The sequence below is a fragment of the Phyllostomus hastatus genome, unplaced genomic scaffold (assembly GCF_019186645.2).
Source record: "Phyllostomus hastatus isolate PE091 unplaced genomic scaffold, TTU_PhHast_1.1 phas_contig_86, whole genome shotgun sequence".
In the NCBI taxonomy this organism is placed as follows: Eukaryota; Metazoa; Chordata; class Mammalia; order Chiroptera; family Phyllostomidae; genus Phyllostomus; species Phyllostomus hastatus.
Window position 1 is genome coordinate 11,837,081 of NW_025333977.1, and position 72,089 is coordinate 11,909,169.

At 40.5% G+C, this 72,089-nt stretch overlaps 1 protein-coding gene across 1 annotated transcript; it reads left to right on the forward strand.

Annotated features, from left to right (window-relative positions):
• Positions 1-14,614: 14,614 nt before the first annotated feature.
• LOC123827325 (TCDD inducible poly(ADP-ribose) polymerase) lies at positions 14,615-43,373 on the forward strand. Its single transcript, XM_045851862.1, has 6 exons — positions 14,615-14,843; positions 17,819-18,777; positions 33,213-33,381; positions 35,155-35,315; positions 40,433-40,711; positions 41,375-43,373. The coding sequence occupies exons 2-6, from the start codon at positions 17,861-17,863 to the stop codon at positions 41,820-41,822; spliced, it is 1,974 nt and encodes a 657-aa protein (XP_045707818.1). The 5' UTR covers positions 14,615-14,843; positions 17,819-17,860; the 3' UTR covers positions 41,823-43,373.
• The last annotated feature ends 28,716 nt before the right edge of the window (positions 43,374-72,089 follow it).

The following is a 72,089-nucleotide window of genomic DNA, read 5'->3' on the forward strand; positions in this document are numbered from 1 at the left end:
GTTGGCTCTCTGTCTCCCAGTGATAAACTTACGTGACGTTTTATAAAAACGAATTTTTGAAAGAGGAATTTGGCCAAAAAAAAAAAGATGAAGGTGCAGGAAAAAAATTAAAAGGGACAGTACCGAAAAGTGACATTAGAATCAAACATAAATGGAGTCATAGAAGAGACAGCCAGGGGTGCTGACACTGCCACTGTTAGAAACACCAGCTGTGCAGCCAGAGGAACCCGGTGAAGGGGAACTTATCAAGATTAACGAAGAAAGCAGAGAATGAAGATGTCCTGGAGGAAGCGACATTGACAAAAACTTCACATTAAATAAACTTTTGGAGATACTGCATGACGTTATAGGTGCGACTGATAAAATGGTACAAGCCGACTCAGAAAGGAGTACAACAGTTTGCAAAGGCGCAGAGAAGATGCTTGATCTGTCTAATCAGTTTACACACTCAGAAGAATTGCTCATACTAGCCTTTAAGGTTTTATAGAGAAATAAAATACTGTAATCCTCAATGTTTCTACTGTTTTAAATTATAGTGTACGAAATAAAAAATTGCTATACTAGTTTTTCATTTTCCTGCCTTTCTAACCATAAGAGAGTTCATAATGTTTTAACAAAGATGTTTAAAGGTCATTCCGCTGCTTTTTTTTTTCTCTCATGACACTGGTATTTTTTTTAAAGAATGTCCCACTATCTGGACTTCTTTGATTAGTCTTTGGTGCTTAGAATTGGATTAAGTATTATATTCTAGAACTTGTTTCCCCTAACTGCCTGACTCCACCTCCTGAACCAGGGCCCAGGTAGCTATGGTAAGTTATGGTGAAATTTCTGTAATGTTCCTCTCTTACTTTCATTCCTTTTCTCTCTTTTTAACCAACTTATAAACAAGTAACCAACCAATTCTCTTCTCTCCAAAATAAATAAATAAATAAATAATAAAAACACAAGCCAAACTCGACAGCTCTCTCAACCCTCCCACACATTCTTAAATTGACTGAAATTCCATCACCCATTTTCTTCATTGTGTTGTTCCGGGGGAGTTCCTCTTTTTACCCCTTGCGGGCCCCAATGCCCTCATGTTTTCTATCCCAATTGAAAACTCTCAAGAAAAAAATTGAAAACCTTAACACTAAAATTGAAATGATTACCAGTGGTTTAAAAGACATCTCCCAGGGAAGAATGTGCCTTCAGCAAAGTTCCGTGAAGATCTATACCTGCCCAGGTCCCAGGTCATCAGAGATTCTCTATTGAGTTGAATGGACATATATGGGGATGGCCAAAAAGTCCAGGTGGTTTTTTCCATAAAATAAAAGACACATTTTTCATGTTCACCAATACTTTGTTGATTAGGATATTTTGAGTATGTCAGCTATCTACCACATGGCATAATGTTGATTGCTCTCAATTAATGTCTTGATTTGGTCACTATCAGCTTCACTTGGTCTACTTGACTGTGGAGCATGGTCCAGCAGAAATCTCCAGCACAAAACTTTATGAACCACTTTTGACAGATTTGATCAGCCACAGCACCTTGTCTACACACTGCACAAATCTTTTTTGCACTTCAGTTGTATTTTTACCTTTCTTGAAATAATAAAGCATAACATGCCAAAAATGTTTCATATATTAAAATGAGTACACAAAAATTCACCAGTTTTGGAAGGTTTTTAAAATGCATGCTGATATGACAGCTATCACAATACAATGTAACAAAATTGTTTCAAATGAAGTTAAAGACAACTAAACACTACTAGAACCATCTTATGAAAAAAAATGAAATTTTTAGCCGACCCAATAGCTCAGTGGTTAAAATCAAAGATTTCTAAGTCCAACTCTGTCTTCATTAAAGCACTGCTTTCAGAGTGATAACTGTTTTTACTGATAATAGTTCATGCCAGAGCCCTGGCTGGTGTGGCTCAGTGGATTGAACGCTGGCCTGTGAAGCAAAGGGTCACTGATTCGATTCACAGTTAGGGCACGTGCCTAACTTGTGGGCCAGGTCTTCAGTAAGGGATGCGCTAGAGGCAACCACACATTGATGTTTCTCTCCCTCTTTTTCTTCCTCCCTTCCCCTCTCTCTAAAAAGAAGATAAATAAAAATCTTTAAAAAATAGTTTACTATAGCCAAGTAGTGGAAGCAACCTCAGTGCCCATCAGTAAATGAGTGGATAAAAAAACTATGGTACATTTACACAATGGAATACTATGCAGGAGAAAGAAAGAAGGAATGCCTACCCTTCACGGCAGCATGGATTGAACTGGACAGCATTATGCTAAGTGGAATAAGCCAGGTAGTAAAAGACAAATACCATATGATCTCACTTATAAGTGGAACCTAATCAATAAAACAAACAAGCAAGCAAAATATAACCAGAGACATTGAAATAAAGAACAAACTGACAGTAACCAGAGGGGAGGGGGAAGAGTGGTAATGGGGGAAAATAGGGGAAGGGCCATCAAGGAACATGTATAAAGGACACATGGACAAAGCCAAAGTGGGTAGGTTCAAGGGTGGAGGTGGGATGGGTGGGGCAGGGGGCTGTGATGGGGTGAAACTGGAGACAACTGTACTTGAACAACAATTTATAAATAAATAAATAAATAATTTCTGTTAAAAAAATAGTTTATACCAGAGAGTGCTAGAATCTTGGATGACTAGGTAGGAGTTTGAAAAAAAAAATCTTTGATTGAAATATTGTTTAATCTTGGCAAATGAAATAACTCTTGTAATATAATTTTCATGGATGGCTTGTCTCACCAAGTAGAGTATAATGACATTTTAAGGTCTTATTCTTCATAGCCCCTAACATACACCTTACCTGTAATTGGAGTTCAGCAGATGCTTGCTGAGTTTAAATATGTATCTTTTTTGACAAGAGTATTGTATTAATGATGGTTTGTCCTCCTCTATTCATCATGTCAGAAGGTATATAATGTCTGTTAGTGGGAATTTTAAGTTCAAAGGTGGTGTCTATCTAAGTTAAGGTGGTGTCTATCAGGTTTTTCTCTGATCAGATTTGCCTACCTCTTTGCTTTTGTCATAAATGAGTAATGTATAAGGAGATACTTGGAGATTATGTGAATATCCAATTTCCAACCTGTCCCCCAGTGGTTTTAATACCCCTTGATAATCCTTGCCTTATCAATTATTATTTTTGGTGGCTACAAAAATGATGATTCCCTAATTCTGTCAGTGGATCTACCTTTATTAGCCGGCATTCTTGTGTGAAAAAGTTTTCCTTCTTCCGCACCCTCCCTCCTTTTTGACTCTTTTTACCGACACACAGATTTGTTTTCATTCAGTGTGTTATAATGACTTACCACCATTTTCACCTTTCCCGTTGTCCTGTATTCGGACGTGGGAGGATCTTTAGTCTGGCTCCTGTGCCGTTTCACATGCCCCCTCAGTTTGGGAGGTGCCTAGCTGGTGGTTTTTAGTTGAATACCATATATTGCATTTGGGTAATTGTGAAAACAGGATAATATTATCTTTCTTCAAGGAAGATTTACATTTGCTTCTGACAAGAGGTTAAGGCCACTAGAAATTTTAGGTCACTTTAGTCCAATTGGAGATCTAGGATGATTTGAAACTGGGAGGGTTGTTGGCCTATCTCTGGTTTATCCTTACTCCCAATGTAGTCATTTGGGTCTCAAAATCTGGATTCACTCCCCTTGACCTTTCTCAAACTTTATTTTTTTAAAGACTTTATTTATTTATTTTTAGAGGGAAAGGGAAGGAGAAAGGGAAACATCAATGTGTGGTTGCCTCTCAAGCGCTCCCTACTGGGGACTTGGCCTGCAACCCAAGCATGTGCCCTGACTGGGAATCAAACTGGCGACCCCTTGCTTCACAGGCCAGTGGTCAGTCCACTGAGCCACACCAGCCAGGGATCAAACTTTAATTTTATACCCCTATCCCTATCAGTCTGTCAAAAGGTCTGTTCAGCTTCCCAGCCACCTGTTAGGGAAGAGCAGCTCTAAATGCCCCACTCACCTCCTTGTGTTTTCTTCTCTCAGATTTTGTTACCTTATTTCTTCATTGTCATGTTAGCTCCTGGAGTGATTTTTAAAATATTTTGTCCAACTTCTGTGGGTTTTCTCAATATAAGTGTTAGCCTGAATCACCCAATCCATTACTGGAAAAGAAAGTTTTTCTTACCTCAGAGTTGACTTTTAAAAGTGATAGGGTTATGTCATTTTCCTAATTGAAACACTCCAATGCCTGCCTGATTTTCTTCAGAATCCTTTACGGGGCATGAAGGTCTACATCCCCAGGTCATCTCCAGCCACTCCCCCTTTCATTTCTGCTTTCCAGACTCACTGGCTCTCTTCTGCATGCCATACCTTCACAATTCTGGCTTTGTACTTGTGGTTCCCATCTCCTGACTGCTGTTAACTTCTCCCACCCAAGTCCCTCTGACCTAGTTAATGCTTACTCACTGCGAGAGCTCAGCCAAATGTTCAGCAAGACAGACTCCCCTGACTCTCCCAGCCTAGGTAGGTCTCAGTCATTGCACCCAGTTCTTCTTCAAACCACTAACTGAAGTTCTCACTTATGTTTATTTGAATGATTATTTGAATAATACCTGTCTTCTTCCATATGCTATATGAAAGGCAGGGATCATGTGTTTTGCTCACCATTGCATGCTCAGCAACCACTTATAACAGGTGTTCAGTAAAATGGAGAAAAGAATAAAAATGACTGTCAATCAAAAATCCTTTTTCTGGGTCACTTATCTATGCAATTAGCCCGTTTATCTCCAGCAACAGCTCTGCACCTTGTGTTTTGTTGATGCAGCTGTGATTTCCTGGTTTTTAACTTTGAAGTCTGATTTTTTTTTAAAGTTTCGGTTTCTATTTCTCTTATGGTCACGTTGATTTCATGTCAATAGAGTGGTTATTTTTAACCAAAGAAATGTTGCTTTTCGTGGACCTTGTAAAACTTTGGAACAAACCAAGAAGTTACCTTGGTTTCAATGTAAACACACTGGTCATTGAGAAAAAAGCCATTCAGAGCCTGGATTCCCAATTTGGCTAACTCCTCGGAAAGTGAAAAATGAAAGACAGAGTCTCAGGCAGGTGATAGAGTCAAAATGACACAGCAAATAATGTTGCAACTACGATATGTTCTTTTGCTTAATATAGATTTCCCTGGTAGAGTAAATTTCCATCTGTTTTGCATTTGAAAATAAAAGACAGCTGGCTTGTTCTTTAAAGTTTGTAGGTAAGAAGGCAATAAATTATGGGGATTCTAATTAATACTATAGGTTTTTGACATTTGAAAATGGTAAGGTTTTATTAACCAGTAAGTTCAATTAAAAATCCTATAGGTTTTTGTTTTAAAACCAGATTCAGGCTTAGGCTTACATTGCTAGAAACCTATATAAGCCTGTACCAAATTTGTATTTTCTCTCTTAATATGATTAAGAGTCTTGCAGTTGGCTATTTTTCTTTCTCTAGGCCTATAGAACACACAAACAATAGCTATTTCACTTCTGTAGCCTCAAAGTAATTTCTTAGTCAGCTTTCCTGAATGGGATCTCATTGACAAAGTTAGGTAATGGTAACTGTAAGTTAGCTTAGGTTTATAGGAATTACAGTTTGCTTCCGCTGGAGGAATATGAAATGAGTGGACACACCACTGGGCAACACTTCACTTCCATTCTTTGTGAAACTTAATCTTCCGTTGCAAATGGTGAATACAGCTCACTACTCTTTTTTGAAAGACACACATTTAAGCCCTCCTAATTAGCCTTCTTGTCAAATGGAGGAACCAATATGTTTGCTGTATAGGTGTAGAAATGGGGATATTGTTAGATATGATAACAAGCAGTCCCAACTTTTCCCCTAAGCTCCTGCCCTCATTATCCAACTGCCTACTAACCATCTCCACTTGAATATCTAATATATCTCAATCTTAACATGTCTAAGAATACACTTGTTTCCCCTTGCTCTCAAAAGCCTGTTTCCTATAACCTTCGCCATCTGAATAAACGACAACTTCATTCTTCTAATTGCACAAGCAACTGAGGGGTCATCTCTGGATCTTCAGTTTCCCCACACCTCATGTCTAACTCACCAGCAAATCCTTTCAGTTCTACACTCAACAAGTGTCCAGAAACTAACTACATCTCTCCACTGCCACTGCTATGCCCCGCCCCCAGTCCAAGCCACACAGAATTTCTTGCCTAGTCTATTCACTGATCTCCCCTGCTTTCACTCTTAATGTCCTACAATGCTCCTCCTCCACACACACCAGCCAGGGTTATCCTTTCAAAATGTAAATCAAATAGATTTTTGTCTCAAGGTAGAATCCCAAGTCCTGACCACAGGCCTAAAATATATGAACATCCTTTTTGTTCACTCCACTCCAGTTAAACTGGCTTCTGCGACTTTCCTCTACCATGCCAGTCTCGCTCCTACCACAGAAACTTTGCATATGCTATTCCATCTATCTAGAATGCTCCTCCCCTAATAACCTCATGAGCAGTTTCTTAATCTTCCTCCAGCGTCTGCTTAAATGTTTCCATTCAGAAAATGCCTTTCCTGAACACGTCGTTATTAAAAGCACCTCATCCCCTTACCCGCAGAAGTCATTAATGCCTTACCTAGAGTAAGGTTTATCCAAGGCAGTCCTGGTTTCACTTGTATTGTCTTAACACAGTTATAAGTAATTACCCTCAAAATATCGTTGTTTGATACATTATGTTGTTGCACACCTTTACCATGTTTTATCTTTATAGTGTTCATCACCACCTGATGCCACTTGTCTGTCTCTCCCCATTTGAATGTTAGTAAGAGTTCACCATTTGTTTTATTTTCTGCTGTATTCCTTTTACTAAGAAGTGCCTGCAACACAAACACTCAATAAATATGTGTTTAATGGATGGAGCCATTAGCTACCTGATAATGTTAATGGCTCTCCTGGGAACCAGAGAGAGAAAAATAAATAAGAAACCCTGTTCAATACACAAGCCCCACGTGAGAGATTATGATTTGATAGACCTTACAGAGACTAGAGACAGGTTTTCGAACAGGTCAGGTTGAAAATCTATGGCCCGGGAGCTATCTGCCTCGTGGGGAAGTCAGAGATGAAAGGCAGGTGGGCATCGGAACTTCTTTCTCTCCTCAGTGAATTGCTGGGATGTCCAATCTGCCAAAGTCGCCATACTGAGTGTGCTGTGTACATAACCCTGCCTGATGTGGCTAGCCAAGGCTAATGATAAATTCAATTCCTAAATTCTATTTTTGTCACTGGAAAAAGTTTTTACTACAGAGTATTGACTTTGCAGAGCCTAAGCAACAAAAACAGGAACTATTTTTGGTCCCAAATGTGTTATGACAGTAAGACGGGGAGACAGGGAGGCTGTATCACAGAGAACTGAGCACTTGGACACAAATTATTTGCTGCAGGGAACAGCTCTGTAACCAAACTTGTGCAAATAACCCTAATTAGATCCTTAGCATAATACCACGCAAGTTAGAAATGCTATTAACTCTGATGATCTCAGTGCATGATTTTCAAAATTATCTTTAACCACTAAGGAATTCATTTTTTAAAAAAGTAAGCTTTTTCCCCTATTAAATTTAGGTGTACTCCCAGTAGAAACAACTGAGTTATCTGAACATTCTAAGGAATAATAATTCTAGATACTTCAAGAAATCTGCTGCACAGTCCTCTCCTCTGCCAATACAGAGTTATGCTCACTTCCTCCTCTCTATACTATATTCTTAGCACCTTGCAGATATGCCTCTATTATAGTACTTACCATTCTATAGTGCATTTATTTGTTTTTTTATTTGGCCACCCTCCAAGTCCACTTTCCCCTCCTACGCCACCTCCAAGTGTTTTAAAAGGTTGTGAGCTCCTAATGCAGCAGTACCTAGGAAACATCTTCAGAGCGCAGAATTCCCTGCCCTCTCAGATTTAATTCAGGAGGTCTAGGGTGGGGCTAGGGAATCTCTAGCGGGCTTTCCCAAGTGACCTTGGTGGTCAGTTCATAGAGAATGACAGAGAGTAGAAACTGTCTTAGTCATCATTGCACAACTAGTGCCCAGCACATACACACCCAATAAACATGTGCTGAATCAACTGAATGAATGGTCTGAAAAACATCTGGGGACTTTCTAAGAGAATCATTTCATATAGAACCAAAATCACAAGGTAAACTAATGAACAAGACAGAACCAGAGGCCTGGAAACAAGGGACAGAGTGACAGTGACCAGAGAGGAGGAGGGTGGGGAATAAAGGTGGAAAGAAGGGGAAGGGACTAGCCAAGGAATGTGTATGAATGACTCATGGACATGGACAACAGAGCGGGGATTGGCGGTGAGAGTGGGAGGTGGGCTGGGAGAAGGAGGGAAATGGTGGGGGGATTGGGACACCTGTAATAGAATAACAGTAAAATACTTTTTACAAAAAGAACCAGAAGACAGTTTGTTAGTGTACAAACCTGTTGTCTTCTCAGAATGCCAGCCATCTGGATAAAGTGCCCATAAAGATGCAATCCCTATCTCTGCTTACTGGGTCTGGTAGGTGAAAGGCAGTGTGAACACCAGCTTTCCTCATTTCATATTTTGTTGACTCCACATCAGGGCAGACTTTGGGACTCTCTGAACTCTCCCCTACAAGTTCGCTACATTCTTTTGAGCCTGGAAATAAGGTGCTACTCAAAACTTGGATGACGGCATCTCCAGAAAGCCAACTAGAACAAAAGGGGACTGAACCTCAGGACATACTCCTCACCACCCACCACCGTGGTGAAGTTGGCTGAAATAAAACCTTGCATTCATCACACCAGAATAAAGAAATCACCAGAGGAACAATGGACCACCGAACCTCAAGAAGACCTGGAAGTCATCTTTCCAAAACAATGACATATTGTTTTCATTACTTTTCGTTTAACCCTGTATTATAGAGAACTTGTTCCTTTCAGATAAGATAAAAATATTTAGATATACTTAGCAAAAATGTTGTAAACATCTCTGAATTTTGTCTTGCAGGAGGAACTTATGTTGAACATACTTTCACTACATGTCTAATAGGTGTTTGTCCTCCCCTGGGAAGCCTTTAAAATTATACTTTGTTTAAGCATATCAATAAGAACAAAAAAAAAAGAACCAAAACCAGTTAGATCAGACAGCACTTTGCTTGTATGCTGTGAGAGTCACTCAACAAACAGGTCCAAAATAAGGGGGTTACAGAGCTGTCCTGTCAAGATAAGAACAGTCCAGCAGATCATTAGGCAGTTTGCAAATGCAAATCTTAGGTAAACAGAATACAGAGGGTCCCAGTAAGGGACCCTCTGTGGTGGTCTGACTTATGATTTTTCAATTTTATGACGATGCAAAAGCTGTATGCGTTCAATAGAGACTGTACTTCGGATTGTGAACTTTGATTTTTTCCCAGGCTAGTGATATGGGGGTACAATATTCTCCCATGATGCCAGATAGCAGCAGCGGGACTATTTTGTCCCCTTGTGTGCTAATGTAGGTGTTCTGGACATGTTTAAAGTAGGCCAAGAGAAGCTTCCATCTTACAATTTTTCAGTTTATGACAGGCTTATCAGGACATGCCCCCATCGTAAGTCGAGAAGCAGCCTGAGTTTGTGACCTCCTCTGACAATAGAGTTACAATGGCATGAGCATTTTAGAATCACCCTACTCATATTTTATCTGTTTCATTTTCTACTAGGCCTTGTACCCTCACCTTTTCCAGACAGAAGCACCTTGTTTCTTCATCAGAGGCAGAGAAAAGTGAGCTTCAAGAAAGAGGAGATTATAACTGAGAAATGTTTTTAAAACTCAGAAATGGTCTGGAAAATGAATGTTCTATCACTTTACGAAAACGTGACTATTAAGTTCACGTTTATCAGAGTGTGTTCACATCAGGTTATAGACCAGCCCTCCTCTGAGCATTTAATTAATTCACCCTTAATTCATGCTGATTAAATTTTTTACCATTTGTTGCTCTGATATATTCTCTAGTGGCATTTTCCGGTCTTCTCCCCAAAACATCATATTTAAAACCCACTTGAAGTGAAATAAATTCAGCTAAATTTTTTTTCTTGCTCTAGAAGCCCAAGAGTACAGAGCCCCCTCTCCAGGAAATAGGCAAATTTCCTTTAGATAAGTTCCCAGAGTTGGCCCAATAGTTACAGCATCAAGACAGAATTTCCAATTATAGATTGTACATGTTTAAAAACAACAGTCATTCAGTTGCTTAGATAATGACAGTAGGTCTTTTCCTTTACCTTGGACATATTCAATATGTGCACATATGAATTACTTTTGAGTTAAAGAATAAGTTGTCTTTATGTATGCATAGTCAGAAAACATTATAGCTTGGACTTAGCACCCATTGATAAGGAATTTCAGCCTGCCATTTATGTAACTTGGATACATTCTCCTTATAGTCTCAAGACAGCATTGCAAAGAGACATGCTTCTGTTTTAAAATCTCGGGTCTCTCTTGTGCTCTCTGAGTCACATTAGTCACTGTTTCCTTCTCAGTACAGTAACCAGAAATGATTATCTTTCCACCAGAAGAATGTTGGGGAAATAACTATTACTAATAATTATGAAAACAGAAAGCAACTGATATTGATATTTGTACTGTATAGCATGTACTCTGTTAATGAACATGAAAATGGGAGGCCTTGAGTCACTTGAAATTTCAAGTAAGTTGTCTTGGCTTTACATTAACAAGCTGTGCATTGGGAGTACTCTATTGAACTGAGCAGTAATGCTAAGGCAAAGCCAGCAGACAACAAAAACAGAAAGAGCAATAAAAGGAATATGTGCAGAAGAAATTAGAATATTTCAATCCTATAAGCATATTTTAAAAGAATTAAATGGCTTAGGGCCACATATGGAAAGTGTACACATGCATACACTATATATGTTGCATGTATATATTAGTACCTCTTATAGTTTTGAAGAGCAGAGAGGAGTCACTTGCTCATGTATGAGTGCTTTCCATATTTCTTCCAGTGACTTAAGAGTTTCAGATATTCAGTGAATAAATGATTTTTTAAAAGTGAATTCATAAGTTCAATGACAAGGAAACAGTATAACTTGTTCTATTTATTTGGAATATTCAACAGCTGTTTGTTTAAAAGACTACGTTGACATGGAAAGCTGCTTATGATATAATAAGTTCAACTGAATATACAGTGATGTTACAACAATAGAAAAAAATCTTTGAATAAAATAAAACAGAACATAATCATAGAAAAATGCTAAAATGAGACTTTAGAAATATTCTTATGTCTCCTCTCTATTTTCTATTTTTTCTTTAATAAACATGTTTCTTAATCACATAATTTGGCACAACTGTGGAATTAGCAAAAAATGCTATAGGAGTTGATGTATTGCTTTGTGAGAGCTCTGACATACTAGGCCATATTGCTATCCAACTGATAGAGCCTGCAAGCAGGAAGACTAATTAGAAGATAACTTATGGTGGTTTAGGTATTAGCCAAGAAACTGTTGAGCTACACATAACAGAAAGCCAACTGGGGTTTTTCAGACATAACAGCAAGCCCAGATGTTGCCAGTGTAGGACTGTTACAGCAGCTTCAAGATGTCAGGAATGACCCAGACTTTTATCTTTCTGCTCCAGCATCCCTAGCTTGTGGATCCCATTGTCATATTTTCTACATCATGTTCACCTTCCCTTTTGTCATGAGGCTCCATCTCGATCCTCATGTTAGTATTCTAGGAGAAAGAAAAAAATACAACATGGGAGGCTGTCTATATATTAGGAAAAGAAATGTTTTCCTAGAATTCTTTACCCTATGTCTAGAACTATATCCCATGGTCACCCAGAACTCTGAGATCTAATGGAATGAGAGTTTTTTAGCTAGATCATTGCCAGCCTTTCTACCCTCCCCCACAAAAGTATCAGGGTGTTTCTAATATATAGGGGCAGCAAGCATTGTCTGCTCCTTCTTTTCATATACAGAATACACTCATTCTCTCCTTAAAAGCAACAATCCCAAAGTCTCATTCACTTACTACAATGAACTCAGGTCTAGAGTCCAGAAGTTCTGATGATGTAGGTATGTCCCATTAAGAGTGTGGATCTTCATGTTCTGGCAACCCATATTTAAGGAAAAGTTATCTGCCTCAGTACTCCTAATTAGAGATGATAGATAGACAAGGTACAGAATGTTGGTAAAACTCCTATTCAGGAAAGGGGGAAATGGGAAACACAATAGTCCCTGTCCATAGAAATCTCAAATCCTATTGGCTAATTACAGCAAGGAATCCATGCCCTTGGTCTGTCAGTTTCTGGTTCTGTTTTGTAGGAAAATCTTTCTAGTTCATTGACTTCCAGTGGTCACATGTGAGGTGCCCATTGCGGAGCTACATTTTTGGAGCATTAAAACTTCAGCGGTTTGAAGAGAGTAAATCCAAGAGTGGTGAGTGAGTCCAGAGTCTGGTGCCCTTTGCCCTTCTGAGGCAATTGACATTCTGAAAACAATAGTGGAGAGGTTGCAAAGTTCTCAAAGGGCTGAGTGGGAAGTTGGGGGAAATTTTGAGTTGAAGACCCAGGAAGGAAAGATTTTGCATTGGATTTCCAAAGAGCTACACCCTATTAATTAACTTTTAATTAATCCCTAATTAGATTAAGGTGATCCGTCCTTAATCAAAATGACCTCCATGAACTGTGCCTCCCAATATTCAAGGCCTTGTGCCATGGAATCTGTTGGTTGTGTGACTTGCTTCAGCCAGTGACACACTAGGAAGCAAAAGCTTGCACACTGTGGCTTGTTTTCTTGGAATGCTCCCTCTTGGAACCCTGGAATTACCATGCTGTGAGAAAGTCCAAGTTAGCCACATGGAAAAGCCATGTAGAAGAAAATCAGGGAGTCTAGCCCACAGCCAGGACAGAGGCCCAAGACCTAAGACCCTGGTTGAGCAGGGCTCCGGCCACCTGAACCACTTCAACTGAGGCCCAAGACATCATGGAACAGATGTGCTTCATGCACTCCAGCCTGACTAAATTCCTGAGCCAGAGAATCTGGAATCTTGAGCAAATAAGAGTTGTTTTAAGTCATTAAGTCTTGAGGTGATTGGTACACAGCAATAAATAACTGAAATGCTACTAAGAGATAAAGAGTGTATACCAAATAGTATAATTGTTGGGAAAAAATGCAATTTAAAAGACTTAATCCAAAGGAAAGCATGAAAGGACATAAAACAGGAAAGATAAATAAAAGCGAACGACAAAATCAATTCAAACTCAGATACTTGCTTCTAGGCAATTTCATGTAGGTATGAGCAGGCATAGACGAAGGTCTTGTCTCAATACAGTTTTTACGCTCGAAAATTCTTGTCTTTTATTAGCCTCTGTATCCTGTTCATATCATTTTCACCTTAGTTTAATTGATGCAGTTTGACATAAGCCTGCTGGGGAAACACTACTTTTAATCTACTCTTTGCTAAATACATTTAGAAGACTTCGGTGGTCTCCAATCTAGTTTAAACGATTTTAAGAAACGCTTGGAACCATGTATCTATCACTACCACCTCTCAGCTCTATTTTGATAGGATTCCATGTCTGATAAGGCAATAGTTGACTTTTCAACCCAGCAAGTCCCAAATTGTGGAATAAACCAGTTTATATTACAGGCCAGACGCAGAGAGCATCTCTCTGCAAACGGCATTTTGTTCTCTCTCTGCCAGCTGTTGGGAATAAAACCATACTTCTTTTATTTTGATCAGGGCTTCACCACCTCCCCCGCCCATATAGTGATGATCTGAACTTCCTGTTTTCTTCCTCCATCCCTGAAAAACTACCCAATACATGGACTTACCCTAAAGGCATTTTACGACCCAGGAAATAGAGCAAGTTCTCACGGGCCGTGGATTTTAGAGGGGAGTACGTGGTGTTCTGCATGCTTCATGATGGGTTTTCGGGACCGATCAGAGCTGTAGCCTAAGCCTAGCACAGGCCTGCCACGCAATGGCGCGCAACAAGTACTAAGTCAATAAATCACTACAGTGTCTGTGGGCTTTAGAACATATCTATAAGCAATTTTATCGTCAGAACCCCTGAAAGAGGGATGCCTGCGATCCCGCCGGGCAGACGACCAAGCCGGGTGCGCTGCCGAGTCGGCCCGTACGGTACGGGGCGGGCGACCCCGTCTGGCCGCAGGAGCGATAGCAGCTATTTGCCGCCTCTCGGGGATTCGCGGCGTCAGGGACAGGAGGCGTCTCGTGAGGAGGCAAATAAACAAAGCCAACCGCACAGAAACGGGTTGTTCCGTTTCACATCCTCCTTCGGGTGCCTGGGTTTTCTCGGAACAAAGTGACCCTCCAGCTACCCGCAGGCAGGTGGAGCCCGCCCCACGGGAAGAGCAGCTCCCAGCCGCGCGCTTCCAGAGGCGCGTAGACGAGTACCCTCCGGTCACCAGCTGGCCCACGAGAGGACACGCCCCCCCGCGGGAGCGCGCGGCCGCCGCGCGCCCCTCGCGAGCGCGCACGCGGGGCGGGTTTCTTTCCCGGCACCCAGTGAGCGCCCGGCCCCCTCACCCCACCCCACCCCCCGAAGCCCAGGCTCCACCTCCGCGGCCGGGCAGTCGAGCGCTAGCGACCGGAAGCCACTTAAAGCAGAGCTCGAGGTGACAGGCGAGCGATCAGGATCGGGAGTGCGGTCGCTGCTCTCTGCGCTCGCGGCGGCGGAATGGCCCGTGTGCCGCTCCGGGTGTCTCTAGCCTGCGACCCCTAGAGACCCAAGCCTGCTCTCCGCGCCGACCCCCGTGCAGACGCTGCCCGCGTTTCGGCAGCGCCGCAACTCGGCTCCTGTGCTCGGTTCTCTCAGGCTGCCAGCTCAGGTAAAGGGCTCCGGGTGAGCTCAGAGGAGCCGGTGAGGGACCTGGCGGGGATGGCGGGCGAGGAAGGGGGCGCCGGCCTCGCTGCGACTCGCGCGAATCTAGATTGGCACTTAGATTGTGCTTTTTTGTACCGAGTTCACTCGGGTCCCTTCTAGATCGGGATAGAATTGGTTTAGACTTCTAAGTCACTTAGGGCCTCTGGCAGGTGTATACGTCGGAGTGTGAGGCACGGGAGGGTTTAGTCGGGGTCGCCCGCGCCTCTGCCCACTCCCCCAGACCCGAGCGGACGCGGGGGAGCGTCTGTGCGGCCTCCCCCGCTCCCCCACGGGAGCCCTGCGCAGATCCAGGGGGAGGCACGGTAGCCAGGGAGCCTTCCGGCCGCCCCGCGCTCCGGCTGCAGCCCAGAAGTTTGCAGGCTGTTCTCAGATGAACTTTGAAGGTGCAGAAGTCTTCGCCTGCCTCCCGGAGGAGCGCCGGCCGCGTCTCCCCGGCGCTCTGCCGCGCTGCGCTGCCACCCCCCGCGACTCGCAGGACTGTCCCCCTCCGGAGGGTGGGCTGGGGCGGGAGTGAAGAAGAGATTGTGGAAGGCGCCGTGCGGGGCTTCTGGGATGGAGGGAAGCCGGGCGGGAGGCGCTCGGCGGGAGGAGGCTGGACCGAGATTTGGGGAGCGCCGCGGCGCCGGCCGAGGGAAGGCGGCGGGGCGAGATGCTCCGAACTCCCGGGCCGAACCCGCGGAGCCCGGCGGCGCCTCCAGTCGCGCTGCGCCCGGTTGGCGCGGAGCTGCGCAAACCGCGGCGGCCCCCGGGAGGCGTCGCTCGCACCGGGGCTCCGCGCCCGGGTGTCGGGCGGCCGCGGGCCTTTGGAAGAGGGGCGAGTTTGGAGCCCGCGGTTGCCAGGGACCGCGCTCCCAACCGGCAGTGAGGGGTGGGGCGTTGGGTAGGTCGCCTGCGGCGGGGACCCCAGGAAGTATCCTTCCAGTCTTAGTTTTTGTTATGCAAACTAATTGAGGAACTAGGTTCTATTGACTTCCCCACTCCTCCCACTCTTCCAGTTTTCTGCCTCTTCCTCAGTTTTATTTCCGAATGTGATCAAAGGGCAGTAATGGGGAAAGTTGTAGCATGTGTGTGTCGGTAAGGTTGGTTTAGGGTCTGTTTTGCCTTGATGGGGTGTGATAGGAGTGGTTCGTGTGTGTGCGTGCGTGGAGGGTGGCACAGGCCGGTTTGGTGTGGTGGAGAGGGAATACCACAATCTGTGCCAATTGTGCCCTGAGGCAAGAGCAGTGAATTATGAATAATAACGCCTGGCTTGGCCGCTTCCCAGTTGATTTATGTCTTCTGTCAAGTCCCTCCTTCGTGAAGCTTTCCATAACAATGGCAGCTCACACTGAACCCTTTTTTTCCCTACCTTTTCCTTTTGTGCTTACAATGGGGGCTAACACCTTGTGGTTTTGTGTTTTATTTTTCTGAGTTTGATCATTATGCAGTTTTCACATGTTGATTGAAATATCTCTCCAATTAGATCTTTAATGCTCATTTTTCTGGGCACTCTATTTTATTATTTCGTTGTTGTTGACCCATAAAAAGTAATAGCATGAAGCACTTAATACGGTTCTTTCTCTTCAGTAATTCAGCCAAAAAATGCCATAGGGTATTAGTGTTTGGATTGTGCTAGACACTGTAATGGGCACCTGGGATGCATACTTGTGGAAGTCATGGGTCCTTGCAGCAAATATCCTTTTCAGTCTTTGGACAAGAGAAAGGGATTAATTGCTCATCACCAATCCTTTTCTGCCTGGCACAGTGTTCAGTAATTATTTTCAGAATTCGTTGAGTGCTAGGTTATGGAGGAGACACCATTTGTCATTTTCCAAAATTTTCTTTGCTTTATATTTTGTTCCCCCTTTTTTTCAAGGGGTCTGATTCATTGAAGAAAGCACTTTTACTCTCTTTCAGTAGTTCATAAGGAATCAGAAATGTGGTTTGTGTTTTATATTCTTGTGTTATTTTCTACAATATGCCTTCATTTGCCTTTAAAAATGCATATGTGTAACTTTTCTGAAGACAAGGACAAGGAGGCTCTTTCTGTATTATGAAGTTGTGTTTGGTTTCTAAAACAGTGTGTGCTGCGGTTGTTGCTTATGTAGCTTCTGTTGCTAAACAAGTCCTGGAATTTGTCCTCCAGCAGCAGTAATGTTTTGGGGATTACAAAGGTAGACTCTTAACATCTTTTGGGAATATATTGGGACTTTGTAAATTGACAACATAAATGTCATTTTCATGTATGAACTTAACTTTTGTTTATAACAACTAGCCTATGGTAAAATTGGTTTGGTTATTATAGTTGTTTCCCTCAAGTCACAAATGACCTTAAGTAAGGACTTAACTGAACAAAAATGCTTTAACAGGCCCCTGGCTTTCTCCCGTGTAACATTTTAATTGAGAGCCCCTGTTCCCTGAGTGCTCACACCCCAGATTCACTCACTGTTTAACTGAGAAGTTTACCCTTCATTTGATGAACTCTTTTTTACAAAGAAACAATTTTTGTCACCTCATGAAAAAGGTGATACATAAACAACTGTGAAGAGAACCACAAAGCAGTGAAGATGTGGTTTCCCTGCTGTCATCGTTAGACAAACTTATTTCAACCCCTCACCCCCACTCCACCCTAGACTTACAGTAAAAACTTATACCTCAGCAGAATTACAAATCGTTGTGTATTAAGTCCACAAATACTTTTCAGGAGCCTTTTGAAAAATATTTTCTCTTTTACCTTTACCTGCTGTGGGTTTTTGAATAGCCTTGGCTGCTTTGGAGCCTTGATTTCTCAATAAAATTTAAAATTGACCCATAAAGATGAAATATAAGAGAAGTGATTTCAGGGACTTGGTCACAGACTAAAACAAAACATTTTGGTGAATGAATGAGATCTAGTTGTTGTCAACTTGTAAGTGATCATCTTCTTTCCTTTCCTGGTAGGATTTTGTAGACTCTGAGGAGCAGTTGGAGCTGATCCACATCATGGAAATGGAAACCACCGAACCTGAGCCAGACTGTGTGGTGCAGCCTCCCTCTCCTCCTGATGACTTCTCATGCCCGGTGAGACTCTCTGACAAGATCACTCCATTGAAGACTTGTTTTAAGAAAAAGGATCAGAAGAGATTGGGAACTGGAACCCTGAGGTCTTTGAGGCCAATATTAAACACTTTGCTGGAATCTGGATCACTTGGTGGAGTTTTTAGATCTAGAAACCAGAATGCAGATGAAAGCGGCTTGCATGAACCTATGGTGAAAAAAACCCTGGAAATCAATCCATCGTGTCCGCCAGCAGATAATAACATGTCTGTCTTGATTCCTGAGGAGACAAGTGTCGGGGACCAAATATCAGAAGCTCGTCCTTCCACTGATGCTCCAGAACAAGTGGTTCCAATCCAGGATCACAGCTTTCCACCAGAAACCATCAGTGGGACAGTGGCAGATTCTACAGGAGGGCACTTCCAGACTGCCCTTTTACACCCAGTTTCAAGTGATGTTCCTATTAGTCCTGACTGCATAGACAAGGTCATGGATTATGTCCCAGGGGTTTTCCAAGACAACAGTTATACAATCCAGTACATTTTGGACACCAGTGATAAGTTGAGTACCGAGCTCTTTCAGGACAAAAGTGAGGAGGCTTCCCTTGACCTTGTATTTGAACTGGTGAACCAGTTACAGTACCACACTCACCAAGAGAATGAAATTGAAATTTGCATGGACTTTTTGCAAGGCATATGTATTTATGGCAGGGATTGTTTGAAGCACCACACGGTCTTGCCCTATCATTGGCAGATCAAGAGGACAACTACCCAAAAGTGGCAGAGTGTATCCAATGATTCCCAGGAGCACTTGGAAAGATTTTACTGTAATCCAGAGAATGATAGGATGAGAATGAAGTATGGGTATGTACTTATAACTTCTTTAAAGCTGTTGTCTAATACATAGAGAAGGTAAAGAGGTTATAAGCTTAGTAGGCTGATTTCCTTTAGTAGTAACCTAATGGATTTTATACTTTATTTCTACTGCTATTCTTCTGGCTGTGTGCTATACTGATTTTTCATGGTGGTTGAATGAATGCAAGCTATTTACCTATGCAGACAAGGAAGTTTTTATGATTTGAAAGATTCAGATGTTCCTCTGTGCAATATATTTATGACTATGAAGTTACATATACATTGACTGATAAATACAATTTTAATCTCATAGAGAACTTGATTTTGAAAGAAAATCCATGGTGAATCTTATAAATAATGAACACCTAATATATGTAATTTTAAAGTTATGCATATTAAGTAACTTGTTTTTAAAGAAAAATAGTATTGTTTGGAGATTTTTGTGGCCCTCTAAATTTTGAATGGTACAACAGTCTTTTTGTGAATGATTCAGAAGTTCCTCCCAAAGTTATGAATCATGCCCAAACATGTTAAATATTTGTTTTAAGTTTCTTTAAAGCCTTTTACCATTAAGCTAATTATTCTATTTATCTTAGGTGAAATAAATTGTTCAACAATGGAGGGTATTTTCTTAAACCTGAAAGAGTCTTTTAACAATGAATGAAAGGAAGGTTTATGTTAAGTTAATAGGTATATTTATCATTTACATTAAAAAGTTATCCTCATTTTTTTGTATCTGAGACATGTATATAAACAATTCAGTTCTTTTAGTATGGATGTCTAAACAATATTTACTGATAGGATAGGGAACTGAAGTTTCCACATCTGAAATTTTCTTTAATTGAACTTAAAATGAAGAAGAAAATGATAATTGTCACATATGAAATTGCTATTGCAAAAATGGCTGTATTATATTTAAGCTTTATATTTCTAAATTGTTTAGTCTTGATATCACCCTCCTATAGTATAGAAGGAGTTATAATGTGTGATATTAATAGTTATTTGTGTGTGACCAAGAGTAAATAATAAAATTACTTAGGGGGAGAGCACTTTAATCCATGTTTCCTGATTTGGGAGATCATGTGAGTATCCTGACTGCCTCACAGATAATAAATGGCTTGATGTGTGAGGTACTGAGAAGCATGGCCCATAGGGAGGAAAACTATCCTGATATCCTAACCCAGAAGTCCAGGAGAAAAACTTCCTTAAGACACATCTTTGTTCACAGAAAACTTGGGTTACTCTCTTCAAGTGTTTGGAGAGTCAACAAACAAATAGTGGCGGTAAACCGTTCCCAAATTGTTGAATTCTTTTGGTCTTGATATTCACCCTCTGTGTTCTAATACAGTGCCCAAAGCATTGTTGGCACTGTGGAAACCTGGCCCTTTTCCTTACCTTTTTTTTTTTTTTAACTTCTCTTGTTCCCATTTAGTATTAGGTATGTGGTTTCTTTTTAATATTTCAGTATTTCAGTTATATAGTACACAGATCTGTGTCTCTTTAGCAACTCAATTATGAGACTAAACTATGCATCTTCTAAGATTCAAAGGGACATCTAAAGGGATATATGGAACAAGATGAGAAACAATATAAGGCCCAAATGTAAAGGCATTATTATTTAGAAGAGTCTTTGGAATACTAGTAAGATTATATCAAAGAATGGAATTTTCCTGATTATAAGTGTATTTACTTGATAATAGAATGCATCCAAGATTCTATCTTGTTTGAGTAGTGAAATTCTTAGATCCTGTAATAAAACGAAGTACTTTTAACTTTTTTGAAGCCAGCATTGGAAGACAATGATGTTTTCCATTCTCTTAAAAATCTTTTTAATAAGGAATTGTCCTAAATCTCTGTTGCCCATAAGCTAGCAATTCTAATTGGTCAAGGGTAATTAATTTTATATACTCTCAAATCCTTCCATCTCCAGATTGCAAAACTGCAGAGTAGTAGCCTCCCATTTCACTCCTATGAAGCACATTTTCTGCCTGTTTGAATTGGCCAGGATTATCGTCCAACACATTATGTTCTATTATCATGAGCAAGGCAAGATAGGTATTTTGATCAAGCAAATCCAGGAAATCTTAGGTCAGCAGCATATTGGATATTTTGTCCTTTGGTAAAATTACTTTGCTGAAGAATAGATATATTGTCGGATCAGTTATAAAGAAGTTGCAGTGAATGCTTGATTTCCAAATCAGTTTTACCGAAGTAATGTTTATTTCAACACTTGAGAAGAAGATATGATTAAATTATTATTGTTATTACTATTGCTGCTGATACATTGTTAATGGTAGTAAGTTGTCCTACTCTGACAAAAATAGCAAAGTACTAAGTTAATTACTAGTAAAGTACAGGTTCTCCTTGGAAATGTTACAAAGTTGTAGATAGCTAAGTGTCAAAAATTAGGCTTTTGGGAAGTTGACCTGTGGTCATTGCAACCTGGTTTTCCTTGTATTCCAAAGCGATGTTGTGTTTCCTGGCAACAAGATGCAGATAACGGCATGTTGGGCCTTGCTGAGAGATTCACAAACAAGCTGGAGCAGCCCAGGTTCACATGGTTACCACATTATTTGGCTAAAGCTATTAATCTCTGTGGTCAGGCCTGTAAAGCTGGTCTATCTGTTCAGATTGCACATAACCAGGAAGTGTGTGTTCAGCTGTGTGTATGTCCAAGTCAGACCCAGCAGTCTTTGGATCCAGGAATAATGAATGACAGTTGTTTATCCCACTTGTGCTCAGTATTTTATATGACTTGGTAAATCATAATTACATACTATATGCATAATACTTCATTGTGTGAAACTTGGGGAAAGTTCATAGTTCTGGGTCTACTGTGCAGATAAAATTCTTTGTTTTGCAAATGTAGATTTAACATCTAAATTAATCCAAATTAGATTTGCAAGGTTCATTATTCTCAAGAATGAAATTGGAAAGGAAGTTGAATTAGATTTCACAAGTCCCTTCCACCTCTTCACTTAAGATGCTTTGATACTAAAAACACATTTAAAAAAGAATTTCACCCTGGCTGGTATAGCTCAATTGGTTAGAGCATTGTCCTATAAGACAGAAAGGCTGGGAATAGAACCAGTTGTGTGTTCGATCCCTGGTTGGAAACACATGGGCACGTACAGGAAGGCAATCAACTGATGTTTCTCTCCCTTCCTCTCTTTAAAAACAATGAAAAAATGTCCTGGGGTAGGACTAAAGAATATTTTTTAAAAAGAGAATTTCAATAATAATAAATGCTTATTTGGTTCATTATCCTGAAATTATTTTAATTGTTTTCCAATTTTGCCTTCACCCCAAATTATGATGTAATCCCACTTTTCCATCACACTCTGCTTTTGTACATCTGCAGATGTTCATTGCCAACATCAACTGGAAACTGGTTGTATGTATGAACTCCCTGTATTTACATGCTGATGCTTCTTTTGCACACGGGATGGGTTTTGGAGAATTTCCAAATTCCAAATATGAAGTTAAGAAAACAACATTGAATGTTATGTTTTCAATTAAGGAAACATAGTCTCTGACAGTTTAGACACTCATCCTTTTTAGAAAATGATACTCAATGGCCGGTCTAAGCAGTTTTAAAAGAGCCCCACTAAATGTAGAATACTGTTGTGGATAATTGAAACTGTGAAGGATGTGCAAATCTTCCATTAGCAACTATTGCCATTGGTTTTCACATTACATCCATTTTAAAGTGTGCCAGAAGTCTTGTAGTTACTATCAACCATAAAGAAGAGGCACTCTGCAAACCTTAATTTGGAGTTAATCTGTAGGTGAAAAATATGACCAGTGATTATTTCTAATTCTGATTTTTTTTTTGAAAGAGTGTAGGATGGTAAAGTAGAAAGTTACAAACTCCAGGGTTAGCTTTTCTCAGAGAACAGTATTCTTTTTCTCCTCTTTTGGAATTAAAGCATATTGAGAAAAAACGGAGTTTTACTTTATATGGCTTACATTTAAGAGTGTTGAATTGTCTTAATTGTCTTGATTTCAATTGCCAGTTGCTCTTAGAACTTTTTTTTTAATCTGTCCAAAGGGTAATACCATTAGATGATGTCACAGGAACTCTGTGAAAGAGTACAGAAGTGTTGCATATTGATGATAACAAAGAGCATATGCTGTTCTTTTATGTGACTTGCAGAGTGGATTATCAAAAGTGGAGCAAGCTCCTGACTGAACTCTACTGGAATAGTTAAATTAGCCAAGTTAGCTCTGGCCCGTACAGCTGTGATGATGTATGAACTAACTCATTATGTGTTATTGATAACACTAGAGAGATGAGGACAGCTGAAACTTACTATGACTTGTGACTTTTCGGTATTTCTTGACTATACACAGCTGGATGAGTTTGAATTTATTATTAAAAATTTCTGCCTAAGAGAAAGAGAGCTCCATAAGCAATAACTGTGTTTGAAATGACTTTGAAATGCCTTGTGCTTTAGAATAAAGCAATCCAATGAATTATTTTTTGTACCTCTTTATAATGCTATTTACATATGAAATAAAACTAATTGGCTTCTTTCTATACTAATCCAGAGGAGTTACTGGGTCTATAGAGCTATCATGGGAATCAATAGCAATCATTCATTTCTTCTCTGGTTTTTTGTCAATGAGCAGATTAGACTTTGTGAAGCAGCTGTCAACCTGGTTTCAGGTTGAGGTCAGTCTGTTCCTAATGTATTTATGGTCATGAAAATGAACTTCACAAAAAGCAAAGACATTTGGAGGAAATACTTTTAAGGCTATCTGGCAGTCCCTCAGAATATATAATATATTACACATTTTACTATTGAGTTGACTCTAAAGCTTTTACTTTTTATTGTAAGTAAACAGAAAAAAGTAATAGCTCCATTCAATATAAAACTTTATTCTGCATATGTAGACGTGCAAAAAAGGCAGCTTTTGACTCACTCACTCTACTGTATCTCTGTAAATCTATTTTCTGTTGTTACACTAGAGTTTCTAGATTTTAGATCTGATTTTACCATAAAGCAAGGGTAAATTCATAAATTCTGTCCGTACATCTCTGATCTTAGTCAGTGATTCTTAGTTTTATATTGGGTTTGACAGCTATTTCTAAAAGGTAAAGCAGTATATAGCCCATATATAAACTTCGACCATTCAAGGAATGCTACTAAAATCCAGCCATTGGAGATTGCAAGTATTTTTCTATGGCCTTTTCTTATTTCTTTCTTCATGATTTGAGACCACCAGCTTCTGTATCCTTTTTGTCTGATGATAGTAATTTTGATCACATTTAAATTAAGACGTATGGTCCTCTTAACCTAGGTCAGCAACCTTGAATAGTTACCAGTGTCATGCTTGTGAGTTGCAGTTGCCTTTTTGTGGAAAGAAAAATTTAGTGTATGTGTGTGTCATTTTTGCAAAGGGAAAAAAACATATTTTGAGTTATAAGGTGACTCTATTATTCTGGCACAACTTCCTATGAGACTGGTAAGTTTTATAAGAAACTCTCTTTGTTAAAAAGCAGTTGAGCTTCTCTTCTAAAATAAATCTGAGAGTCTTAAACTAAAGTGAAGTGAATGTGAGTGATCTTGTATTACTAGAAGACACCAGACTGCTGAAGGTTTCATCTGGGTTTTGATGTTGTTGGGTAATAAGCTTAAGATCTTGGGTTGAACTGTACTTTGTAACACCATAAACACAAACTATAGAAAGGAATAAATACTTATGTAGTTTACCATTTTTAGGAGCAAACAAGTCACATTTTAGATATGAGGGGAATCCTTTAACAAAAACAAAATATTTTTATATTTATAGATTATTTATGATAGTGCTTTCTAGGGACTAGGAATCTAAAATCCCTGTGTTAAAACTTATCCAGCCTAATCCCTGACATATTAACTGAAAGCACTGAATTTCTGATACAGATTAATTCCTTGTTGATTTGAAATTATAAGGAGTAGGTTCTGAAAAACATTTTGAAATCTTTGAAAATAAAGGATTTTATGTAAATCCTAGTTATTCAACATGGTAGTTTGTAAAGATTTATAGTTGCTCGGTGCAAAAGACAGTGTTGCAGTTTTGTACTAAATATACCCAATCCTGTGATCTGGAACTCAAATTTTAGAAGTTGATGATATATTAATAAGTTTCTAATTCTGAAATTTCCAATTTTCCTTGCTGACATAGTCAGTTGCTAAGGTAAGCATAAAGGGAGTTAACTAAGCATTCCTATTTGCAGTATTCCTGTAATAAAATGTGTCTGTCTCCTCGATCTTTCTCTGCTACGTGCTGTTTACTTACTGGTAACACCCACTTGACCAGTAAAGAACCTTTGCATGGTACTCACAATGAAAGGGTAAGCTAACATGAGAGTGAGAACGCTAGAGCGGCTGTGCCTTTCACATTCTACAGAAACCAGTGATTTGCAAGTATGTGTGCCACAAAATGTGTAAGGAGTGCATTAGAATCCCCCATGACTAAGTTGTCTGAGAAGAATTTGTTCAGGACATTTGTATTCTTTATGCAAATTGTGTCTGTCATTGCTTCTGACCATAAGGAAGGCTTTGTAACTGTTCTTAATGTCGAAACAGCACTTCTCACAATGATTGGAAGCGTGTTTTGTTTTGGCCACACTTACTGGAATTTCTTATTACACTTATTTATTTTTCTTTTCAGATTAAGATATTCTTAAACTGTCCCTTCTCTTTTGACATACAACCATTGAGTTTAGGTGACCTTCCTTGCTCTAAATTTTACCAGCATTAAATAGTAAGTGAAGAATGGCAGGAGTAGGGACCCAAGGGTGAACTTTGCTTGTAGTAGTGCATGTGCTTTCAGAATCTTGCATGCACCCTGTGATCTTCACAGCTCCTGCAGGGCGCAGAGAGGGCAAATGGCAAAAAATACTCTATATAATTTCCTGCTGTGGTTGGTCTTTGGTTTCTGACTGTCACCTGGCTTCTCTCTTTCATTTCCAGGCACTGAGAGAATAAAAATAAGCACAGGAGAAATACAGGTTTGCCTTCCAAGTTAATACAAGAAATGAAAGACATCCCTAAGTGGGGGTAGAGCATATGAAACAGAGGGAACTTTGCTTGCTTTCTGAGGTTTGGATTGTCCAAATGTTAATTTGCTACTAAAAAATAATGTGGATTCCCTTAAGTAATTGATAAAATTAAATCTTGGTTTATAGCATCCTTGTTCTCTAGGAAAAGTTGACTGACCTAACCCTGTTGAAAGGTTTTGTCGTCATAGTTTACAAAACCTAGACCATTTTAAAAATTCTCTGAATATGTTTTCTATAGGAAGTCTTTTCTTTTTCCTTTCAGAAATTTGCTTTAAAAACTCTCAGGGGGTGATGCATATACTATATAATATATTTTGTATACATTTAAATCTCTAGTGCCAAAAGAGTTTCTTATTCATCTCTCGGTCCTCATAATAGGCTATCAGTGGTTGCATTTTTAATTTGTTCATTTATCAGTTTATCTGTACTAATTGGGAGAAAAAGACAAGGCTAACTTGAGAATGTTCTGGATAAAAACCTTTTTAAAGGAGTTGTTTGTAATTTTAAAAATTAGCTCAGAAATAAATTAAGGTAATAGAGTGTATCTTCCTGGGAGTTATTAGAGGATATATTTTATGATAATTATTTATAATTAGTATTTCATTTATGTTATATCTCTTAACGAAGGAGATATTTACTCATCTTCATAAAAAGCAACAACTGCATAATTTAAGGTAGTGTAAGGCATCATACGCATTATTTTAATCCATTGTGTACTTTCTATCTCAGCTTTTTACGGAAATTACATTTCATTTCCTTGTCGTGCCATGGTTGAAAAGTATGTCTCACTTCTAGGAGTTTCAGAACATGTGATTGAACTTGGAGAAAAGTTAAGTAAGGCTCTCTGACATTTCTGATGTCTTCAGGGTTCAAAATTTAGTCCCATGCCTCCATAAATAGATAGCAGTGAGAGCTTCTGAACTCTTAATATGATTTTTATTCATCAAAGAATTTTGGCTTATCCACATCTTATTAGAAACTTCTTTTGTATGCTTTGCTTTGATCTGGTAGTTTTGTAGTAAAAACTAAAAAGCATAACAACAATATTTTAGTAGGTTTCTTTTCTTCAACTGGATATTGTATTTTTTTTAAGTGGTTGCATGAAGAGGACTTCAGTGTACAGTATTATTTCTCAGGGGTTTAGGAAACATTTAGATGTTTTCAAATGGCTGTGTCTTAGTACAGTTTTTTAATAATAAACTGTGTTATGTGTTTGTTTAGTTCCTCATTTTCTTAAAAGCAAGGTATCCTTTTATTTAGGAAACCTATCTGTCTTCCATTTTTTCTCCTGTCTCTTATCCTCATTATTGTGTCACGGTGTTCACCTCTAGAATGACTTTTAAGACAACTAACTAGATGTCCAACAGCAGATAAATGTGGTTCTAGGCAGCATTTCACTCACTAATCTGCTGCCTTCTCATTCACCTATATCTAAGATGTCCCAGGAGAGACCAAAGGAACAGCACACACAGTCAGAAATTTGCCTTTTGGTGGTCCCTTTTTAAGAGTTGTTTCTTAAATTGGGGAATATTTTTACTTTCCCAAAAATCTTTTGAGGCATTTAGAACCATAAGATAAATCCAAGATCCAAGATTGATGTTAATTGTTTTATAGAGCGATCTAAAGCGATCTTGCCTTGATTTAGGCCACTATCTCCTAGATATAGGTAGATTTTTTTTTTAATTTTAAAATTATTATCAAAAAATCATTTTATTGATTTGAGAGATAGACAGCCATCAGTTGTTTGCCTCCCCTACACATCTGATTGGGAACTGAAGCTCTAACCATTTAGTTTCAGGATGATGCTCCAACTGAGCCACACCAGCTAGGGCAGATATTTAATTGAGAGTCAACATTTGATTTGTAGCTTACCCATGTCTACTAAGGGCCATATGCATAGTAATGTAAACTCCCAATTTTTATTTTTAGGTATATCTGTATCTCCAGCTATTCTAATACAAAGGGGAAAGCCCAGTTGTTACACTAAGACCCAATGTCATAGTGTAGAAGTTAAGTGTAGAATTTTTACTTCTGATAAATATTAAAAGATGTTGCTTTGTATGTAAACATTTATAGATAATTTTTATTGCCTCTTCCAATAGCTCTGTGCTATTTGAGTCAATGTTAGCAAAAAAAAGCTTAATTAGTAACAGAATAAATGACAGTTACTATGTTTCTAAAGCAGAAAGTTAGGAGTATATAGTCCTGAAGTTTAATAATTATGCTGCTTTTACAAAATATTTTTGTATAGTATATGCCATGGCTTTGATTTTCATCACCTTGTAACATATTTGAAGGGATATATAAGCTGCCAGATATTCCAGCCTTGCTAAATGAGTTCCTGGAAACATCAAAGACAGGTATCAAAAGCCAGCTATATTTTGTGTGCCTGTGAAATTTCTTTAGCAGCAGCAAACATACCCCATCTGTCATGCCTGTCTCAAGTCTGTAGCAGAAGAGCCTTAACACTCTCTTCATACTGCATTTGATCTTGATCCTTCTATCATTATGATTCTCAGTTTGGGGAGACATTTTCATTTTACATCATAGTAATAAAATAAGAGGACCTATTAATTATGTCTATCTAGTTAGTCCCCCTGATTAGGGCAGGTGTTATTGAGGTCACAGGTTTGTCCTTGTAGAAACCAGTTAACTTACAGGCAGGAAGCCAAAGTGCCAAAGTCTAGCCCATTTGGTTTAAACTATTCAGAGTAGGATCCAGAAAACTTTATACTTAATTGACCTCTGCTAAAGTATGATTCCTATATTTTACTTGCATCATCTTCCCACTCAAATATGTTCCACCTCCTGCAATTCCTGTCTCATTTCATGGCACTGTTATCAATCACCCAGACCAGAAATATAGGCTACATCCTGGACTCTCTACTCCCTTCAGCCCCACATGTAATCATCCTCCATGTAGTTACGTTCTAACCCTTAAATACCCCTCAGAGCATCCCTTGCCTCCTTCATTTTCTGTCATTTGGCTCATGTACAATGTCAATACTTGCAGATGGTTAAGCATGGAATAATAATAAAGCAAATAAATGCCTGTCTCTACCCTTCCTCCAGTCTCCCCTATTAAAAAAAAAAATCAGCCCACCATACTACTGCTGTTGGAGTGACCTTTATAAAAGTCAAGTCTGAACCTGGTTGAAAATCCACTGGTGATTCCTATTGGCCACGGAATCAAGTCCTAACCTCTTAATCCAGAATACAAAGTTCTTCATTATCTGGCCCCAGCCAACCTATCCAGTCCAATCTTCTCTCTTATCATCCTCTTCACACACACATACACCCGGACTTCCCACATGAACTGCATATGCTGCATGCTCTTGGGGGTCTCTTCTGCCTTGCTTGGTTAGCTTCTAACCCATGTCAATCAGTTTGCATGTGGTGTCCTGCCCCACCATTGCCTGCCTGATGGCTGGCCAGACTTGGCTATCATTTCATTCGCTCTGGGATTGGGTACCTTGACCACATTTCCTGGCCCCTTTTTATTATTTCTTTGTCACATTTCTTCCTTTGTTTCAAACAACTTATAGAGAAATTACCCCAAATGGTTACACTCTTTAATGAGCTCCCAAATGCAATAATCCCAAAAAATACTTACTAACAAACAGATCATGTTCTTACTCATTTCTACTTTATCCAGCAACTCTTTCTTTAATAGTTTTGGTTTATATTCATTACAGCTGTTTATCATTTACTGTCATAGGCCCTTTTTACTTTATTGTTAGTATCTGAAATATACGTAAAAGAAATGATGGTGTGTGGGGCATACTTTCTGACTTAGTGTGGACGTTGGTATTGCTAATGTATGTTGGAAAATGTTGGTTTAATTGATATGTCAAGATATTTCTTGAGAACATTATTATAAAGCATCTAAATTAGGAGAATGGGTGTCCATTTCAAAATTTTAGTTTGATATCTGGATTCTTATATTAGTATGTGTGGTGGTGGGTTTGTTGGCGAAACATGTGGAAATAGAATTGTTACTATTTCAACACAAGTTCACTCTTCCCTTTATAGCAAAAATTAGCAATCTGTTCACAAGGCTTTTTTTTCCTTGATTCATCATGAATGACTGGTACATCAATACTGATTGATTTAGCCACAGGATATATTCAGCAAAATTTAAATCTTACTTGCACAATGGGTGTCTCGAAAAGGGTTCTCATCCACCAGGATATTGCATCCTGCTTTTACTAAGTTCCGCTCCCAGTCTCTTGCACTGTCTGTTGCTCAATTTTTACACACCCTTTACTTACTTCCTCAACTCTTTATGACCATCTGCCTGATACTCTAAAAATCCCACCCGTATTTAAGAGACCCTGGACTTGCCTCATCAGCTAGTGGCTTGACATCTTTCACATTGCCTCTTACACTCTGGTTTCACATTTCTTCATCTCTTCTGTACCCCTGTTTTGAAGGTTTCCTTTTGCAACTGTCTGTACTGCTTCTGTCCCTTACCCTCCTTTCAAGAATCAAGGTGCTTGAAGAACTCTTTTGTTGTTGTTTTCCACACCACCCTTTACTTACTAGTAACATTTCCTATTATTTAAATTGTTCATAGCATTTTTTTCTGTCCTTTATCCATTCCTGGATGCCAGTAACTACCTCCTGTCCCATAATGCTGTATGGCTATTCTTTGTCCTCTCATTCTGGGGTTGTACTTGCCACTGATGAATTTCAGTAGGCAGATGTATTGTTTCTTTGGTTTGATCTTTGGTTTTTCATTTCTTTCTTGCAGCCCTTGGAAACCAGGGACTACATCTGTTTTAATTCTTTGTGTATTGCCTAGTACAGCCAGATATTTCTGTTACCACACACACACACACACACACACACACACACACACACACACACACAACTTATAACTGCTTTCTGATAATAGGAAACAATGGTTTGATAAAGAAGAGCAGTAGATGTTGAACATTTGGCATCTGTATCTTAGCATTCATACTGATGCAGATTGAGGAGGAAAAATACTCTTGGCTTTGGAGTTTTTAAGCATTGCTTGTTTATAGGAGAGCAGGTGGTAAAATTAATCTTATAAAAAGATAATTTAATGTTTTTCAGATTTGTTGTTTTGTCTCTGTCAAGACTAGAAAAGCATATTGAAAATCAAATAGAGCTAAAACAGTACTTTGATAACATCAATCCAAAGAACATTTGATTGTAGTAAATTAGGATTTGTCATAGAAACTCCATAATGCCCAAAGGAGAATGTACCAAAAGCTGCAGTTTTAGATGTCTTTCTTATGCAAATCATTATCTATGAAGTCTTAATAATACAGGCTTAAACAAAAATTGCTAGAGTGATGTCCAGAATAAAATCTGATACTTTACTAGCAAGAAGAATTGGCTATGGCTAATATAATGCATGTTAACATAATGACTGCTGTTCTAAGAACCCCTTTAAAAAATACTGAGGATTTATTAACTCATAATTGGAAACAGTTATTGAGAAATAAACATAAAGCCAGAAAATCTATTTAGAAACTGGAAATGATTTTAAGAGGAAAGAAGAGTCAAGTATCTCTTGGCTCTGTGATAACATCAGATTCTCCTAAAGTTAAGTGAAAATTGTTTAGAGCAAGTTGTTGTGAAGTTTAGGTATACGAGTTTTTTCCCATGGGTTTTTTGGTTTGTTTTTGTTTTTTTTTTAAGGATTTCCCAGAAAAATTTTTTCCTTTAATTTTGATTGCATATTCCTATTTGCCATAATCACTTTAATCAAAGCAGTGTCCAAATGTGATTTTAAACTACACTCTATTGTCTTATTCCCATTTTATAATTAAAATTATATGTTCTTTCTAAGATCACATCCTACTATCTAGTTTGTACTCTTTCTGAATGAGAAATTAGGGATTTGGGAAGACCATACTGTTTTTTACAAGTTACATGCTTCATGGCACCATCAGTTGGGTTTATGGCTTGAGTTTGTTTTGTTTATTTGTTAATTTGTTTATTTTTAATAGAAGCTGATTCACAAGTTGTGGACATGGGGGTGGTGGGTAGAAAATAGATTTTCTTTCCCTAACATTTGTCAGGGTCATTTATTGAGAGATGTTAACAGGTATTCATGGGGGAAAGGGGAACATTGTCACAGGTTTGGAAGGTTACTTTATAGCCTATCTTAGCATGTTAAAGGGACTGAGGAGTGACCACAGTAAGTAACTTGTTTAATTTTGTGTAACCAAGTTTTTTCAGACATTTGACCGCAGAATGTTTTTTGCACAGAATACCTATTATATTAACAATCCTTGAAACGAGTTCTCTAACAGCAGAGTTTGGACAGTATTGCACTAACCAACAAATCCCCTAGGTCAAACTAATACCCTTTTCAAAACCCTAATTTACAACAAGGAAATAATTATTGGGAATATCTGTCCAGGCATCTGGATTTTACATAAACTAGTCATCCTGAGCATAACTGTATCTGGAGTATCGTGTGTGTTATAGATACCTACTTGGAAATCTGTGATGTTAAGAGTGGAAAGTATATCTATAATGTTACTTTATGATGTTTAACTTTTTGTTTACTTAGGGAAATTTTGAAACATACACAAAAAGAAAGAAGAGCAATGAATAGTTTGTCAGTTACTTGAAATGATTCAGATGTCTCATTTAATGATTTAATGGAACTAGATGAAGTTCCATTAAAAAAGAAACACAAATGTTTTAATTGGACCACCCTTTATAAATGAATTTAAGTGATTCTGATTCATACAGTGGGATTTTTCACCCAACAGTATTCAGATATTTTGTAAAGAGCTGGTTCAACAGCGGCAGACCAGATAACAAAAATAGATCATAGCTAAACCTCATAATCAAACCATTTTTCTTTTCATGTTTTGCCAACTATTTTTTCACCCGCAGGATAAAAGATAATATCGATGGTGGGTAGATTAGCAGTACTGGCCTCCTGGAGTCATTTTATTTTTTCTTTTTCTTTTTTTCATCAGACAGTATTGTGTTCCTGTATTGGCTTATGTAAACTGATAGCTCTGAAAAAAAGGACTAGCTTCAAGAGAGGTTTCTTTTGTTTCCCTGTCTACTTTGACAGTGTCATCTTCAATCTGACTCCCTGATTGGCTGACATCAGTGTAGTGGGAAGGGTGGAATTTTGTTGATTGTGTAGGCCTTTGATGCTGTGGGATAAAAGCAATCCTGCCATAACTCCATGGCCTTGAGATTTTGGTCTTGTTAAGTAAAGGCATGTAAGAAATGGGGAAACAATCAGTAATGACCTTTTACTCCAAATAAGACCAGCTTTAAAAATTACACATCTTATGCTAGATATTTTTACTGTCATTAATGAGATGTTTAAAATTTTTCTATTTTGTAAATGTATTAGTATTAACAAATCCTTTTTTCTTGATCTTTTTAGAGGACAAGAATTTTGGGCAGATTTGAATGCCATGACTGTATACGAAACAACTGAATTTGACCAGCTACGAAGGCTGTCCACACCACCCTCTAGCAATGTCAATGCTATCTACCATACAGTCTGGAAGTTCTTCTGTAGGGACCACTTTGGATGGAGAGAATATCCTGAGGTATTGACAGGTTTTTCTACCCCTAAAAGTATATTTAAATATTTTTGTCTTTCACATTCTTTTGTTCTTCCTTTCTAACAGTGATTAGGCCGAGCTGCAAATCAAAGCGCTTATGGGTATAAAATTGAGTTTTATTGCTATAAGTAATACTTTATTGATTTTTCTGAAAATGTTTTTTTTTCCCTATTAAACTTCTGGAATCCATAAATAGAATACCACTGTTGTCACAGAGAGAAAATATTTCCCCAGTGTCTTGTATTATGGAGAGAAAGTATTTACAGTTGTAAATACTCAGACTCATTACTGTTTTTGGAATAATTTTAATGCGATGAGCACTTGTGTAACTTCTGTCTATATCTGGCTCCTGGGCTCGTGGTGATTAGGTCATGTGTTGCGCTTAGCATTTCAGAAGTCTAGTGGGAAATAATCACTCTTAGACCCATGGAAGAAGTACTTGAAAATCTTTATTGAGCTGTGGTTAGGAACGTTAGTCATTTAAAATTCTAGCAAATGTACACCTGCATCCTTATTCTAAGGTGGTAAGAATAGTTTATCAGTTACAAAGCAAGATTTTAAAATGATAATGATTTATTTACCTCTAAATGAGGATTCTAAGTCAAATTTAAACACCCTGAAATGGACTTTAGAAATTAATTTCACATTGCAAAGATCTTACTTCAATTGGATCAAATTTCCAGCGTTATAAAAGCAGGGAACTACCATTTTTACCTTAGGGTTTCTTTTAAGGCAATAACAAAGGAAAATGACATAACGTTATTTGCTATGAAACAATATAAAAATTTTTGACTCTCTTTTAAGTAATCATTGGTATCTAATATTTTCCAAAGAAAAGAAGAGACTGGTTAAAATGTATTCTAGGAATACTTGGACTGTCCCTTTGTTTTTCCTTTGAGAAGTTCTTTTAGGTTTGGAATTTAATTGATTTATTTGAACACTACCATCATTAATACTCTTCTGAAAATTCCCTTTATAAATATAAAAAATCACTGTCCTTCTTCCTAGGATGGTGCCTTCTGGCACTCAATAGTTCAGTGTGTGACACACCCTCAGAGACTGCCCTGCAGGGCAGCCTCTAACGAAACTGGGCTGTCCTGAACTCCTGGTATTTGTTTACCTTTCTAGCAAGAAGCTGGGAAAGCACCAAAGTCTGCATATGGCGTGTGCCCAGGCCAGCTTCCGGGGGTTTGTCCTCACGTTCTAGTGAGGTTGTCTAAAACGAAAAAACAAGCGGCAGGGCCTGTGGTGGTGGGTCCACACGTGCTAAATGTGTCCATGACAAATTTCTTTTTGTGCCTTTTCTTTCTTGAGGAGCAAAAAATCATTGTGAAGGCCACAAGCACAGAGTCAGAAAGCTAAATTTAAAAAATTAAGCTTTTCGAGTAAGAAAAACAATTAAAAGGCATATATATAAATATAAATAAATCTCTAGGACAGTGTTACTGTCAAAGTAGAATAGAGTAATTTCCAGGCCCTCGTGTTTCTTAAGGTTGAAATCTGAGCTGTCCTAAACAGGGAGCATCTTTCTACCCTGCATCTTTGGCCACCCCCTCAAAAAAAAGAAAAGAAAGGGGAAAGAATTCCTATGTATAAAGGGAATTAATTGACTCACTGTACTTTATTGAAACTCTTCTCATGTTGACAGCAAGGTTAACTATTTGCAGCTTTAGTAACATTAACATTTTTGTATTTCATAGTGATTGTTTATTGACTTGCTTTTTCTTTTTTCTTTACCTTCTGTTTACTACTCCATAGACTGTTATTCGATTGATTGAAGAAGCCAACTCTCGGGGTCTGAAAGAGGTCCGGTTTATGATGTGGAACAACCACTACATCCTCCACAACTCATTTTTCAGGAGAGAAATCAAAAGGAGACCCCTCTTCCGCTCCTGCTTTATACTGCTTCCATATTTACAGTAAGTGTCCAGTGGAAAGTCTCATCCTCACTCTGATTTTACAAAAATGTGTAACCAAATGTCAAAGGGGAAAAAAAATTAATTAAAAGACTAATTTGGTTATTGCTTTTAGAATGTGAAATTCTAGATTATTCTTTGGTTTTAATTCTTCAAAAAGTAGTATTCATATAAGCTAGAGTTAACCCAACACTAAAGTAGTAAATGTTGTATTAGATTTTTTTTAACTGAAAAGCACAATAGAGTTAACATTTTTTCACAACTAAAGGTAATTATATTTGGAATGAGGCAAAGTTTGCATTTGCCTTCTTCAATGGAAGATTGCATTTTCCAATGATACCTTCTGTGTTATGGGACTACTTCCCAGCCCAGGTAAACTTCCAGGTCAGGTAGGGAGAATCCTTCAAGGTGGTTGTCTCCATTCTTCTTCCTTGAATGCATTTACATTTTCATCTGCTAAGTAAGGCCCATATTCCTATAATGCTCACTAAAATTACCTGTGGCATCTTTAGGTTGAGATTGAACTCAGCCTTCTGAATTATAGGTGAGCTCTTTCATTTTCCCAGTTGCCATTTCTTCTTTCCCTTTCTAGATAGCCTACTGGCACATCTTTCTAGATATGAGTAGGTGGGGAACATTGCCATTAGCATGGCCATCTTTGAAAGTATCTCTAGGGCCCTGCCTCTGGTGCAGCTCAAGTTGGTTGGGTATCATCCCACAAAGCAAAATGTTGCTGGTTTCATTCCTGGTCAGGGCACATGCCTGGATTGTGGATTCGGTCCCCGGTTGGGGCACGTAGGAGAGGCAGCCAGTTGATGTTTCTCTCTCACGTCCATGTTTCTCTCCCTCTTTTCTCTCTCCCTTCCCCTCTCTCTAAAAATAAATGAATAAGCCCTGGCTGGCGTAGCTCAGTGGATTGAGCGCGGGCTGGGAACCAAAGTGTCCCAGGTTCGATTCCCAGCCAGGGTACATTCCTGGGTTGCAGGCCATAACCCCCAGCAACCGCACATTGATGTTTCTCTCTCTCTCTATCTCACTTCCCTCTCTAAAAATAAATAAATAAAATATTTAAAAAATTAAAAAAAAATAAATAAATGAATAACATCTCTAAAAAAACTATCTCTAAGATAAATAATTATAATACTCTAGTCAGATACACTATATTTAGAGTCTGATTTCTAAAAATGGTTATTAGGTTTACTTGGTTTTATGAACTTGGGAGGTCTGGAGTCTCTTCTGCTGATGTTTGAGGTGAAGATGCTCTTTTTATTTCTTAGTTGTAGTTCTTTTTATTTGCGGCCCAAACTGTGTCTTTCCCAGATCATTATGACGAAACCTCAATGATTCTAATTCTGAGATTGCAAAGGGAACGTTAAAAACAAAATAAACAAAATCCCTGAAATTCTCAGTATCCAAAAATGCTGTGTAACGAGTCCAGTTTTAGAAATCTATATTGGCTTGGGGTGAATGTATGCTTTCTTTCTAGTCCAAGTGTAAAATATTTTACATTGTAGAGTTTTTTTTTATTATAAACTAATAAAAATGCCATTTCTGTGATTTTATTAGCACAGCTGGAGATAGTGTCAGCGTCCAGTAGTTAAGAACATATCTTCCTAGTGAGAGTGTAGAACTCATTAGTGAGAATAGTATCGTGGCGTGCTGAGCCAATCAAGTGAGATGTAGCTTCTGTTTGAGAGCAAGAATGCTCATTTGAGTGCTACATTGTAGAAGGACTTTTATAGACTGGCGAAAATTGCTTTGTTTCAATCCTAAGAAAAGTAATTATGAAATGTTACCTCCACCCCCTATTAAACTTAGGCTTGTTTTGTAAAAGCATAAACTATAAAAATAATATAAGCAGTAGTAGAATTAATGCCACAAATATGGCCTTACTATAATTTAGGCTTAAAGAGAACAAAATTCTTTTCTTCCATTTCTTTTTAGTGTTCTTGTCTGTAACAGTGCTAATCAAGCAAGTGAAAGGGATTGTGCAGACATTTCAGTGAGTAGGAGGAGAGCGAGCAGCAGCAAGTTCAAGGGGTAGAATGGGTAAACACAGGCTTTCCATTCCGATCTGCCTGAGTCTGGGCCTGAGGGGCACTGGGACTGGCCTAATGGAGACAAAGAGCATTGGGATTAGTTCTACAAAGCAATTTCAGAAGTAGATTTCAGAGAGACCGTGGTCTTAGCCAGAAAGAAAGTTTTTTTGTTAAGTGTTAGTGAATACGAAAGGTCAAGGAAAAACATAGGTGTCAAGAAGCCACAATCAGGGAATCAGAGGTGCCTACGAACTGGGAATGCCAGAGCAGGGAGGTAGTAGGATGGAAGGGGAGGGAGGCTGACCTCATTCATGAACTTCCTGCAAGTTCAGCTCTTTAAATGAGGCTTTCCCTGCTCCTTTGTTTTTCTTACAGTTTTTTTGAGATATAATTGACAAAACAACCTCGTAAGTTTAAGGTGTATAGCATAATGATTTAACGTATGTATATATTGCAAAATGATTAGCACAGAAAATTTAGTTGATATCCATCACCTCATAGCTACAAAATAGTTTTTCCCTGTGCTTGCTGTTTTTTAATGGGGCTGATAAAGAGGGGCTTATTCTGTAATATTCTTAGACTGCTTGAGCTGAGGCTGTATAAAAGCAAACAAATCTCAGATTTAGAGGATTGGAGGTTCATTTCAGCTGATAGGACATCTATCCCCTGCAGTGACCTCATGGTCATGAGAAGGCAGCCTGATATAATCTCTTTGGCTTCTCCCCTCTAGAGGATAAAATGAATTAGTTTTTGCTTCTTTACAGAAGTTGTGTTAGGAAACATCTTTCAAAATGACAGGGGGTGGGAAGGTGAGTGATAAAAGGTGACTCTGGGTTCTAAAAATCTTTTTCAGAGGTTCTTGAGTACAAGCTCCTTACCCTTCAATTTTGCCTCCCTAAAGAAGGCTGGTATAGCACTGTAAAGCACACAGTATGTCTTTGGAATACCCACGAGCTGAACACAAGCTCAGCATTCTCAGCAAATAAAGCCTGGTTTCTAACTGTGCTTAGACTATATATTTTTAACCGTGAGAACTAGAGTATATGTCTGTTAGACATGTCTATTTGCATTTTTATGTTTTAGCCCAGTTAGGATTTGCCTTGTTAAAAGTAAGCATCTATTGGTAGGAATGAGTGCTAACCATATATATATATTTATATATAAAATACCTTAGGGTGGATAAAATTTACTTCTACAGGCTCATCTTCAGGCATGTGTGAGTAAGTAATAGACCTTGGCCCCCCTGAAAAAGGAAAACATTAGAAGCTTTCATTTTATGAAACTGGTTTCTAGGTAGGAATGGTATCAGAAAGAAAAGGAGCAATTACTTCTGTTGTTAGTGCCAGGTTTTCAGTACAGTTGTGACAGCCCCAAACCCGTTTTGGGCAGAATGCTTTGGGACAATCTTACCTTCTTCCCTCAACCTGGAAACCTCTGCCGGTAACTTCAACCCCTGATAATACTGGAAAGCCTGGTGAGCTGGGATATATCCTCTTTGCAGTGCCAGGGGTAGGGGGGACAGCTAAAAATAAGGAGCTTATATTCTGTATTTCCTGCCATCCTCCAGCATGGCGGTGGTTTTTAAGGAAGTTACAGACTTTCCAGGACCCGATTAAAAGAGTGGGGCCTCTCTCCAGAAAGATGTACTTCTTTCTATCTCTGGTCTTTGCTAGCTATGCTAGCAATTTTTGTATGTGAAAAGTGGGCATACCCAAACTATCCTGCAGGGTGGTTATGATAATTAGTGATACTTTGTGTAAAATGCCTAGTCCATAGTATGTTCTTAGGATAAGGTCGTTATGATTATGAGGAGGGCGAGGGTGACATACGCTCTTGGAGACCAGATGCATGTTCACCCACAGTTGCAAACTCTGTGTCACAAAGCTCTTAAAATATTTCCCTTTCCTAATCCACGTGGCAGACTTACTGCTTCCTTGTGATCACTACATGCTGATGAGTGTTACACTATCCTGACCCTGAATCTGGGTCTCAGGATCAGGATTTCCTTTCTGCTGCTTCTCTTTTGCTCTGTTTTGAAAATGGCCTAGAAATGTGACTTGAATTTAAGCATTTAATCAGGTAGGAAAAAGTGACTGCTTATCTAAGCTCATCCTCCTAAGTAACAGGCCTGAATTTAAAGGTTCAAGGATTTACATTCTGGTGTCTAGAGCTTAGTTAGCACCGTCATACCTAAAGTTGTATAATTTGAATGATATTGGTGGGGTTTTTTTGTTGTACATGATATTGAAAAAATGAAGCAAATATCAAATGTCAGCTTTTAGTGCCTAGGCTGTGATTTTTGTTTGATTTTATACAAAATTATAGAGGTTAAGCCTTTCTTATTAATATTTTGTGTCTTCTCCCTGGAAGCTCCCTTTTTTCTGCCTCCCTCACTTTTTCCTACCCTTCATTCTGCTCCCCTGGCCCTCCATAGACGTCAGTAATGATATGTTTTCTATTTAGTAAGACAAAGTTTGAAGAGCACGTATGAATTATTCTTGCTCCTTTGAAACAAAGCTTCTTTAACTAAATAGGCAAAAGAGGAGTCCAGGATTCAAAATGTATTTGTAAATTGCTCTTCCTTGCTGTTTGCTTACCTTGCAGCAGTATATTCTGTAGTTTTTTCTGTAAGGAGATGGCCAGGAGGAAGCAAATAATATCTGTCTGTGTACAGGCAGTTTTTGCTCTTAGGATTTTTTCTTTCTTTAATCGACAGCATTATATATAAATATATATATATTTTTAAAGATTGTATTTATTTACTTTTAGAGAGGGGGGAAGATGGGTGAGAAAGAGAGGGAGAGAAACATCAATGTGTGAGAAAAACACCAGTTGGTCGCCTCTCACATGCCCCTCAACCAGGGACCTGGCCTTCAACCCAGGCATGCACCTGGACTGGGAATCGAACTGGCAGCCCTTGATTCACACGCCAGCGCTCAGTCCACTGATGCATGCCAGCTATTGTTTTTTTAAACAAGCTTTTAAGCTACGCAAATTATAATATTAGGTATTGCTGTAGATCACTGTACGGTGAAGTGTTCTGAGTAGTTTTACACTGGTATTCCTGCTTCTCCCTTCCAGGACACTCGGCGGTGTTCCCACCCAGGCCCCTTCACCTGTGGAAACAACCTCATCCTCACAGATCGTCTGCCCAGATGGGGTCACCTCAGCAAACTTTTACCCTGAAACCTGGGTTTATATGCATCCATCTCAGGACTTTATCCAAGTGCCTGTTTCTGCAGAGGACAAAAGTTACCGAATCATTTATAATCTTTTTCATAAGACTGTGCCTGAGTTTAAATACAGAATTTTACAAATATTGAGAGTCCAAAACCAATTTCTTTGGGAGAAATATAAAAGGTGAGTCAGTAGTATGAAAAGTTCAAGAGAGCTTTTGTTATAATAACTAAGGACAACGGCAGAACCTAATAGTAGAGACTTGTGTAGGAGTGAATATAGTTGTATTTTTCATATGTTAACTCACATAAAATTCTTATGTAACAGATCTATAACTAGGTCTACTGCAATCTACATTTTACAGAGAGGAAACTGAGTCACAGAAAAGTTTGGAAATTTGCCACAGGAATACAGCTAACAAGATAAGGTGCTGGAATTTGAACCCAGACAGTCTAGCACCAGATGCCTTGCTCTTAATTACTTTACACTTTACCAGGCTGCCTCTCAAATGAACAAATTAATGTTGTACAAAAGGAATACATGTAGGTTTAAGAAATCTCAGAATTAAGAAACACTTAGGTTGGCGGAATTAGACAAGGAAGGCATTCTGAGAAGATAAAATGTGAGAACTAGTTTTGTGGAGGGAAAAAGGGGGCATTTCTTGTCTGCAGTAGAAAAGATAGATTTAAACTTCCAATATGATCTCTGATGGCATTTTGGTCTTGATAGCTACTTTAACATTTGCCCCCCCATGAAACCCATAAAGAGAAGTTTATGACTATATCATGCCTACTGAATTGATCTATCTTTCTTTCTCCTGAATTCCCTATCCACTCTTTGCATTAGGAAAAAAGAATATATGAACAGGAAAATGTGTGGCCGTGACAGAATCATAAATGAGAGACATTTATTTCATGGAACATCCCAGGATGTGGTGGATGGAATCTGCAAGCACAACTTTGACCCTCGAGTCTGTGGAAAGCATGCTACGATGTTTGGACAAGGCAGTTACTTTGCGAAGAAAGCAAGCTACTCTCACAACTTTTCTAAGAAATCCTCCAAAGGAGTCCATTTCATGTTTCTGGCCAAAGTGCTAACTGGCAGATACACGATGGGGAGTCACGGCATGAGAAGACCTCCTCCTGTCAACCCTGGCAGTGTCACCAGTGACCTGTATGACTCTTGTGTGGATAATTTCTTTGAGCCTCAGATTTTTGTCATTTTTAATGATGACCAGAGTTACCCTTATTTTGTTATCCAATATGAAGAAGTCAGTAACACTGTTTCCATTTGAAAAATCTCGGTACTGCTAAATTATTTGATACGAACTCAGTCCAGCATTTGTAGCAGGTCTTGGATGGGTGGGACAGAGTGGGAAACAGTTTTGGGCGTTAATAGGGCACTTTTAAGACCAATTTTTTGTAAGTGCTAGAAAGTAAAAGTTTTTTCAAAGAAAAACAAGTTTTAAAATGACCACTTATTCTTTAATTATTTACTAATTATTGTTAGTGTACTCGATGTGGGAAAGACTACAGATGGCATACTCATCATTTACACTTGTACATATAGGCAGCAATGTTATTAAAAGCATTTTTTTTTAAAAGAGAACAGCCTAACTAATTAAATGTGACTTAAGCCTGGTAGGAATTTGGCCAAATGAAGTGGAAGCTGTGAACAGAGTGAGGAGCCGGGCTATTTACAGTGATTACACTGACCGGAACTAGTACTGGCACACGTACACCCTGTCCGAAGCAGAGAGAACTATTTCTATCAGCAGGACTGAAATGTGGCACCCAACCAAAGATTATCCATGACTTTAACTTTCGTAGAGTTGGCCTGAAAATTCAGACCTGTTTAGAGGAAGTTTAAAAAAAAAAGAAAAAAAATTATTTGAAAATGTTTTGTCATCAAAATTTTTCAGTAACTTAGCTATAGGTGATTCTCGTGTTATTCAACTTCAACCTTGGAAAACTCAGTCTCTTCCACTATCCTCCACTCAGTTTGAAGAAGTCGGGCTGCTAATTTGGTTAAAGCCAACCTCGAAGATTAGCAGTATCACTTTGTTGTAGGGTTCCAGACATAGGCCCTCACTGAAGGTTTTACAAGAAGGAAGTACATCTAGATCCAAATTGATAGGGCTTATTCCTGTGCTTTGCACAGAGAAGACTCTCAGAACTATTTGCTGACTTGGAAATATTGCTGAAGGTGGTAATCCCACCCACATGCCTGCTTTCCCAGATGCAGCTGGGCTCCCTGGCTAGCTCTGTATTTTACACTACTTAATAGAAACACAAACTTGGAAATCGTGCTACTGGCCCAGCTGGAGCAGTGTTAGGTAAATATGCTGACACCTCCGTTCAGAGAGGTAGCAAGCAGCTAGGTATCCTTTGCCTTAAGCAAAGCAAACACCTGGATTTACAAAAGTGGAAGTGGCTGTTCACAAAAGAATTCACAGAATTCCTTCAGATACCAAGCTTTCCTAGTGTGTCATCATTTCATCTACACGAAACTTTGCAGGAACTTCTGTGTTGTTTAAAGCAAGATAATGTCTCTACCGATGTTTTGGTGAATTAGTCTGTTTAAACACTTCTGGGCTTCCACACAGTTATTTATTTTGCCCTGGTTGATCTTGTTTGGTGCCATTGGCATGAAGCGGCCAACTGTGGCTGTTACAGTTGTTTCATTCAGTTATAACTTGTAAACCTGTGATTCCCAGTCTTTTCAAGTTAAGATACCTTACCATTGCTTATTTGATTTTATGAAACCTGTTCCTTTTTTCCCTCCATAAAAGAAAAAAAGCTTTATGATATATTTATTTTTTTAATAAAACTAAGCAAAAATAAAAGTTCTGGTAATTCTTTAAAACTTCGTTTGGGTTCCATTTACAGTAACTGAATTCAACACATAGTAGATGATCTGTAAAAGCTGGTTGGTTGGTCATGAATGACTGAATGAAATGAACTAAAGAGAACCTGCTGCTTAAAACACTTGTTCTGGGAATAAGTAGAAAGTATATTTTCTAGGAATTGACTACTAAGTCACCAGAGAAGAGTGAATATTTTATTTTGCAGGTAAGTATTTGGGGTAAAGGGACATGTTTTATATCAGCAAACAGCTATAGTGCAAAATAAGAGCAGGTTGTCCTTTTGAACAGGTGCTGAAGGAAATACAAAAAGGAATTAGAGAAATCTTGTCAGCTCTCAAGCACCTTAACCCTTCAGCCAACTTAGTTATCTGATCGGTAAATGTGAGCATCTGACAGTATTTAACCTCCAGTGTAATCATTTTGAAATTCTTATGTATGGTATATTGTTTTAACTAAGCAAGAACTATGGAGTTGGTCTCAATTTTATGTTGGTTCCGTGGATTTAAAACATACTGAAAGGCATTCAGTAAATCTTTCTCCCTACTGGCACACCTATAGGTTACACCCTTTCAGAAAGTTTGAACTTAATTAAACTGATTAAGATTTCTAGGGAAAGTCTGCAAACTCCCCAAGATATTTCAGTGTCATACAATCCTGTATACAGGAAGGATTTTTTTTATTTGTGCAAAATTTATAAATATTGGATGTTTTATAATTTTAAGTTCTAAAACTCTGCTTTCTGCTAGAAACCTGTTTGTTTTAGTAAATTATTATTTAAATGTATAAATAATCATTAAGACCTGAAATACTGATATTTAAACAATTCTTACTATACTAGGTCTGCAAATGACTAAAAAAGAATATAGTCAACACCCAAACTAACAGTCAGTTTAAATCAAGAAGGGTTTTTTCATTTAAGGAAGGTAAAATGACTACAAAATGTTTCTAGATTATCTTAATTGGAATCAAATAGTTGAAATGCGCTCAGAAAATTATGGTACTTTTCTAACATCTAATTAATCCGCATCACTTATGTGATTTTTATTTTGTAACTCGCTCCTCTATATTTTGCAAATTAACCTTAATGTAGTTTCTCATCTTTGAAATGAAGATTTTTTTTCTTTTCTTTTTTGGAAAGACTACAAATGGTAAAAATGTTTTCACTCTGGGGCCCTAAAATGCAAAAATTTCTTGTAAAGTGCTATAAAACTGATAGCGCTTATTTACAAACTAAAAGCCAGACAGCTGTTTTCCTTAGAAAAGATAGTGTTCTGTTATAAAAACAAACCCATCTAGTTTATTGACTTAGGTACTACTTGCAGGCAAGTTGAAAAAAGGAAATGAGATTTTTACCTTCTTTAGCTTGTTAAACTTACTCTTTCAGGAAAAAAAATAGATGCCATTAAAAGGTTTCGTCAGCATTATTAGTTTTAATTTATCGCTCAACTCCTCAGCATCTTTTGGGAGAATCACTCTTGAATAGAACTGTCAGATGACAGCTCTTATAAAGCTTTAGTCTTACATGAATGGAAGAGTTTGTAAGAATTGTTTCATGAACACTGCTAAATTCTCCAAGCTAGAGCAGAAGTGCCCGACCACTTTGAGGATGTCAGAATTTCACAGACTTAATTGTACCTAGGTGCCTAATGATTAATAAAATGCAAAATAACCAAAAGCTTCTATGAATTCAGTGCTACTTTAAGCAAATTTGTATTATCACAACCATATCAACATTTGATACATAGGATATAGTCTACAGACAACATTTGGTGCTCAGGTGGATTAGTGGGCTCCTTACAATAGCTTCCACATGTTGCTAGAGTTTATAGCCAACAGGCTAGAAATTACTGGGCCTCAAGTTTTTATAACTATTTTAACTATATTCAATTTTAAAATAGCCTTAAATAAGACAGCTAAGAGGCTCAACTGAGTGTTCAAGAGCCTCCTAACCCTCCTAATACTTCGGAAATCTTAGGTGCCAAATTGTCATTTGGGCCCTATGTTTAGGTACATCAGCTGCACTTCAAAGTGTTTGACAGTACATTAAGGATTGCATCTAACAGATTTGAGTGGCAAGAGTGCATTCAACAGATGCTCCTCAACTACATGATATTGTGGGACTCTTCAATGCTAACAAATTCTTGAGCAGCCATCAGTTTATAAATTTGGTTTGAGCAGCAGTGATGGGTTTTGGGCATTAACACACACTTTTCTTGCAAAGGTCCTAGCTGCTGGTTTACATTTCATAGCATCTTGGGCAAGGGTTTTAAGACAGTTTCTTGAGCTGAGCGTAATGAACTATCCACGTAGGAATAGCTATTATAAATTTAATGAGCACTGGTCTCAATGATCTAAGCTAACTGAACCAGGTAACTATAAGCTTTAGTTCCAGTCAAATGTAGCTGAATTTCTGCTAAATGCAAATTTCTACCCATATGACTACATCTTTAAGTTTGTGATCTTATCTAACTATAGGCACATACAAGTCAGTGCTAGATAGGAGTGGGAGTGCAGATTTTGTATCATTGTTACTTGATTTTGTGATGAATTACTTTCATTATCAGCAATGGCTTAGTCACAAGCCTGTCTGAAGAAGTTACACAATCTTAGTATGTGGCTTATGGACTAATTGAGATAAAGAATGTAAAGTAGTTAGCACAGTGCCTAGCAAATTTTTGCCAGTAGTAGTAATAATAGAAGTTGTACGGCAGGCTGAATAAGGATATCCTACTCCGAATAAAGATCTGGTATGCACCTAAAATATCCAAATCCTAATCCCAGGAATTTGTGAATATGTTACCTTATAAGGCAAAAGAAGCTTCTCAGACTTTATTCAATTAAGGATCTTGAAATGAGGACATTATCCTGGGGAGTCCAATGCAATCACAAAGTTACTTATTACAAGAGGGAAGCAGAAAATCAGAAAGAAATTGGATGATGCTATGCTGCTGACTTTGAAGATGGAGTGTGAGGCAATGAGCTAAAGAATGCAGGTGACCTCTAGAAGCTAGAAATAAGGAAACATTCTACCCTAGAACCTCCAGAAGGAACACAGCCCTGCTGCCACCTTGATTTTAGGACTGCTGACCTCCAGAACTGTACAAATAAATTTGTGTTGCTGTAAACCACTAAGTCTGTGGTGATTTGTAATAGCAGCAATAGGAAGTATAGTGAATATAATAGAAATTACATTGAAGAATCTTCAAGAAGCTGTTTTAATCTACTAATTTAAAAGCACTACAAATATGAAAAATTCAAATGCTTGGTGGGAACTGTGAAAGTTTTTATGAAATTCCAAGAGAGTGGACTACCAATGGCTTTTCAAGAGTGGTATGTGTACACATACATGCTAAATACAAGCCTCATTTAAATAAAGTTTCTTCAAAGAGGTACTTAAATACTGAATAAAGACAAGCACTATGCTTCAATAGACCAGCCTTCATGAAAGACAGAGAAAGCAAATTGCTTTAGAGAATTGATTGGTGGTACAGGGAGGGAAAATTTTAGCATTTGAGGTTAACAGTGGGTTTACTTTGCTTATTCAAACCTCCTTTAAGTGATCTCTGATTCTTACATAGGAAAGAGCACACGGCTATTTTTAAAAAACCAGTTGTTGACTACCTCCTAGAACCCTGTGAAAGGGCACTGTGGGTGGGAGGAAGGTAGGTTGCAGCAACCCCTGGCCTGGTTGTGGGTGTCAAAAAAAATGAAAGAAGGCCCTCTGCTTCCAGGATATAAATTAGCTTCCTTTAACTTATGCAAGGTATAGGGTTTTCTTTAGCTGTGTTGTTAAGGAATATTAGAAAACCCTGTCGTTTGTAGAGACCTTGTTAAAAGTCTCAAACTTTATTAAAAATAACTCCACTCCTAACCAGCTTCTTTTTTTTGAAATCAAGAACTTAGCAGAAGACGTCATTTGAAGCTTTTCTTTGAGGAAAAGGGAAATCCACTTAGCTTTGCTTTTCTCTTTTATACCTTACTCAGAACAGTCTTATAGAGAGGGTCACAGTAATCAGATTGTTTGGGTAAATAAGGTGTCATAGTAAATAAATGTAACGAATTCTGTATCTCTCATAACAGAAATTGAGAACAGATTATTCCAACACTGATTAATTCAAAGGTGAAACATTTCCAAAGATTTTGTATGATTCTCTTGGTTCTCCAATCATGATTACAAAATGACTGCTCTGGCCCCAAATTCTACGTCTCATTTGCAACATCCAGAAGTAGGAAAGAATGATCTAAATGTAATGCCTTTTTTATCTCTAAAGAGCTAGAAAAACTTTACAGAAGCACTCCAGTGGACTACCATCTTTGTCTTACTGCCCTGGTTGCATTACATGACCACGCATAACCAGTTCCTGGTAAGGAAAAGAGAATCATGAATGATTTGGACTAACCAATATTAACCTTCAGGGTAGTAATCCATTAAGCAAGTAGCCAACTAGTTCAGTCACCTGAACAAGACCAAGAATTGTTTAGAAAAGGAAAATTGCTTTTGGGGAGAAAAACAGCAATTACTTGTCACACATGTTGTTTTGTGAGGTCCAATAAAGGGACTATGGACGTCTGGTCAAGATGGCAGTATAAGCAGACATGGTTCAACTCTTCACACAACCACATCAGAATTACAACTGAAATATACAACCACCACCTCTCAGAACATCAGATATTGAGTTGAATGGAAATCTGACAACTATGGAATTAAAAAAAAAAAAAAAACATATCCATCCAGAATGGAGGATGGAGGAGGGATGCAGATGCAGAACAGATGGGTCCCATACCCGTACATAATGGATGAGAATTTGGGAGGCATATCTCAGCAGCAAGGAATCTCAGCCCCACAGCATGCCCCTCAGCCAAGGTTCCAGTGCCAAGAAGATAAGTCCCCACAACTTCTGGCTGCAAAAACCAGTGGGGATTGAGTTGTTGGAAGAAACTGCTGGAGCCTCAAGCAGTTACTCTTAAAGAACCCACACATGGACTTACCTATTCAGACTCCTCCCTCTGAGTTCCAGCACTGGGACAGAGTCTTGAAAGGCACCAGTGGCATACAGGGAGGGACTGAAGTGCCTGGCATCAAGGCAAGTAGAGGCCATTGTCCCTTTTCAAAACTATTCCCTCTGGCCACAGAGCCAGCAAGCTGGTGCCGTATCTGAGACTCCATCAACCTGGCTAACACTGTTTGACCTGCCTTGTAGATCCCCAGAGTCTCCACCCCACCCAATTTACAGGCCAAATCAAGTTACTTTTCCATATGAATGGCTGGCCTTGGATCATGCTGCACAACTTCCTAAATCCTGTCGAACATCCAACAGCTGGCGTCAGTGAGGCCAATGCCCAATACCAGCAGTAGCCTGCCTAGATTCATAGCTTGGCCTCACCTGAGAATCTCCAAGCCCAGCACAAGTAGCAACCATCTCAGACTGGTTAATAGCTCAACAGGGTGGCCCTGGGCAAAACACAGGTGGGGGCTGACCTTGTTCTGCACCAGGGACAAGGAAACCCCAGGGTCAGCACACGCAGTGGACAGCTACTGACCACATCAGAGCAACACCACCTTGCCCCTGTACAGTTGATTCTTCACGGAGGACAGAGGTTGGTAGTAAGTGGTCACAGCCAGTCCTTGCAGCTGACTGGTCTGACTATATCCATCCCATTAATCTGCCAAAAGCAACCAAGGCTCACTTACAAGAGGGGGATGTACTCAGCCCACACAAAAAGTGCAGCTCAAGTACCCAACTTGGGTTATAGGGGAGGCTGTGCCACTGGATGCCTACAGGACACCTACTCCATTAGGCTGCGCTACCAAGTCACTGAGTCAAAGCAGCTCTACCTAATACATAAAACAAACACAGAGAGGCTGCTAAAATGGGCAAAGACACATGGCCCCAATGAAAGAACTAATCAAAACTCCAGAAAAAGAGCTAAATGAAATAGTGATAAGCAATCTATCAGAGGCAGAGTTCAAAACACTGGTTATAATGATGCTCAAGGAACTTAGGGAGGACCTCAACAGCATAAAAAATATCCATTCAGAAACAAAGGATACACGAATTGAAATGAAGAACCATTTACAGGGAAACAATAGTAGAGTGGATGAAGCTGAGAATCAAATCAGTAATTTGGAACATAAGAAAGCAAAAAACAACCAATCAGAAAAACAAGATGAAAACCAGAATTCATACACATGAGGATAGTGTAAGCAGCCTCTGGGACAACATCAGGCAGTCCAAAAGTCTCATTATGGGGGTGCCAGAGGAGAAGAGAAAGAGCCAGAAATTAGAAATCTATTTGAAAAAATAATGAAAGAAAATTTACCTAATGTGGTGAAGGAGATAGACATGCAAATCCAGGAAGCACAGAGAGTTCCAAACAAGATGGATGCAAAGAGGCCCACTCCAAGACACATCATCATTAAAATGCCAAAGGTTAAAAATTAAGAGACTCTTAAAAGCAGCAAGAGAAAAGAAGTTAGTTACCTACAGGGGAGTTCCCATAAGACTGTCTCATGATTTCTCCAAAGAAACTTTGCAGGCTAGAAGCAACTGGCAAGAAATACTCAAAGTCATGAGAAGCAGGGCCCTACAGCCAAGAATGCTCTACCCAGCAAAGCTCTCATTTAGAATCAAAGGGCAGATAAAGAGCTTCCCCAGGCAAGAAAAATGTAAAGGAGTTCATCATCACCAAGTCATTGTTATATGAAATGTTAAAGGGACTTATTTAAGAAAAAGAAGTTCAAAACTATGAACAATAAAATGGCAAAAATACATATCTATCAACAATTGAATCTAAAAATACAAACTAAGCAAACCAGAAGAACTGAGACAGAATCATGGATACACAGAGTGTTTTGATGGTTGCCAGATGGGAGGTGGGTGTGGGAGAATGGGTGAATAGGTGAGGGGATTAAGTATAAATAGGTAGTTACAGAACAGCCACGGGGATGTAAAGTACAGTGTAGGAAATGGAGAAGCCAAAGGACTTACATGCAAGACCCAAGGACACGAACAACGATGGGGGTATTGACTGAGGGTTGGGGCGGGGTGCTGGGTGGAGAGGAGCCAAGGGAAGACACCAGGACAACTATAATAGCATAATCATTAAAATATAAAAATAAATAAAGGGATTGTATTAAGGGGCACTCCTTGAGATAGTTTTTTGACCTATTTTCACAAAGACTCTACATAACCATTTGCAGAACTTCAAGACCAAATGGTAATGGAAAAAAGATGATGTTTCAAGAAACTTATAAACTGACTTAAACCTGGATTTACTACTGTCTGGTCGATGAACCTTCCAGATTCTAAGTACAGATGTTTTTAATGTGAAACTTCGGCCTTCCTATGGACTGACTGAGGCCTCTGCCCCATGGAGTGTGGGTGGGGGATGGGAACAAAGACTGGATTACTTCGGTTGGAACCCTAGCATCGTTATCTCCATGTGGGGTAACCTGAGCAGGTTAGTAGCACCTCTAAGACTCAGTTTCCTTGTATATAAATAACCTCACGGACCTTATAAGGACTAAAGGACAATTCATGTAAAACATTTAGCCTAATAATAATGCTGTCTTCTTATTACTTTAGTCCAAGGACTCTAAGGAGACCAAATTGAAGACTGATATTTGGGAGTAGGGGTAAACCCCTACAAAGTGAAATCATCCAGTTTCCTTGCATTTTGACTCACAAATCTCTTACTTCTCAACCGCAATGTAAAAATTTATAAAATACAAAAATAATAAAATACAGCTAAGCATAATATAGTGAAAACAAAAAGTTAACTATATCTACTACATCTCAGCATCAAAGCCGGCCTCCCAGCTGCATGGAACTGCAGTGAAAGGCTGGTTCTCACCCAGAATTTGGGAGGACAGGTGAGATTGGAAAGGAGCAGCGTTGAAAATGGACTTTCATCCCTCAGAATTTTCTAGGGCCAGCCTTGAGCCTGGGGCAAGAAGCCTGCTTAAAGGTGGTAAAGTTAAATCATCTCATTACCAGCTAGCAAACCCAGTTTTCTCCATGAATGCAAACCTACAACTGATGGGATTAGGGTGCTCCCCAACAGGATTCGGACTGAGAGCCTCAGGAATAATACCCAATCTGGGTATACCCAGTTCTGCCTTGGATTAGTCCCTACATCTCCCCTCAGGATCTCTGAGGAGGTATTTGCCCAAAGGAAGCAAAGCAAAGAGATTATGACTAGCTGGGCTCTTGGCTCTACTCTCCACTAAAGTCAACTCACTGAAGGTATGAAAGCTGCTGCTTCTATTCTTGGTTAGGACCAAATACGACTTCCCTCTTCTAATGCCTTAACTGGAGCACCAGCCTTTATGTCTACGATATAAGGAAGGACAAGTACAACTCACATTCCTGTCAGTTCCAAGAAGAGAAAAGTACCTGTGGTTTAGAACCAGGATTAACAAACTTTTTCTTAAAAGAACCTGAGGGTAAATATTTTAGACTTGGGAGGTCATACAGCATCTCACAGCTACTCCACTCTGCCGTTGTAGCACAAAGACAGTCACAGACACTGTGTGGAAGAACGAGCCTGGCTCTGTCTCAGTAAAACCTTACCTCTAGCCTGCTGCCACCCGTGCTGTGCACCACTTTCATTCCGTCTGCATAACTGAACCAAAGTTAGTTCATTTGGTTTGTCACTTGAGATGTCCAGGCCCTATATTAAATTTTTTATTCTTGCTCTTACTATAGCTATGCTCCTAATCGCAAGGAAAACATTACTATTACTTTTAAAACTCTAATTTCCTTTCCCTCCCTATTCTATAATAGCCCATATTCAATTCAAAAATAAAATTGAAAGCCTTAAGAAGGTGATGCTGTGGCCTGGCATTATCTGTGAAGGCACACTAACTGCCTGCATCCTCCACTCTGGGGGCAGTGGTGAATCATGAGGCCTCCATGAGAAGGCTTCACCTTTGCTCTGAAACACCCACCAGTTGAAAAACCATCTCATCCCTCTTTTGGTTCAACAGAAACCTTACCTCAGAGAGCAGAGTAGATGAGAAACCAACTGGCTCCAATAGTAGCAGATTGTGTCTTACTGGGGTCTCGTTTGGATGAAAAGCTTCTATGACATTGGGGTTTTCTGTCATAGGATGGCCAAGGGCTTGAAGAAGCTCCTGAAGGCAAAAGGTCACAGCACACTCCCCACCCCTCTTTTTCAGTAGTTAGAGTTGCCTGGACAGTGGGAGTACTCTCCAGGGCCAGAAAAGAGAGCAGGGAGCTTTCTCTGAAGACAGAGGGAGAAAACAGGATGGGAAGGGTAGGGAAGCATTACAGAAGCACGGCCACATGTTTGATAAGGCTCAAGATCAAGTGTGAAGGGGCCAGTGTTAGAGCCTGCAGTTGAGTCGGGCTGTGTGGAGGCAAGAGATCAGGAATGGAGCATGGGTTTTGTTCTATTCAATTCTCCAGAAGTGGGGGAAAGGGTACCTAGTGAGCAAAAATAAAAACACTGGGAGCTGACAAGCTGGCAGACTTGTCTACGGACTTCCCAAAATAAAAAAACTCTAGAGAGCTTTTGCAGCTTTTCACGGAACTGCCGCAGAGCCTCAGAAAAGCCACAGGGAGGTGGAGGTGGAGGCTCTGGTGGTGCTGACCACCATCACTGGGGTGATAATAGTGGTGGTCCTTCCTGATGATGGTGACCGTGATGCCGGTGATGGTAGGAGTGGTGATCGTGGTGATGGAGAAGATATGCTGGTGGTGGTGGTGATAGTGGGGGTGGTGACGTTCACAGTCAAGGGGTCATGTAGACCATAATGGTGGTGATGCTGGTGATAGTACTGTTGTTATTTATAGTGATGGTGGCGGAAAGGGGAAGAAACCAAGACCCCTGGGACTTGATTGCAGGGGAAGAAAATGAAAAAAAGATCTAGAGAGAAAGTAAGGATAATAATTTTTTTTATTGCCCAGCTCTGCTATAAAGACGCATAGAAGAAGGGAAGTACAACATTTTTGACCTTGAGCCCTGTTTCAGAATTCAATCTGATAATTTTGGAGTCAGGAAAGACTCCAGGTTTTTTTTCATGTAGGAGGTTATGTTAATGGATTCTCGATTTTGAAAGCCAAGTTTTTTCACCTTCCTCCACTCCAGATGGAAAAGGCGAGGGCTGTCTTACTGTACAACTTCAGGGAGCATTATTCACGCAGCAAACAGTGTTGATGGCATCCCCAGATGAGTTTAACGCTTAGGCCAAGGCTCTGCTTAAAGCCTTGGCATAGCAGAGTAGGCTGTAGTGGTGTGAGACACCGGGGCTGGACCCTGAGTTCAAGGAACAGCGAAGAAGGCAGAAGGTTCTCTAAAGGGAAAAAACAGTGCCAACGACAGGCAGACGGGCCGGGCCTCCCTAAGGCGGCCCGGAGCCAGGGAGCCATTTACTGCAGTGGGCAGCACTCCCTGAACTTAGAAAGGGCATCGTGTGATATTTAAATTTTAAGTTGCCTACTGTTCTGAAGTGTATTTACCCTGTGTTATTCCCAAGTCTTAAGTAGAGTCTTACAATAGCCTTGAGTCTTCAGGAATGCCAGAAAGGACATGATGTCCCCTCCTGGGGACACATGAAGGAGGAATAGGACAGAAGAAGCCTGCAGGTGATGGACAATGAGCCAGGAGAGAGGCATCAAGCAAACACCAGGAAAATATAATCACCGCAGGATTTAAGCACCCTCTGTAGAAATTCAGGGACATATGCTGGTCTTCCCAGAAATAAGTGAGATGAAAGGACCTGAGTCGTTTTATTGGGATAATAAAGAAAAGGGTGACCTTAGAAAGCTGGAGAAATTTAGGTATAATAATAATGTTTACTGACGTTTATCAAACATTTACTGATAGTTGTTGAACATTTACTATGTGTTGGGCTCTGTATTAAGTGCCTTATAGGCTTTATCTCAATTTTACAGTGAGAAAATGAAGTTTAGAATAAATTATTCTGATGAAAAGAATGCAGGTGGTGAATGGCAGAGCCCTATCTAAACCTGTTCCCTGAATTCCAAATTCACACTCAAAATCAATGGTCTCCAAACACTGTAATGATACCTTTCTATTTAAAAACATTTGGGGACACACATCTCAATGTACATATATTTACTTATTCATAAATTGTATATATCTTTTTCTACACTAATAAATTTTATGCACTGTAAAACCAACACAAAAATAGAAATGAAATGAGTAATAAAAAGATGAAATAAATAATATAAAAAAGAGACTTAAAAACAAGAAATGTGGTGCTTTTATTTTTATTAAATGTGCACAAACATTTTTGTTCTCACTAAAAAAATAGTTATTATAATAGTGATATTGTAACAGGGTGCAGCCAAGAGGGAGGCCCCAAATTAGGATTTAGAATGGGGTCCAGAACTCAAGGTGTCCAGGAAATATTAGAAAAATATATAGGATGTCCTCCCCCCCACCCCCCACAGGTGTGAGTTGGGGGAAGGGACACATGGAGCAGGAACATACGGAGCTATTTGTACAGCAATGGCTTTGCAGCTAACCTCTGGCAGGGTCATTTAACATATCTATAGCCTTTAACTGGTTGCATAGATATGTTAAATAGCCGTGGCCATACTTTGAGCCAGGCGGATGGCAGTGACTTCCACTCAGGATGTAACTGGGGGGCAGCTAGCTCCCCCTGGTTACAGCACCTGCTGTGAGGGTTTGGAGAAGAGCTCCATGCCACAGGGCCACACCTGCCCAGACTTCCAATGACAGCCCGGTAAACCTGGAAGAATATGGGAATGCTGGCAGGTGTAACTGATTGTAGGAGGAGTTGGAAATGGGACTGCAGAGGAGGACTGGCACAGGGATTTCAACCCAGACATGGTAGCCATGTGAGGGGAGAGCCATGTGGCTTTGGCAGAGTGGGGACCCGGAAGCTTTGGCGAGAGTGAGGACCACTTGGCTTTGGGGTGCTCCCTTTTGCCACGTGGCACAGGAAATAGGAGAGACTTTGCCTGAAAGAAAAGGGGTGAAAGGACTCTTGCTGGTGGGCCACGAGTAGGTGCCACATGGCTTTGGATTAACTGGAAATGGTGGCGGCAACACAGCTGATTGTGCCAGGAGACCAAATCACGGACTTCTACTTCTTTTCCTGAGACACGGTACCCTAGACTAGGGCAGAGGGAGAAGGAAGGACTGTGTGCATCTGTGGGTATTCTAAAGGACTTTAATATTTTTAAAAGATTTTATTTATTTATTTTTAGAGAGGGAAGGAAGGGAGAAAGAGAAAGAGAGAGAAACATCAATGTGCGGTTGCTGGGGGCTGTGGCCTGCAACCCAGACATATACCTTGACTGGGAATCGAACCTGCGATGCTTTGGTTGGCAGCCGGAGCTCAATCCACTGAGCTACGCCAGCCGGGTGGACTTTAATATTTTAATGAAGACATTAAGTCACTATTCTAAGTCTGTATAGCTTTAAATAAACATTTCCTTTCCTTTTCACAAATCTCTGGCATTGAAAGACATCTTTCCTCTGGCGGTGGACATAGCAAACCTAGTGGGGGGTCCTTTCGGTAATAGTATATCGTACACCCCCCTTGAGTCTGTTCTGTAACAATATCTGGAAAAAGTATATCACAAAGACATATATCCAGCCCTGGCTGGCGTAGCTCAGTGGATTGAGTGCGGGCTGGGAACCAAAGTGTCCCAAGTTCGATTCCCAGCCAGGGTACATGCCTGGGTTGCAGGCCATAACCCCCAGCAACCGCACATTGATGTTTCTATCTCTCTCTCTATTTCCCTCCCTTCCCTCTCTAAAAATAAATAAATAAATAAATAAATAAATAAGATTAAAAAAGCAAAAAAAAAACAACAAAGACATATATCCAAATGGGAAACAAAAGGCTACCATTGACTTAGCTTACTAAATCACAATGCTCATTTTTCATTCTTAACCTACTTAGACAAAGATTTCTGTTGAAATTCAGCTAGTAAATAACCATATTTCAATCAGTCATTCTTGCAAACTAGTAGCAAAGTGTTGTATTTTTATATATTTAACATATGGCTTCAAATTCTATTGAAACTCTTCATTTAGATATCTTTTAAACAGAAAATCCTGCTTCCAAGTGTCTCTAAGAATACACATGTGAACATTTTTAAGTGATACACTTATTTTTTTTTAGAGACAGAATCACATCAAAATATTCTGTTTCAAAATGTTCTGTCCATAGGACGTTTCTTATGAAATACGTAATCATTCCTCCCACGTTGTTCAACAGTGAAATGTGTAGGGTTTCTTCGTGTGTTTTTTTTCTTCGAAAACATCTCCTTGGTCACTAGAATCAGCTACTTGTCATCAGAAAAATTAGGCCAGAGACTTTGAAACATTAGGGTTTTCATAAAATAAAAATGCACAATTCATCTCTAATTCTACCTTTCTTTTAAGAATTTTGTCATGAGCTAACCCATGAACCTAGGTGTGATAGAAAAATTTTCGTGGCCACTATCGTCTTTCCCCATGTTAGAAAATTTTTCAAAAACTGAACTATTTAGGGTGAGCCTTGGCCAATGATTTTTGTAAAGGTCTTGATACCAAATATTTCAGGCTTTTCATACCACACAGCCTCAGTTGCAACTCCTGTCCTTTACCCCTGTAGCTCTTCTGGTTAGGAGAATAGTTCCAATGGCACACAGACTACCGACAGGAGAAAGTCACATTGTAATCCAGTGCACACACAGAGTTTACATAAGCATGAAAATTCCAAAGTTAGTGAAGCAAAATGCGGTCTGTATGTCATTTTGGACTAAGGGAGGGGGAAGCAGGCAATTCACAGGCAGGTGAGAAAGAGCAAACACTTGGTGAACAAATCCTCGCAGGGACACAAACCCAATGGGACACTAAGGGGACGGTGGCAAGCAGAGTTTTGGTTGAATCCTCCCTGTCTCCCACACTTAATTCACTCATGCTGAGGTGACCATAGTAAGGTGATTATGCTAAGGTTCCCTTCCTGAAGCAGCTTCTTCCACCTGAATCTCTTTAGGCAGGGAAGGGGGAGTTCAAAACCTCTCCCTGAGTTTGTTGGGTTTTCATTGTTTTCACCTCAAAATAATCTGCATGCCAGGATGGCGCATCCCGGGGAGACTGACTTTGGACCACCACACTTCTCGACTCTGCCACTGCTGTCTGCAAGCAGCTGGAGACAATACGTCAACCAAAGTGCACAGCGCTGTAAATAAGACTTTATTTACAAAAGTAGCCATCAGGCAGGATTTGGCCTTGGCTGTAGTTTACCAGCCCTAGATTCAGGGCGACATAATTCTTGAACCCCCTCAACCAAGCACAGATAACCTGCAGTATGTTCCAGTGCTTTGAAGGAGAAAATCGTGCAGATGCCTCTCTCTGCTGCGAAACCTCAGTTCTCAGCCGAGAGGGACATTTGCCGCCATCAGCAGAATGGGATATTGCACCACCATCACATGTGTTACATAAGGAGATGGCAGGTAAGGTCCCAGGTTTTTCATTGTGATTTTTCACAGATAGCCAGAGTGGCAATAATTTAATTGATTTGACCAACACTGAAGGCAGGACTGGAAAATTCTGGTAAAACACAATCTACTTAATGCCAAATTATGTGGTTTGTTTGACGTTATTGAAGTGGAAAATGCCAAATCCCTTTTCACTGGGCACCTCGGGAATATTACCTGCCATGGTTATGCAGAATCCCCGGCCGTATTAAAGTATCGGCCAGCTGCCGATGGATTGTCCTTAAGCAGGCATGCCTTCCCCTGAAGACACAGGCTGATCCTATCTTCTGTATTTCTTGTGTTTGTATGGGTGTCCATTTATAATGTCTCAAGTGTTGTTCAATCTGGATAGTGTTTGTCAATTAAGATTCCTTCAGTCACGTTCAGCTTCAGAGGGTTTTATGTGTGGGTTTGCATTCTCCCGGTCTTGCTCTTCCCCCCTCCCTTCCCGTCCTTGTTTCTTTCTCCTCCTCTATCTCCCTCTCCCTTTCTCAGCTCAGCTCTGAAAATTCCTGCTGAACCAACATGTTCCCTCCTCTTTGGGACAGGGAAATGAAGTACACCATTTGAAACAGAGCAAATACACAGAGGTGTGAGTAGACTGCAAAAGTAGGAAACGTTACATTTCCAGTAGCAGAGGACTCTGCCTGGAGGAAAAAAAAACACCTTAAATTCTAGCCCCAGCTTTTCTGATAGCTTTATCCAAGTTCCTGAAACCCTTCTAGGCCTCAGTTCCTGCCTCTGTCATATGAATGGATTGGATTTTTACTGCCTCTTTCTCTATGACTCCAAGACAGATTATGAAATGATGAATCTGTAGCTTGAACCACTGATACTAAAGGTCTTGACCCCAGAGACAGAGTATGCTTCATAAAGAAAGCCATCCGATTCCAGGCTGAGTGACTCCCAAGGCGGATCTCAAAAATAGAAGGTGGAACATATACAAATGGAAATCCTAGATTATTTACACTTGTTGCACTGATCTCCACGGGACTCTCAGAGGTATTCGCTGCCTGTCCGAAAGCAGCCCCTCCCGGGACAGAGCTACTTCCAGTTGTGATTCCTACAGTTCGGTCTGACTTAACTCTCTGTCTCTTTCCGGTTTCTCTCTTTCCACCTCCCCTAGCCAGTGCCCGCACCACCACCCTTTCCCTTCCTTCTCCAGGAATACCAGCGGGTGTGTGTTCTCAAGGGTCACAGAAGCCTTCCCTGAAACCCGATCTTGAGGACAGGGACCCTGACCGGAGTCAGCCCAGCCCTCTGCAGTGACCCACTTTTTAATAACTTCCTCCCCTGCGATCAGGTTCTGCCGGCACAGATAACAACAGGCCTGCCGCCTGGAAAGGCTCCTGGGATATTGACTCTGGCTCCGTCCCCCGGGGCTCCTGCCGCAGTGCGAGACCCGCAGCCAGCCAGTGAGTGCTCCCCAACACCTTTCATCCGCGCCCCGCTTCACGGTGGGGCTGACTCTGCCAAGAGGTGATGACGCTCACTTGTGAATGGGGAGCGTTCCAAGCTGCTATCCGTGCGCTGAGGGTGAGCCTTTTCTGTCCTCTTTGCTCCTCCTCGGTCAGGTTGTGCTCTCTGACTCAGCTTCACGCGCAGCAGCTGTTCCCTGGGGTGTTACCAAGGCTCCTTTCTAACCAGCCATTTCTCCTTCCTGCAGCCCCACTGGCGCTCAGACCGCAGGCCACTTCCCCAGGCTCTGCCCCTGCGTGATTCTCACATCCACCTTGAAGCTGATGGAAAGTTTGCCTGCAAGCAAATTAATTCCTCATGACTCTATGAGATGCATATTTAATGCATTTTTAAAATAGATACTGAAAGTCGTTTCCACAGCTATTTCAGATTATTGATAGCAAATTTTCTTTTAAATAAAACTTTTATATGCAAAATGATTTATTTAACATGAGGAAGATTTTATTCCCAGGAGGATTAGTAAATATTATTTCCTGTTTTCCCTGGCATAGCATTGTAGGAAACCCCAGAGATTTGGCTTGGAATAAGAGACATCTGAAAAACATTTGATTTCCATTGTATTTCTTAAAATTTAACTGGTAGCTGAAGACTCTTATCAGTCCATAATCATAAATGGACCAGAACATGAAATAGCAGTGAGGGCTTAGACAGAACACTCCTGCTGGAACATGGCTGTTCTTAGAAACCAAGGCCTGTTCTTTTTTTTCAATGAGATTTTATTGATTGTGCTATTACAGTTGTCCCAATTTCCGCCCCCCTCCTTTTCCCTCTTCACCCAGCACCCCCTGCCCCACTCCCTCAGGCAATCCCAGCATCATTGTTTATGGCTGTGCGTCATTCGTATAGGTTGTTTGGCTGCTCCCTTTCCTATACTGTACTTTACATCCCCGTGGCTACCCTGTAAGTACCTGTATGTACTTCTTAATCCCCTCACCTCTTCACCCATTCCCCGACACCCGCCTCCTATCTGGCAACCATGAAAATGCTCTCATATCCATGATTCTGTCTCAGTTCTTCTGGTTTGCTTAGTTTGTTTTTTTTTTTTAGATTTAATTGTTGATAGATATGTATTTTTGCCATTTTATTGTTCATAGTTTTGAACTTCTTTTTCTTAAATAAGTCCCTTTAACATTTCATATAATGATGGTTTGGTGATGATGAACTCCTTTACATTTTTCTTGCCTGGGGAAGCTCTTTATCTGCCCTTTGATTCTAAATGAGAGCTTTGCTGGGTAGAGCAATCTTGGCTGTAGGGCCCTGCTTCTCATGACTTTGAGTATTTCTTGCCAGTTGCTTCTAGCCTGCAAAGTTTCTTTGGAGAAATCATGAGACAGTCTTATGAGAACTCCCCTGTAGGTAACTAACTTCTTTTCTCTTGCTGCTTTTAAGAGTCTCTCTTAATTTTTAACCTTTGGCATTTTAATGATGATGTGTCTTGGTGTGGGCCTCTTTGCATCCATCTTGTTTGGAACTCTCTGTGCTTCCTGGATTTGCATGTCTATCTCCTTCACCACATCAGGGAAATTTTCTTTCATTATTTTTTCAAATAGATTTCTAATTTCTGGCTCTTTCTCTTCTCCTCTGGCACCCCCATGGTGAGACTGTTGGACTGCCTGATGTCCCAGAGGCTGCTTACACTATCCTCATGTGTATGAATTCTGGTTTTCATTTTGTTTTTCTGATTGGTTGTTTTTTGCTTCCTTATATTTCAAATCATTGATTTGATTCTCAGCTTCATCAGCTCAGAAACATCTACTATTGCTTCCCTATAAATGGTTCTTCGTTTCAGTTCATGTATCGTTTGTTTCTGGCTAGGTCTTTTTTTTTTATGCTGTTGAGGTCCTCCCTAAGTTCCTTGAGCATTGTTATAACCAGTGTTTTGAACTCTGCATCTGATAGATTGCCTGTCTCCATTTCATTTAGCTCTTTTTCTGGAGTTTTGATTAGTTCTTTCATTGGGGCCATGTGTGTTTGCACATTTTGGCAGCTTCCCTGTGTTTGGTTCTATGTAATAGGTAGAGCTGCTTTGACTCTGTGACTTGGTAGCGTGGCCTAATGGAGTAGGTGTCCTGTAGGCACAGCCTCCCCTATAACCCAAGTTGGGTACTTGAAGTGTACCCTTCATATGGGCTGAGTACAATCTCCTCTTGGTTGCTGTTGGCAGGTCAATGGGAGGGATTTACCCAGGCCAGTCAGCTGTAAGGACTGGCTGTGGCCACTTATCACCAACCTCTGCCCTCTGTGAAGGATCAGCTGTACAGGGGCAGGGTAGTGGTGCTCTGTTGTGGTCTGTAGCTATCTACTGGATGAACAACTCTGGGGTTGCCCAGGTAGTGCAGGCCAAGGTCAGCCCCCACCTGTGTTTGGCCCAGGGCCACCTGGCCTGAGCAATAAAGCAATTTGAGATGGCTGCTACTTGTGCTGGGCATGGAGATTCTCAGAAGCCAAGTTGTAAATCTAGGCTGGTTGCTGCTGGTGCTGGGCCTGTGGCCACTTAGCAAAAGGTACAGGTGCTGGAGGCTCACTAACGCTATCTGCTGCCTGTTTGAGAGGAGTTAGGAAGTTTCGAAGCATGAGCCAAGACTAGCCATTCACATGGAAAAGCAGCTTGGGTGGGCCCATAAGTTGGGTGGGCATAGAGTCTCTGGGTATCTCCAGGGTGGGGCAAACAGTGTTAGTCAGATTGATGGAGTCTCAGATATGGTCCACCTGCTGGCTCTGTAGCTGTGTTGGCAGAAAGTTCAGAAAGGACGCAATGGTCTCTGCTCACCTTTCTTTCTGGGAGAAAGCTGTCCCCCAGCTATTGCCTTGATTCCAGACACTTCAGTTTCCCCCTGTATGCCACCGGTGCCTTTCAAACTGCTAATCTGGTGTTGGAGCTCAGAGGGAGTGATCTGAGTAAGTCTGTGTGTGAGTTCTTTAAGAGGAACTGTTTGGGCCCTGGCTGCTGGTGTTGCTCGGTGGACTGAGCACCGGCTTGTGAACCAAAAGGTCACTGGTTCAGTTCCCAGGCACGGCACATGATTGGGTTGTGGGCCAGGTCCCTGGCTGAGGGTATACAAGAGGCAAACAATTGATGTTTCTCTCACACATCGATGTTTCTTTCCCTCTCTTTATCCCTTTCTTCTTTTCTCTCTAAAAATAAATAAATAAAATCTTTAAAAAAAAAAGAAAGAGGAACTGCTTGGGACTCCAGAAATTTCTTCCACTGACTCAGTCCAAGTGGTTTTTGCAGCCAGAAGTTGTGGAGACTTATCTTCCTGGCACTGGAATTCTGGGCTGGGGGCCTGGTGTGGGGCTGGGATGCATTGCTCCAGAGATATCCCTCCTCAATGTTTATCCACCACACGTGGGTGTGGGACCTGCCTGCTCCACATCTGTGTCCCTCCTCCAGACTTTATGGATGTGGTTTCTTTAATTCTCTAGTTGTCAGACTTCCATTCAACCCGATTTCTGATGGTTCTGAGTGATAGTTGTTCTATATTTTAGTTGTAATCTTGATGTGGTTCTGCGACAATGCTCATTGTGTTTACCTATGCTGTCATCTTGACTGGAAGAATGCCCTTGACTTTCCAAGGCCTGTTCTAACTTGCAAGGAAGAAAATTATAATATTGTATATGCATTGGAAAGTATTTTTCAAGATAAGTCACCTTTTTTTCAATTTTTTATCTGAACGTGGGTCGGGTTAATTGTTCAAATCTCTAAACTGATTAGAAATGAGTGCACTGTTCTTCAAAAAGGATGTTCATCCTACGAGAAAATGCCTTTTCTGAAACATTTGCTCAGCTCATTGTACAGAGACTGTGTCTAAACCCCCACTGAGAAATGTCCATTTGCTCAGCTAGCCAAGAAGGTGGCTGATTCTAGGAAATTTTCCACTTTTAATATTTAAAATTTATCCCAGCTGGAGCTATGATATAGAAGTACACATGAAAATAACTTTGTATGAAAATTACATATATAATGATTTATACTGTAATGTTTTATTTTTCAAAACAAGTTTATTAAATAGCTAATACGTGCAAAAGCTAAAAAGTGAAAACATTACAAAAGAATACATAGAGTTTCCTTACTTCCCCTCCAGCCCCTGCTTAGGAAAAATCTGTTATCTGTTTCTTATATACCTTCCCAAGTATAATATGTATGTGTATATTTTGTTTCAAAGATGATAGCATATCGAACACAGTTCCTGTACTTTGTTTTTTCTCACTTAATTTATCTTGGAGCTTAACCTCATTCTTTTTAATAACTGCCAAGTGTTCTCTCTCCTGGATGCTCCTTAATTTCCTCAGCCAATCCCCTAGTGAACATTTGCGTTGTTCTCAGTTCTTGCTATTACATGCTATGCTGTGGCAAACATCCTCATATGTACATCTTCATGCATATGTGCCATTATTGCTACAGATTAAGTCCCTAGAAGTGGGATTGTTGGATCTAAGGATAGCGTATTTTCAGTTTGACAGATATTGCAAGGTTGACCTCCTTAGAGACTGAACCAATTTTGCCAGCTATTCTTGCATACTTACCCCCACTGGGGAAAAAAAAAGTATGAGAGGATGATGCTCTCCTAATCAATCTCTTTGCTCTATTTAAGTTTCTGCCTTTGTGGGATTGCTTTAAGAACAGAGAAGTGTGTCTAACAGAACATGATACAATAACCATAATGTCGTCCTTCAGGTCTCATCTCAACTCAGATGTTATCCCCTCAACAAAGTTTCTCTGACCACCCAGCACACGCATCCCCAGTCACTCCCGAACCCATTATTCTTTCTGTTGCCTTACTATAATCCATCACTATTAGAAATTACTTTGCTTCTTTAGTTGTTTATTGTCTGCCACTACCCTACTGCCCTCGCTAGAAGGTAAGCCATGGGAGAGCGGGAAGCATGAAGGCCTGTGTGGTTCACCTAGCACCTGGGAAAGTACCTGCCAAGGAACCAGCACTCAGTACGTGTGTGCTGAATAAAACTCTGGCTCCAGACATACCTTCAGTGTCTGTGGATGTGAATTTGCTCTGGGATAACTTTCCGGAGCCCTCCAAGAAAGGCAGGAGGGTGGAGGGCTCAGAGCAGTCTCTAACCCATTCTGGGACTATGTCACAGGCTTTTAGAGAGAAAACAAGGCTTGCGCCAATTTCAAGGGAAATACATAAACAGGGCTGGTAGAAAATATCCAGTCCTTTGATTTAGGCCTGAAGAAAAATAAATCACATAATCCTTGGTCTGGGCAAACTGTGGAATAGAAATTAATGTTTGTAAAGTGGTTTGAAGAGTTGTCAAGCACCATGGCTATGATTAGTAAGAGAATAAAGTTATTTTTAATGAAAAATAAAGCAGAGGCCTTTGACTTTTAGTTTATAAAGCACCCTGTTTTAAGTCCTTTCAGATGGTGTCTTTTGTTGAAGTGATTCAGCGAATACAGGTAGTATAATAAGCGAGCTGTTTCTAAATCCTCGAAGGGTTATTCGGCTGGGTCCCGGGTGTGGCTGACAGGTTTGGTTAGGCCTAATTAATTAGATTCAGCCATGTGGGAAACGTTAATAATGACTGTTGGTCTAACTATTTCTTGCCACCCAGTCACTGGCTGGGCACCAGGAAGACAGCAAAATGTCATTTGAGCTTTTTAGATGTTATGCAGGGTGTGACAAAAGTTAGCTTACATTTGTGAGTACGCAAAACAGAGTTTATTCCTGCAGCATTATTTATGAATTATTGTTTTATCTTCCCTACTGTAAACCTACATTTCCCCCCACTCTGTATATTCTGGGAGATCCAGGGGATACCCAGTGTGTTTTCCCACTGGAAAATATTTCTTAGTCTTGATTCCTTAAATACATAAAGTAGGTTCATCTTACTTGCCAAAGAATATGCATTTCTCGGCATGCTGAGAGAAGTCTGCTACTCAGTTTCTTATCCAGAAATTGCATCTAGTGTTTCATGCATAAGGGCCATGCGGAGGGGTCGCTTTGGGATTCAGACCCCTTTCATCCCTGTTGGTCACCTTCCTTAGTTCTTTAGGTAGACAGTGAATGTTTTCTCAAGCTCAAAGTGCTACAAAAGTGCAGCTTCAGAGACAGGCCTTCTAGCTGCCCCCACTTCCAGCAGGACTGATGTTCCCGAGCACCCCATGGAGCAATTCTCAAGGCAGCCCTTGGTGGGGCCCGCCAACTCTGAAGACCCTGGAGCAGGCAGCCACCGCAGGGCTGTCTGTCAGCTCTCGGCTTCTTCCCTGGCAGACACACTGCCCCCAGGGAAGTCATTCTTAGATGCCTCTCACAGAGTTCCCTGCTCTGCTCTCAGCAAGCCCAGGTCCCTATGGGAGCTCAGACTGTGGAAGGGCCTGATGGTTATTCTGTGCAGGACAGGGGTAGTGGCGCTGGGTGCAGGAGGGCTTCTCTGAGTCTGCCCAGGAGTTTCTTCTCAGGCCCCAGCTCTACAGGTGGGAACTTCCAGATATAACTCTAGCAGGAGGGCCCTCACTGTAAGGGCTGTGCAAAGCCCTCGCCCCTCTGAGACGGGGCCATTTGAGCAGGCGTCCCCTCCACAGGTAGGAAGAAAGTACAAGGCTGAACTGGAGGCGACTAGAGCATTCAAAGTTTGCTTGAGTCGTGTCCTTTCTAAGATGTAAAAACCAAAATTGATCTGAAGGTTTAAGACGCTCCTCCTTTTCACAGCATGTAATTTCTAGACCTCCTGTAAAACACCCTCGAGGAAAAATGAACTATATATTTGTGTTTAAAAAATGTGCAGGGTTTTGAAAAGAAGTAATGCCAGAGTTCTGCCCCACTTAAGATTCTCCAAAACCTATTTTTCCTTACTGGTTATGAAACATTCACTTGCCTCCGTTAGATCTTATCCAGGAAGTAAGAATTTTCCCACAAGTAACTTAAGTTGTCTAGTGGGAAAAGGTGTAGAGAAACGAATACTTCCTAGCATGTGGAATGAGGGATGATGTCATAATTCCCATTCAGATGATCCATTGAGATTGTTTCTGGAACAAAACGCCCTTTAATTAAGAGAGCTCTTAGGAAGGCTCATTTTGCCAAGCCTGGCTTAGAGACTTAACAATGTGTGTCCTTCCGCGGAATACCTTACAAGGAACTGTGTATCAACGCAGTTTTCCAGAGCTAAGGAAACAATAGTGAGGACGTGGCCTTCTCTGGAGTTACTAAATCCTCTCCATGACTGTTCTGTCTAGGACCTGTGGACAGGGTGATAAGTGTCGCTATGACTGTAGTCTAACCCTGAGACAAAGTCGTATTAAAGAAGCCGATGGGGGGTATTGTCTTAGCTTGGGCTCTCATAACAAAATGCCATAGACTGAGTGGCTTAAACAACAATTTTTTTCTCACTGCTCTGGAGGCTGGAAGTTCAAGATCAGGGTGCCAGCATGGCCCTCTTCTTGCTCTGCAGACGGCCATGTTCTCACTGTGTCAGAATGAGACGGACGGAGAACACGAGGGCCCCACCCGAAGGCCCCACTCCAAATAACACGACCCCGCAGGTCAGGGCTGAAACAGACGGACGAGGGGGCACAGTTCTGTCCACAGCAGGTATTACATCCGGGGGGCTGAGATTTTGTCCCAGCTGAGGGAGCTTAAATCACTTTACCTCAAAATATTTGTGCTTCCTCATCTGTAAGCTAGAGGCCATTCTAGATGCGATCTTCTGTGATTTCTTCAGGAAAGCTCAACCAAAAAGCCGATTTAAAAAAATTTTTTTTCATTGTTGGCACCATTATAGATGACCCCCATTGACCCCCATTTTCCCCTCTTTGCCCCCCCTCCCCCACCCCTCCCCCCACAGTCACCACATTGTGGTCTATGTCCCTGGGCTATGCGTTTATGCATGTATGTTCTTCGACTAATCTCTTCCAGTCACCCCCCACCTCCCCTCTGAGATCTCTCGGTCTGTTCTCTGTACCCATGCCTCTGGTTTTATTTTGTCCATCAGTTTACTTTGTTCATGATTCCACACATGAGTGAATCATATGGTACTTGTCTTTCTCTGACTGGCCCATTTCACTTAGCATAATGTTCTCCGGGTCCATCCATGCTGTCACAAAGGGTAAGAGTTCCTTCCTATTTACAGTCGTGTGGAATTGGATTGTATAAATGCACCACAGCCCTGAAGCCTATTTAAATGACCTTTATCACTGAGTTGGGTAAGGGTGCGGGCTCACAAAGGCACTAGTTTTTAGCAAAGAAGGCTCCCAGAATGCAATTGAGATACATTCACTGTGCATCTAGTATATATTGAGTCCCTGCCATGAGCCAGGCATAGGTCTGTCTAGGTGCTGGGGATACAACAGCCAAGAAAACATCAACTCCCCCTGCCCTTATGAAGCTTCATTTACATATTGCACCAATACACTGGCCAAAGTTAGAGGCCTTGAAAAGTTTAGGTATGAGTGTTCAATCTGTCCTGCAGTGTTTAAAATGCATTGTTTAGTGTTTTATCCCTTTAAGTTTTACGATACCCCAAGAGTACATGCTGTTCAGAGGAGGTGGAGCTGCCCAGGGTGGGACCCGAGGAACGGGAGCCTTGCCCGCCACGTACTGCTTGCTGGGCTGTGTCGTCCACGTGCTGCTGTGTGGCCTTGGACTGCCTGCCAGCTTCCACCTTGTGCTTATTTCTTCATTGACAAAGCGGGGACGATGGTATTTGCCTGTCTCCTAGGGACCGTGTGAATCACCCACCAGTCAGTACTTGGAAAGTCTATTTATACGTAAGGACAAGTAAATGAAGTGGGTTTTGCAACTCGCCTCCTCCACCCAGCTAACTCGCTTCTGGCTTTTCGGGTGAACTGTGTGTAATCACCTGATGTCAACATCAGCTGTCGGAGGCTGAGGGAGCCAGGTGGCCCAGGGGAGAGACACTTGGGTGGGCTCTGGGCGAGAAGGAGCCCTTTGCTCTGGTGCCTTATTCAGATCCCTTCAAAAGGGGAGTGACTTATCCGATTGCTGGCAAAGTTTCTAGGACTGATGAGTTTCATTTACACAGAAGAGAACAAAAAGTTACACCTGGAGGCATTAATTTGCTGAGAAGCCATGGGCAGCCCGTGGCTGTGGGCACTTGGCCACAGACTTCAGGTAGAACCTGCCATTACCTGAATTACCCCCAGCAAATTCTTTGACGTGGTGATGTCCGTGGTGCTAAGTAGGGCGTGGAGGATGCGGTGTGGTCTGTGGTTGCTGACAGAGTTGGCGGAAGGGTGGAAGTGAGTGATTCAATGTCTAGCCCACCGCCTGTTTTGTCAGTGTTTTCCTTCCCTTAGGGAAATAATGGATATCATGATAAGATGATTTATAATGACTGAAGCAGGTAAAATGGAAGGCCTAAGAGAAAGCTATTTTGTCATGTTGGTAAACAAAAAATGCAAAGGTAAACTCAGGAGGTAGTTAAGACACAAAGAGCTTTGCAGATTGTCAGGACAAGATGTGGCATTGCTAAGGGGATCTGTCCCCAGGATGTTCCCACTGTTCAAAGGAAAACTCTTTTTTAGCCAACTCGTTACCCCTCCTCACCTTAGACCGAACGAAAAGCTTATCCCAAGGAAGGTAAGCTGTCCTAGCAAAGGAAATATTTTTGCTTTAAACTACATAAATTGGGAGCTGGACCTCTCACTAATTCGTGACTAGTAGCCAAGTACCCACCTTTCTTTTCTTCCCTCCTCCCCCTCCCTGCTCTCACCCACGATTAACAGGTTTTAGTCCTTTTCCACCTCTCCTCTGAAGGGCTCCAAGTGCATCACACGCCCAGTGTGACTGAAAAGTGACAAGTCAGAGTTCTGTGTCTGGCTCTGGGAGACAGGTCTCAGCACTTCGTAGTCACAGCACATTGTTTCAGGGTTATAGATGTCCAGGAAGGACACCAGGCAGCTGGGCCGTGCTCCGGGGGAATGCTAGTGTGTGACAGGCGGTGCTCTGGGTTCAGCTCCCGGTAGGCCAGGCTTCCACCCTGGGAAAGCCAGGGAGACCTGCGGCATCAGCAGTGGGACAGGGGGCTTCGCCACCTTCCTGGGACAAGGTGTCTGTCTGGTTGCATGTGGGAAATTTCCTCGGAGGTTTCCCGGCAAATTCCTTAGGTGAGCAGAGCAAGGACAAAACTACAAAACCAAGCATGGTGTGTCCTCTCTTCCTGGGTCCCAGAATCCTTGAGTTCAGAGGGCGTCTCTGAGCCACATCTGCATGGCAGCCTGAGCCCCGGAGCTGCCTTCCATCCTGGATATGTGGAATAAGAGCTAGATGATGCTGAATTGTGATTTCTCCTCTGAACAGTCAGCAGAGCTGAGTTCTAAAGTATGCTGGGTTTGTTTTTTCCTCCCTATTTATATTTTGTTTGTTTGGGCTAGGGTCATTCTTTAACAGGCTGATCTGCTTGCCATTCAATGATTACCTTATGAATAGGAACCATTAGGAGCTGTGAGTTCTCACTGGGCTGGGGAGGGGTTGGTACACCAAACTGATGATTCAAGAGGAGCCTTAGATGCTGGTGATAGGGACCACAGGTCACTTGTAAACCTGCTAACACCCACAGGTCTGGGAAGGAAGAAGTCATGAATGTTCTTTTCACTCTTGAATAGCAGTAGACCTTTCACCCGTGTACAAGGCCCAGGATTTCAGCCTCACTGGGGCTTTCTTCACCCCGAGGAGGAACTGCCCTGGAACACAGTTTTCTGCACAAAACGTGCTGCCTGGCTGGAGCAATGGTCTGGACATGAGTCCACGTTATGGTTTTTCCAGTATCACCCCCTCCCTGTGCTCAGTGTGGCAAGTCCCTGTGTGCTTTCTGGAAACACTTGTGTCGTAGCTGGAGTTAACTCTACAGTGCCTCGAGCAGCGCTGACCGTGGGGCAGGTCAGCAGTGGAACTTACCCGATGAGCCCGGTAAGATATGATAGCGTTTGTAAGGTCAGCACGTTGTCTGGGGAGAGTTGCTATCGTTTATCTGTCACCAGGGTGCTGGCTTACACTTGGTTGTTCAGTGCACTTTCATTCCCTTGATCAAAAAAGGTAGCCCAACTCTCAGAAGATTTAAAAAATGTCAAGCATAGGGAACATTACGTTTCTTAGCAGTCAAAAATTGAACAGAGTTATAGGAAAGAAGAACAATATGTTAAAGCCAGTTAAGTAGATACAAGAAGCATTATTATACTGTTTTCTACAACTTTAAAATATTGTGAAAGCATTTAAATAAAAAAATTTTTTTAAAGACTGAACTCCCATTTGAAATGACACAATGACATTTCACATGTGCAATTCTTACCGTATTTGCCGTGCGGAATGTGCACCCGCATTTGTGGCCAAAGTTTTAGGAAAAACATCTTTCCTTTTAATTTTTTAACTCAATTCTTTATTTATTTATATTTAGAAACAAAACTGATTATCATATTCTAGGGCATTATTTTGCATATGGATATTGTTATTACTTTCTAGAATTATACTTTTAACACATAAGCATAAATAACAGTATTAAAGACATTTATATAGATACAGAATTAGTACTACCCATGAATAATGTGCATCCTTATATTTTCCTCAAAAATTTGGGCAAAAACTTGTGCATCATACATGGCAAAATATGGTTACTGCCATTAAGAACTGTCAATAACTGAGCACTTAGCCTTGGACCTGACGATCTGTGTGCCAGGCTTTTACATGCACAATTTCTAAGCCTCACAACAATGATTCGCTCAAGCCACCTATGAAGTAACAGAGTCAAGAATCAAACACAAATCTGTCTTTCCTTAAGAAGCCGAACTTTCCACAACTCCACCCAACCTTCACCTTTGTGTGGGTACAGAGGGCAGGGGTTCCCTCGCTCAGCCGGGCACAAGAGTGAGCCGGGACCCACGCAGGTCCCTCTCAGGAGTGGGTCCCTGAGAGCACCCACATCAGGAGTGAGGCTGGGGAGGGCTGGGTTTACCTCCAGGAAATTTTCAAGGGGAGGAGAAATTAGGAAATTCAGTTCTCCTTGATTTGATGTCTCTTGGATTCTCTCCTCTCAAAACAAACTTGTTCCTCCAAAGATCCCCCGTCTTTGGGGTTGTCTTTCAAAACATACTGTTTCTGGGCTGATATAAAACATCACACACATTCCTGATTCTTTCCCTTTGAGTTCATTTATTACACAGCTTTGCTTCTTCCCCATGGGGAGAGGATGTCTTAAGAGCAGAGAAATCTGGGGCCCGGGAATCACTAAGAGGTGGTAAAATGTTGCAAAAAAGGAAGGTGGGGAAATCAGCGTCCTTTCCTTCTTTGCAATTTCATCTAGCACAAACCAATACCACACCCTGGAGAGGTTATTGGGTCTTTACACATTGTAAAGTCTGAAAATGTCTTTGGAAGAGAACATCTTGCCCTCAGTTCCCGCAGAAGATTTGAATCTAGTAATCTGTTCTGTTTCTCAAAGGCCAATTTTGATATCTGGATTTTCTTCCTTGATGCCTCTTCCTTGTCCCCTTCAATAAGCGTTTGCTGAATGGATGCAAGGGCCAGTTCCAGGCCAGAGAGAACAATGGACTTATTAGAATTGCCAAGAGTCAGTAGCTGAATCATTTCATATCATAGGTCTGAGTTCCAGGAAACCATGTAATTCCTGAACTCTTGGGAGATACTGGCATTCAGAGAGGCATGGATGATTTGAACTTCATGTGAGGCCTCCAGTGACTGCATTAGGCTATGAAAATCTGCAAGAACAAACAAATAAGCAAAGAAACACATAC

Bases quoted from the DNA above. Each gene is read 5' to 3' on its own strand.
- LOC123827325 (XM_045851862.1), top strand. From the start codon at position 17,861: ATGGAAATGGAAACCACCGAACCTGAGCCAGACTGTGTGGTGCAGCCT. The intron at 18,778-33,212 runs GTATGTACTTAT...TGATCTTTTTAG, and splicing joins AGGATGAGAATGAAGTATGG to AGGACAAGAATTTTGGGCAG. The intron at 35,316-40,432 runs GTAAGTGTCCAG...TCTCCCTTCCAG, and splicing joins ATACTGCTTCCATATTTACA to GACACTCGGCGGTGTTCCCA.